The sequence below is a fragment of the Nicotiana tomentosiformis genome, chromosome 11 (genome assembly GCF_000390325.3).
Source record: "Nicotiana tomentosiformis chromosome 11, ASM39032v3, whole genome shotgun sequence".
Classification (NCBI taxonomy): Eukaryota; Viridiplantae; Streptophyta; class Magnoliopsida; order Solanales; family Solanaceae; genus Nicotiana; species Nicotiana tomentosiformis.
Window position 1 is genome coordinate 40,812,254 of NC_090822.1, and position 72,089 is coordinate 40,884,342.

At 39.3% G+C, this 72,089-nt stretch overlaps 1 protein-coding gene across 2 annotated transcripts; it reads right to left on the reverse strand.

The window, feature by feature from the left end:
• Window positions 1-26,321: 26,321 nt before the first annotated feature.
• Window positions 26,322-38,124, reverse strand: LOC104119634 (VIN3-like protein 2). 2 transcript variants are annotated; one of them, XR_011412384.1, is made up of 5 exons: window positions 37,808-38,109; window positions 33,622-34,300; window positions 27,992-28,311; window positions 26,546-27,803; window positions 26,322-26,443 (listed from the first exon to the last, which is right to left on the reverse strand). XR_011412384.1 is itself a non-coding variant. In XM_070188660.1 (5 exons), the coding sequence occupies exons 2-5, from the start codon at window positions 37,827-37,829 to the stop codon at window positions 26,605-26,607; spliced, it is 2,220 nt and encodes a 739-aa protein (XP_070044761.1). In that variant the 5' UTR covers window positions 37,830-37,887; window positions 37,970-38,124; the 3' UTR covers window positions 26,322-26,604. The 2 variants fall into 2 exon arrangements, 1 of the variants encoding a protein (XP_070044761.1); XM_070188660.1 differs by having other exon boundaries at window positions 26,322-27,803; window positions 37,808-37,887; window positions 37,970-38,124.
• Window positions 38,125-72,089: the final 33,965 nt, after the last annotated feature.

The following is a 72,089-nucleotide window of genomic DNA, read 5'->3' on the forward strand; positions in this document are numbered from 1 at the left end:
ACCTATTCTTCACTGTAACCTTGTTCAACTTGCGATAGTCAATACACATTCGCATAGAACCATCCTTCTTCTTTACAAACAAGACAAGAGCACCCTAAGACGACACACTGCGACGAATGAAGCCCATATAGGGCAACTCTTGCAACTGTTCCTTTAATTCTTTCAACACTGCTGGGGCTATATGATAAGGTGGAATAGAAATGAGCTGAGTGCCCGGTAACATATCAATGCCAAAGTCAATAACACCGACGGGCAGCATGCCCGGAAGATCTATCGAGAAGACATTTGGAAACTCCCTCACTACTGGAAAAGACTCGACGATAGGAGTATCAACACTAACATCCCTCACATAGGACATATACGCATCACACCCCTTCTCAACCATTCACTGAGCCTTAAGAAATGAGACAGCCCTGCTAGGAACATGATCTAAGGTACATCTCCACTATAGTCGTGGTAGACTTGTTATAGACAATGTCACCATCTTGGAATAACAATCAAGGATAGCATGATAGGGAGACAACCAGTCCATGCCCAAAATAACATCGATCCACCATACTGGGCAATAATAACTCGGCTCTGGTCTCAAAACCACTAAGAACAATCAAACACAACCGATACACACGGTCAACAACAATAGAATCACCCACGGGTGTAGACACATAGACATGTGAACTCAAAGAATCACTGGATACACCCAAATACAGAGCAAAATAAGATGACACATAGGAATAAGTGGAGCCTGGATCAAATAATACTGATGCATCTCTATGACAGACCAGAACAATACCTGTGATGACATAATCTGATGCAACTGCCTCCACCCTAGCAGGAAGGGCATAATATACTGATGATAGCTGAACGCAAATACAAAGCAGTCTTTGGGATATCTGGCTCCCGAATCATCAACTGATGATAGCCTGAACGCAAGTCGATCTTAGAGAACACTCAGGCACCTTGAAGATGATCAAATAGGTCATCAATGCGTGGTAATGGATACCTATTCTTCACTGTAACCTTGTTCAACTGGCGATAGTCAATACACATTCGCATAGAACAATCCTTCTTCTTTACAAACAAGACAGGAGCACCCTAAGATGACACACTGGGACGAATGAAGCCCATATAGGGCAACTCTTGCAACTGTTCCTTTAATTCCTTCAACTCTGCTGGGGCCAAACGATAAGGTGAAATAGAAATGAGCTGAGTGCCCGGTAACAAATCAATGCCAAAGTCAATAACATCGTCGGACAGCATGCCCGAAAGATCTATCGAGAAGACATTTCAAAACTCCCTCACTACTGGAAAAGAGTCGATGATAGGAGTATCAACACTAATATCCCTCACATAGGACATATACGCATCACACCCCTTCTCAACCATTCACTGAGCCTTAAGAAATGAGACTGAGTTGGGTTTAGAACGACGTAAGACAGTTCGGTTCCTATCTACCGTTGTTGTTAAAGGGAGAATTGAGAGGAGCCAACTCTAGTACGATAATCTTGAGGAGAGTGTCTAATAATAGTTGTTCCGTGTCCTCCACTATTTGATCATTACATCTTTCGGTATTTGGAACATTGCATAATTTTACTACCATAAGCTTGTATAGATTATTGAGCTCGTGGGAGCCGTGGGTTATGACCTTCCCTGGGTTCTACGAGCTCCACCAGCTTGTTTTGGAGCTCCGAGCTCATCATGTTTGGTATATAATTATAATTTTGAATTTGATGTCTCACATGTGCTAAAAGATTAATATATAAAGAATTTCGAATCACACTTTTTTTCCTTTTTCTTTTTGATAAAGGAACTTAAAAGCCCTTTATATGCAGTGCGTTTGAGATCAACAAAGACATTGTGCAACGACCAAAGCTTTTGATTCCTACTTTGCTCCTAGCCTTGGTCCCATGACTACAATTTTCCTGTATTTTTCCTTCTATTATTATACCACTTGGATCGGCGAACAACTGAATCCTTTAAAACAAAATTGAAACTGCAATCAAGGTTTGAGGCCTTAATTTACAAATTACTCTCCTTAACCTCCTCGACATTTATTCCAAAAAGTGCAACCTCTGAACTAGACACTAGGTTAACCCCGGGGGTTAGTCTGATCCTGATTATCTTTCATTAACTGGTTTCAGGTCATAGGAGGCCCTGGTCCATCACTTCATGTATCTCAAATCACTCAAGCTCACCATTTGTCAACCAACCTCACTCCATCAGCACCCTTCTTTCTAATCTTTTTAACTCATAATAATGAACCAGAAAACTAACGAATATATATATAAAAACATGGCTCATAAAAAATATGCCTTAATTTGTGCACTGGATCTTTCAATAAATAATAAGTTTAGCTTCTTTTTCAGTTGACAATTGCTCTCAAGAATGTTTGCTTAAGAATGCCCTTGTTCCCAAACCACTTATTTTGGATAAAAGATTTCGAACATCCAATAGTACCATTATATTACAATTAATCAAGGAAAGTTCTGACAAGAACAAATTTCTACATATTATCCAAGAATGTGAACTTCGCTTTTGAACTTGGAAATAATGCCTACGGACTCGGAGAGCAACTTTTAATACTTATTTATCTTATCTTAATTTTGCCAAAGTTCAAACAACTTAGTAAATTTACTTTTGTTCAAAATTTCACATTAATATCCTTTCTAACATAACTTCAACAAGGAAGAAAGCTTCTGACACTTCCAACAACGTTATTCGTTGCAGCTAGAAAAGTATTTTGTTTCTTTCGCTATTTCTCTTTTTAGTGAAATAGCTATAGCTCCACACTTGATCTTAATCAAAAGGACGAGAAAGGTATGAAAACAACAATAGTTCTACCCTTTTTTTGATGAAGTAAATAATTATCATTAATAAAAAGGCACTGAAAAGATGCAGAATACAAGGTAGCAAAAAAGATAGCTCCAAAACAATGTCTATGCTAGAACCAGAGAACTAACAAAATCCAAAAACATTATCAACATTGTTTATAGGGAAATGAAAATGCCAACTAAACAATCTAATAAAGCATTTTGCTTGATAGTGTAAGTTGGAGTTGAGACCCCACCAACAATAGTTTCTAACCTATTACCAAACCCTTTATAAGAAGCTTTTCTAACTGCATTATTCTAGCAAAAGAAGCACTTAACAACCCTCACTTTCGTTCTATTTGAATTGGATGTATACAATCTTTCAAATATTTCTTTTCACAGTAGAATACTCCGCTTTGGCCAGTCAAGAATTCTCATATCCAGAAGATGAAAGTAGCAGAAATGAGGATGTTGAGGTAGATATGCAGGCATACTAGGTTGCATAAGATTAGGAATGAAGACATACAGACGAAGGTAGGGGTGGTGCCTATGGAAAACAAAATGCGGGAAGCGACGCTTAGATGGTCTGGGCACGTGCAAAGGAGAAGCCTTGATGCCCCGATTAGGAGATGCGAGCGGTTGGCCTTGACAGGTATAAGAAGAGGTAGAGGTCGGCCTAAGAAATATTTGGGAGATGTGATCATGCAGGACATTACGCGACTCCAGCTCACCGAGGACATGATCTTTGATAGAAAGGTTTGGAGGGCGAGGATTAGGGTCGTAGGTTAGTAGGTAGTTGAGCATTTTTCTATTCTATTGTGGGTGTTAGGCTAGTTTGTTAGTGTCTTGCTTTAGTTTGATAGTGGTACTTGTTGTGTTCGTACTATTTTTCTGCTCTGATTTCCTAGTACCTTTCCATTGTTCTAATTATTGATATTGCTTTTCCATTTATTTTTTTGATTTCTAGGTCGCTGGTACTATCTTCCTGGCGTATATTGTTGTTACTGTTCCTTTTCCTCTTTTTAATCTCCTTGTGTCGAGGGTATTTCAAAAATAGCCTCTCTAGCCCCAGGGTAGAGGTAAGCTCTGCATACACACTACCCTTCCCAGACCCCACATGTGGGATTATACTAGGTTGTTGTACTCCGCTTTGGGGTTGTGCTAGTCTTACACATATGGATGAACTAATAGATTAGTCCATACTCTTTGTAAAGTTTGGAATAACACGAGGGACCCTAAAAGAGAATGATCAATAAAATACCATGTCGGATTAATAGAAAGTTTTGATCATATTTTAATACCCTGTATTGCTATTAAACTGTGAAAGAGTTCTTAGAATAAAACAAAATGAAGTTGGGTTGAAGAAATAAGTCTAGGATCAATTATATTTAAGCAAGAACATACCCAACTACTTAAATTATAGATGGCACTTGGTATGATTCTTCATATACCAGAAACCGTTTACATTCTCCTTTCCAATTTACACCCTCAAGGCAAAGAACCCCATGTAACGACCCATCCGGTTGTTTGGAGAGAATTAGCCTCGAACCCCTATTTATTGCTCCCTCTACTTTATTTAGTGGTTATGTAACTTGCCGGGAGGATTTGTTTTTGATTTCGAAGTGAAATGGGACACATAGTCCTTAAAATGGAAATTTAAGTCGTAGGAATCAACCATAGTTCGAACTGTATGAAGACGACTCCGGAATGAAGTTTCAACGGTTCAAATAGCTCTGTAGGATATTTTGGTCTTAGTAGTGTGTTTGGATGTTGAATTGGAGGTCTGTAGGTCATTTTAGCGTCAATTGGCGAATGTTGGAAATTTAATGAATTTTTGGAGAATTTGACTGGGAATGGACTTTTTGATATCGGGATTGGATTGTGATTCTGAAAGTAGGAATATGTCTGTAATGTCAACTATGACTTGTGTGCAAAATTTGAGGTCAATCGGACTTGATTTGATAGGTTTCGGCATCGGATGTAAAAGTTTAAAACTTTGAAGTTGATTAGGCTTGAATCGATGTATAATTCGTGTTTTTAGCATTGTATGATGTTATTTAAAGGCTCGACTAAGTTCTTGTGATATTTTAGGACTGGTTGGTATATTTGGTTGAGGTCCCGGGGACCTCGAGTGAGTTTCGGATGGTTAACGGATTATTTTTGGACTTAGAAGATTTTTTGGTGATGGGCTGGTTCTGGTGTAATCGCACTTGCGCAAGGCTGACCGCAAGTGCGAGCCCACAGGTCCGATCAATGGGGCGGGGGTGCGGGGCTAGGGGAATTGGCCAGTGGTCACATATGCAGTGTGAGGGACGCGGAAATAGAGTTGCTTCTGCGGGGGGATCGATCGCAAAAGCGGACAAGTGCTTGGGGAGGCTTCCGCAGAAGTGGACGAGGGACCGTAGAAGCGCATCCGCAGATGCAAACATTTGCGCACAGGTGCGAAATCGGGGAGCTTAAGTGAACTCCGCAAATGCGGAGTCTTCACCGCAGAAACGGTGCTGCAAAAACGGAATTTGGTCCCCTAAAGCGGAAAGCCTGGGGAGACTATATTAAATCAAGAGTTCGTGATTTTTATCATTTTGGACATTTTGAGCTCAGGTCTTGGCGAGTTTTGAGAGTATTTTCGAGGGGTTTCTTTAGTTAAGTCCCTTGTTCTTATGTTTTATCAATAATCTTATTTTTCCATTGATATTTCCACCTAGATTGTGTGTTTAGGTGGAATGTGGGAGTTCGAGGTTAGGAATTTGGAGAGTTTGATTTGAGGAATTGAGTGGCGATTTGGTGTCGGATTTTGGTAATTTTGGTATGGGTAAACTCGACATCGTATGGGCATTCGTATTTTGTGACTTTTACCCGATTCCGAGACATGGGCCCTGGTCAACTTTTTTGATGATTTTTGATTCTTTGCTAAAGTCATAGATTTATTATTTAAATTAGTTTCTCGTAGTTGTATCCATGTTATGTAATTGCTTTTAGCTAGATTTGGGTCATTCGGAGTCGAAAAATTAAGGGAAAGGCATCATTACCGATTGATTGAGCGAGATTTGAGGTAAGTGACTTGTCTAACCTTGTGTGGGGAAAATCCCCTTAGGATTTGGTACTGTTATAACGATTTGTGATATGTGAGCACCGTGTACATGAGGTGACGAGTGCGTACACGGGCTGATTATGAAAAAATTTGGTTCTTGATGATTTGTCATCTTTTGAATTTCTGTAACTAAGTTGTCTTCTTTTAAAAATACATTAACTGAGTTGCCTTAGCATATGTAGTGATCATGTTTAGCCTAGTATCGCATGTCTACGTGCCTTAACTCTTACTTGGAATTTGTGCAACATGCTTAGTTGAACTACCTGCTTTTCTCGATTTAAATTAAATCTTTAGCTATGAGATCCTTGCTGTAAATTCGTGTTTCCTTCGATTACCTGCGGCATATTTACTTTGGGACTACGAGGCGGTTCCTCGGGAGATCGCCATGTCCTGCATATTTACTTTGAGACTACGAGGAAGTTCCTCGGGAGATCCCCCATGTACTGCATATTTACTTTGGGACTACGAGGCAGTTTTTCGGGAGATCCCCCTGTACTGCATATTTACTTTGGGACTACGAGACGGTTCCTCGAGAGATCCCTCTGTATTGCACATTTACTTTGGGACTACGAGGCGTTTACTCAGGAGATCCCCATGTACTGCATATTTACTTTGGGACTATGAGGCGTTTACTTGGGAGATCCTCATATCTTGCATATTTAGTTTAGACTACGAGACGATACCTCGGGAGATCCCCCTTGTCGTGCATATTTACATTTGGGAATAGAGGCGCTACCTCGGGAGTGCCCCTGTTGTTTACCTATATTTATTGTGATGATATTTTCTGAAACTTCTTATTGTTTAAATTCTCAGTCATTTAAAAATATTATTATATCTTCTGCCTTACGTTTCTTTTAAACCAGTAGGGCCCTGACCTGACCTCGTCACTACTCTACCGAGGTTAGGCTCGGCACTTACTGGGTACCGTTGTGGTGTACTCATACTACACTTATGCACATCATTTTGTGCAGATCCAGGTTCTTCCCACAATATCAGATACCAGTGAGTTGGACCGCACAGGGAGACTTCAAGGTATATCTACCAGCGTCCGCAGACCTCGGAGTCCCCCTCTATCCTTACTATGTTGTTTTACTTATTTTTCTTTAGACTCTGATGTATAGAGACACTTAGTATTTGCTCTTAGAAGCTTGTGACTTGTTTCTACTGGGTTTTGGGAGTTGTAATTATGGATTTTCTGTTTTATATTTATATATCCAGTGCTGAGATTGGAGTTTAGTTTATTATTCATTTATTCCGCAAATTGTTAGGCTTACCTAGTCTTAGAGACTATGTGCCATCACGACATCCTACGGAGGTAAATTGGGGTCGTGACAAGTTGGTATCAGAGCTCTAGGTTCATTGGTTTTATGAGTCACAAGCAGGTTTAGTAGAGTCTCGCGGATCGGTACGGAGACGTCTGTACCTATATTCGGGAGGCTATGGAACTGTTAGGAAAATTTTCACTTTCTTTGATTCCTTATCATGCGAGATTTTGACTTTGAACTCTAAACTTTTGTCTTTCTATTCTCTCACAGATGGTGACGTACAGCTTGAACAGACGATCAGACACCCGCGCCCCCTACTAGAGCCGCGAGAGGCCGGAGTCTGGGTACAGGTCGAGGACGTCCACGTGGTGCAGCCAGAGCACCCACACGAGCTACCATAGAGGAGCCACCAGTAGCTCCAGTTGGAGGGCAGGCACTTGAGATGCCTGTTACTACACCAGCTCTCCAGGAGACTCTAGCCCAGTGTCTGAGCATGTTCAACACCTTGGCTCAGGCAGGATTTATACCGCTGGCTCCTGCCATATCTTAGGATGGGGGAGGAGCACAGACTCCCATCGCCGGTACCCTAGAGCAGCGGGTTCAGGTAGACCAGGATCTAGAGATCATACCAATACTGCCGGTAGATCCAGTTCATCCTGAGGTTAGGGCAGCATCATCTAAGGCAGAGCAGCTCAAACTTGAGAGGTACAAGAAGTACCACCCACCTACTTTTAGTGGCTTGGCGTCAGAGGATTCCCAGGGTTTTATTGAGGAGTGTCACCGTATCCTCCGTACTATGGGTGTTGCGTAGAATAGTGGGGTTTCTTTCACTACATTCTAGCTTAAAAGAGCGGCCTATCAGTGGTGGCTTGCATACGAGTTGGATAGTCCGGCTGAGATAGCTTCACTCACTTGGACTCAGTTCTCAGATATGTTCCTCAGGGAGTATGTTCCTCAGAGTCTCAGAGATGCTTGGCGCGCAAAGTTTTAGCAGTTGCACCACGGTGCTATGACTGTGTCAGAGTATGCGGTTTGATTCAGTGATTTGGCCAGGCATGCACCAGCCTTGGTTGCTACCGTTCGAGAGTGGGTTCGTCGGTTTATTAAAGGGCTCAACTGTAGCATCCGATTGATCATGGCCCAAGATTTGGAGATGGATATTGCGTACCAACAGGTAGTAGGGATTGCTAGGAGGTTGGAGGGTATGCTGACTCGGGATAGAGAGGAGAGAGAGGCCAAGAGGTCTCGAGAGTCTGGCACTTACAGTGGCACTCGTGCCCTAGAGATAGCTCGTCATGGCAAGGGTTACGTGGGTCGCCCTATTCATTCAGCACTTCCAGTTTCCAGGGGTGCTCCGGCCACTACTAGGCCCCAAGATCCTTATTATGCACCACCAGTGTCTAGTGTGCCTCCTGTACGGGGTGCTTCCAGTGGTCAGTCCAGTCAATCAGGCCCGAGCCAATCGCAGCAGCCACGCCCTATGAGATCTTATTTTGAGTGTGGCGACACTCGTCATTTGGTGAGGGATTGCCCCAGATTTAGGAGGGATGCACCTCCACAGATTACTCAGGCACCGTGTGCTCCACTGGGTCCTTAGGCAATGGTTACCGCACCAGTTACCACCCCACCTGCACAGCCAGCTAGAGGTGGAGATCAGACAGGTAGAGGTCGCCCTAGAAGGGGAGGCCAGGCCAGATATTACGCCCTTCCTGCTAGGACAGAGGCAGTTGCATCAGATTATGTTATCACGGGTATTGTTCCAGTCTGTCATAGATATGCTTTTGTCTTATTTGATCCAGGCTCCACTTATTCCTATGTGTCATCTTAATTTTCTTCATATTTGGGTGTATCTCGTGATTCTCTGAGTTCAACTGTTTATGTATCTACACCCGTGGGTGATTCTATTGTTGTTGGTCGTGAGTATCGGCCGTGTTTGATTGTTCTGAGTTGTTTTGAGACCAGAGCCGATTTATTATTACTCAGTATGGTGGATTTCGATGTTATTTTGGGCATGGACTGGTCATCGCCCTATCACACTATCCTTGATTGTCATTCCAATACGGTGACGTTGGCTATGCCAGGTCTACCTCGGCTAGAGTGGAAAGGTACCTTGGATCATGTTCCTAGCAGGGTTGTTTCATTTCGTAAAGCTCAGCGAATGGTTGAGAAGGGGTGTGATGCATATTACTCGCAGATCTTCCGGGCATGCTGCCCGATAGAGATATTGACTTTGGCATCGATTTGTTACCGGGCACTCAGCCCATTTCTATTCCACCTAGTCGGATGGCCCCAGCAGAGTTGAAAGAGTTAAAGGAACAGTTACAAGAGTTGCTCGATAAGGACTTCATTCATCCTAGTGTATCACCTTGCAGTGCTCCTGCCTTGTTTGTGAAGAAAAAGGATGGTTTTATGCGAATGTGTATCGATTATCGCCAGTTGAACAAGGTTACGGTGAAGAACAGGTATCCATTGCCACGCATTGATGACCTGTTTGATCATCTTCAGGGTTCCAGAGTGTTCTCTAAGATCGACTTGCATTTAGGCTATCATCAGTTAAAGATTCGGGATCCAGATATCCCGAAGACTGCTTTTAGGACTCGGTATGGTCATTACGAGTTCTTTGTGATGTCATTTGGGTTGACCAACGCCCCAGCAACATTCATGCACTTAATGAACAGTGTATTTTAGCCCTATCTTGACTCTTTCATCATTGTGTTTATTGACGACATTCTGGTGTACTCCCGGAATCAGGAGAATCATGAGCAGCACCTGAGGACTGTGCTTCAGACCTTGAGAGAGAAGAAGTTATATGCAAAATTTTTGAAGTGTGAGTTCTAGTTAGACTCAGTGGAATTTTTGGGTCATGTAGTATCGAGTGAGGGGATCAAGGTAGATCCGAAGAAGATTGAAGCAGTGCAGTGTTGTCCTAGACCGTCCTCAGCTACGAAGATCTGGAGTTTTCTTGGCTTGGTGGGGTACTACCCTCGATTTGTAGAGGGTTTCTCGTCTATTGCATCACCTATGACCAGATTGACCCAGAAGGGTGCTCCGTTCAGGTGGACTGATGAGTGGGAGGAGAACTTTCAAAATCTCAAGGCTACTTTGACTACAGCCCCAGTGTTAGTGTTTCGTACTGGATCGGGGTCCTATACGGTGTATTGTGATACGTCGCGTGTTGGTCTCGGTGTGGTGTTGATGCAGGACGGTAGGGTGATTGCCTACACGTCCAGACAGTTGAAGGTGCATGAGAAGAATTATCCTATCCACGACCTTGAGTTATCAGCTATTGTTCATGCCTTGAAGATCTGGCGGCATTATTTGTATGGTGTTACTTGTGAGGTTTTCACCGATCACCGGAGTCTACAGCATCTGTTTAAATAGAAGGATCTTAACTTGCGGCAACGGAGATGGTTGGAGTTGCTTAAGGATTATGACATCACCATTCTCTATCATCTCGGGAAGGCTAATGTGGTGGCCGATGCCTTGAGTCACAAGGCGGAGAGTTTGGGAAGTTTAGCATATCTACCAGTAGCAGAGAGGCCTTTAGCCTTGGATGTTCAGGCCTTGGCCAACCAGTTTGTCAGATTGGATGTTTCCGAGCCGAATAGAGTTTTGGCTTGTGTGGTTTCTCAGTCTTCTCTTTATGATCGTATCAGGGAGCGTCAGTATGATGACCCCCATATACTTGTTCTCAAGGACACGATTCAGCACGATGATGCCAAGGAAGTCACTATTGGAGATGATGGTGTATTACGGATGCAGGGCAGGCTATGTGTGCCTAATGTAGATGGTTTGCATGAGTTGATCCTCCAGGAGGCTCATAGTTTGCGGTACTCCATTCACCCAGGTGCCGCGAAGATGTATCAAGATTTGAGGCAGCACTATTGGTGGAGGCGGATGAAGAAGGACATAGTGGAATATGTAGCTCGTTGCCTAAACTGTAAGCAGATGAAGTATAAGCATCAGCGACCGGGTGGATTGCATTAGAAGATAGAGATTCCAGAGTGGAAATGGGAGCAGATCACTATGGATTTTGTTGTTGGGCTTTCACGGACTTAGAGGAAGTTCGATGCGGTTTGGGTGATTGTGGATAGATTGACCAAGTCAGCTTATTTCATTCCTGTGGTTACTACTTACTCTTCGGAGCAACTGGCTCAGGTTTACATCCACGAGATAGTCAGACTTCATGACGTACCAGTATCCATCATCTCTGATCGAGGTACACAGTTTACAGTTCTGGAGAGCCGTACAGCGTGAGTTGGGTACTCGGGTGGAGTTGAGTACAACATTTCACCCTCAGACGGACGGACAGTCCAAGCGCACTATTAAGATATTGGAGGATATGCTTCGTGCATGTGTGATTGATTTTGGGGGTGCTTGGGATCAAGTCTTTCCACTTGGGGAGTTTGCCTACAACAATTGTTATCGGTCGAGCATTCAGATGGCGTCGTATGAGGCTTTGTATGATAGACAGTGTCGGTCTCCAGTGGGTTGGTTCGAGCCGGGCGAGGCTAGGCTATTAGGTACAAACTTGGTTCAGGATGCCTTGGAAAAAGTTAAATTGATTCAGGATCGACTTCGTACAGCCTAGTCCATGAAGAAAATTATGTGGATAGAAAGGTTCGCGACGTTGCATTCATGGTTGGGGAGTGGGTCTTGCTCCGGGTTTTTCCCATGAAGGGAGTTATGATGTTCGGAAAGAAGGGAAAGTTGAGCCCTAGGTATATCGGGCCTTTTGAGATCCTTAAGAGGGTTGGAGAGGTGGCTTACAAACTTGTACTACCACCTAGTCTCTCTACAATTCATCCAGTATTCCATGTTTCCATGCTCCGGAAGTATCACGTCGATCCATCTCATGTGTTAGACTTCACCTCAGTCCAGTTGGACAAGGACCTATCTTACGTTGAGGAGCCAGTGGCCATTTTGGACAGGCAGGTTTGAAAGTTGAGATCAAAGAACATCGCTTCAGTGAAGGTTCAGTGGAGGGATCATCCGATCGAGGAGGCGACTTGGGAGACCGAGCATGATATGCACAGTAGTTATCCTCATCTTTTCACCGCTTCAGGTATGTCTCTATACTCGTTCGAGGACGAACGTTTGTTTTAAGAGGGGGAGGATATAACGACCCGGTCAGTCGTTTGGAGAGAATTATCCCTGAACCCCTATTTATTTCTCATCTACTTTATTTAGTGGTTATGTAACTTGCCGGGAGGATTTGGTTTTGGTTTCGGAGTGAAATGGGACACATAGTTCTTAAAATGGAAGTTTAAGTCGTAGGAATCGACCGTAGTTCGAACTGTGTGAAGATGACTCTGGAATGGAGTATCGACAATTCCAGTAGCTCCGTAGGGTGATTTTGGTCTTAGGAGCGTGTTCGGATGTTGAATTGGAGGTTCGTAGGTCATTTTAACATCAATTGGCGAAAGTTGGAAATTTGATGAATTTTTGGGAGGTTTGACCGAGAGTGGACTTTCTTATATCAGAGTCAGATTCTGATTCCAGAAGTTGGAATAGGTCTGTAATGTCGATTATGACTTGTGTGCAAAATTTGAGGTCAATCGGATTTGATTTGATAGGTTTTGGTGTTGGATGTAGAAGTTTGAAACTTTGAAGTTCATTAGGCTTGAATTGACGTGTAATTCATGTTTTTAGCTTTGTTTGATGTGATTTAAAGGCTCGGCTAAGTTCTTGTGATACTTTAGGAATGGTTGGTATATTTGGTTGAGGTCCGAGAGCCTCGGGTGAGTTTCGGATGGTTAACGAATCATTTTTGGACTTAGAAGATTTTTTGGTGTTGGGCTGGTTCTGGTGTAATCTCACCTGCGCAAGGCTGATCGTATGTGCGAGCAATGAGGAGCAGGTGAGGGGCTAGGGGAATTGACCAGTGGTCGCAGATGCGGTGTGAGGGACGCAGAAGCGGTGTCGCTTCTGCGGGGGGATCGATCGTAGAAGTGGACGAGTGCTTGGGGAGGCTTCCGCAGAAGCGGACGAGGGACCACAGAAGCGCATCCGCAGATGCGGACATTTGCGCGCAGGTGCAAAATCGGGGAGCTTAAGTGAACTCCGCAGATGCGAAGACTTCACCGCAGAAGCGGTGCTGCAGAAACGATATTTGGTCCACAAAAGCGGAAATCCTGGGGAGACTATATTAAATCAAGTGTTCGTGATTTTTATCATTTTGGACATTTTGAGCTCGGGTCTTGGCGAGTTTTGAGAGAATTTTTTAGGGGTTTCTTTAGTTAAGTCCCTTGTACTTATTTTTTATCAATAGTCTTATTTCCCCCATTGATATTTTCACCTAGATTGTGTGTGTTTAGGTGGAATGTGGGAGTTCGAGGTTAGGGATTTGGAGAGTTTGATTTGAGAAATTGAGTGGCGATTTGATGTCAAATTTTGATAATTTTGTTACGGGTGAACTCGATATTGTATGGGTGTTCGTATTTTGTGACTTTTACCCGATTCCGAGATGTGGGCTCGGGTCGACTTTTTAGGACGATTTTTGATTCTTTGCTAAATTCGTTGATTTATTATTTAAATTAGTTTCTCGTAGTTGTATTTATGTTATGTAACTGCCTTTGGCTAGATTTGGGCCATTCGGGGTCGAAAAATCGAGGGAAAGGCATCCTTACCGATTGATTGAGCGAGATTTGAGGTAAGTGACTTGTCTAACCTTGTGTGGGGGAAATCCCCTTAGGATTTGGTACTGTTGTAACAATTTGTTATATGTGAGCGTCATGTACGCGAGGTGACGAGTGCGTACACGGGCTGATTATGGAAAAATTCGGTTCTTGCTGATTTGTCATCTTTTAAATTTCTGTAACTAAGTTGTCTTCTTTTAAAAATACATTAACTGAGTTGCTTTAGCATATGTAGTGATCATGTTTAGCCTAGTATCGCATGTCTGCGTGCCTTAACTCTTACTTGTAATTTGTGCAACATGCTTAGTTGAATTATTTGCTTTCCTTGATTTAAATTAAATCTTTAGCTGTGAGATCTTTGTTGTAAATTCGTGTTTCCTTCAATTACCTACTGCATATTTATTTTGGGACTACGAGGTGATTCCTCGGGAGATCCCCCTTTACTATATATTTACTTTGGGACTATGAGGCGGTTCCTCGGGAGATCTCCCTTATACTGCATATTTTCTTTGGGACTACGAGGCGGTTCCTCGGGAGATTCCCATGTACTGCATATTTACTTTGGGACTACGAGGCGTTTACTCGGGAGATCCCATTGTCTTGCCTATTTACTTTGGGACTACGAGGCGGTACCTCGCGAGATCTCCCCATGTCATGCATATTTACGTTTGGGACTACGAGGCGGTACCTCGGGAGCGCCCCTGTTGTTTACCTCTATTTACTGTGCTGATATTTTCTGAAACTTCTTATTGTTTAAATTCTCAGTCATTTCAAAATATTACTATATCTTCTTCCTTATGTTTCTTTTAAACTAGTAGGGCCCTGACCTGACCTCGTCACTACTCTACTGAGGTTAGGCTTGGCACTTACTGGGTACCGTTGTGGTATACTCATACTACACTTCTGCACATCGTTTTGTACAGATCCAGGTTCTTCCCACCAGACCAGATACCAGTGAGTTGGACCGCACGTGGAGACTTCAAGGTATATCTGCCAGCGTCCGCAGACCTCGGAGTCCCCATCTATCCTTACTATGTTGTTTTCCTTATTTTTCTTTAGACTCTGATGTATAGAGACACTTAGTATTTTCTCTTAGAAGCTTGTGACTTATTTCTACCGGGTTTGAGGAGTTGTAATTATGGATTTGCAGTTTTATATTTATATATCCAGTGTTGAGATTGGAGTTTAGTTTGTTATTCATTCATTCCGTAAATTGTTAGGCTTACTTAGTCTTAGAGACTAGGTGCCATCACGACATCCTACGGAGGGAAATTGGGGTTGTGACACCCCCTCGGCTAATCATAAGAACTATAACTGTAATTAACACAGTAAATCAAAGTACACTCCATTCAGGCTAGCAAAAATGCGCACACAAGGATTACAACCTAACAATCATTGGAAAAGTGAAGTAACCACATGCAAAGGCATATTCTCACAAGTGAATTGAGAAAAAAATTATGAAAAAAGTTGAGCAAACTCCATCAAATCTCTCTACAATTAGGTCTTTTCTGAAGCTCTTGTTGGTTATTTGTTGCGATAAATGGTCCACAGTTCTAACATAAATCTGATGTCTAAGAAAATACTCATTACCAAAAGAACAAGATACCAATCCCAAGACGAAAGTTAAGTGGCCAAGTCGTTAATAAAAGTACTTTTATCAGACGAGCTACAATACACAAAATTATGGAAAAAGAGAGGGGTAAGAAAACTTGGGATGTGGACAAATATAGATTCCATTTGAAAGAAAAATCTTCTGTCTTATTGTGGATTCATAAAAGTACAACATCAGATCACGCTAATAAGAGGCAATGTAAAGAGTTACCTGAGTAGATCATTAGCTTTTCCACAGGATACACAATAAAAGATTCCATTATTGCCCTTGTCTAATTTATCAGTTGCAATACCAAATTTTCCATGCTTAACGGCAAGCTCAAGGTGACATGACATACCACACGAATCCCCTTGAAAAGGAGGCTCTGAGCTCAAAATCAACCATAGACTAGGGTTCTTGTTGTCATCATAGTTACGGCAAATACAACATGAACACCTTTTTCAAAATGCATCTTCGTAACTTAATTTAGCTCTACAAGCCAAATTTTTGCAGTACACTTAGAGAAAGGAATTCCACAATCAGTTCGAGCACCTTCAACAGGGTAGCATGAATGTTGCTCAGTATGAGACTAGATTTGTGGATTTTTCATGCCATGCAGCTATCCTAATACCTATTGAGAGGGAGATGGTGCGGAGGTTCATAAATGGTCCTACCTATGGCATTAGACTTCAGATGGCCAGAGAGACCGAGGATGAGATTTCTTTCACTCGGGTAGTGGAGATCGTGAGGAGGATCGAGCACATAAGAGGCCAGGCTAGAGAGACGACCTTCGACAAGCAGCCCCATCATTTTGGAGGATTAAGTGGTGCCTTGTTTGGAGGTAGGGGTTCTTTTGGTAGAGGCCATCCTATCAGGCCGGTTCAGTCAGCTCTATATGTCATCCATGGTGCTTATTGCAGCCACAGTACTTACGGATATCGTCCCGAGCAGTTGGCATACAGTGCACCTCCAGCTCCGGTTAGTGTACCTCTGATACAAAGTTACCAAGGTGGTTATTCAAGTCGACAGAGATAGTTCCATGTTCAGCGGTCACGTCAGCCGAGGGCTTTTTATACATGTGGGGATCTAAGGAACGTCGCAAAGTTTTGCCCTTGGTCACAGAGCAGCATGTCACAACAGGGTACTCATGCCATAATTCTGTCACTGATGGATCCACCACCCGCACAACTAGCTAGAGGTGGGGGTCAAGCAGCCCAAGGTGGGGGCGAGTTAGTTAGAGGTAGAGGCAAGTTAGTGAGAGGTCATCCCAGAGGTGGAGAACAGGTTAGTGGGGCTTAGCCCCGTTGTTATGCATTTCCAGCTAGACCTGAGGTGGAGTCGTCTGATGGAGTTATTACATGTATTATCTCGGTATGTCTTAGAGATGCTTCCGAGTTGCTTGATCCGGGTTCTACATATTCTTATGTGTCTTCATATTTTGCTTCGCATTTGAGTATACCTTGTGATTCTCTTGATGTTCCTGTTTCTATGCCTACACTTATTAGAGATTTCATAGTAGTTGATCGGGTGTACGGGTTTTGTGTTGTTACTATTAGAGATTTTGTTATAGTAGTCGATATTTTATTCTTGAACGTGGTGGATTTTGAGGTCATTCTTGGTATGGATTGGTTGTCCCTACATCACGCAATATTGGATTGTCATTCCAAGATTGTGACTTTAGCCATGGTGGGGTTGCCTAAATTAGAGTAGAGAGGGACCCTTGGTCACTCCACTAGCAGGGTGGTTTCATATTTGAAGGCTCGGCGTATGGTCGAGAATAGGTATTTGGCTTATTTGGCATATATTTGTGATTCTCGTGCAAAGGTTCCTTCCATGGATTTGGTACTGGTTGGGAGTGAGTTTCTAGAGGTGTTTCCTACAGATTTGTTAGGTATGCCACCCAATAGGGATATCGACTTTTTCATTAATTTAGTTCTGGCCACTCAGCCTCCAGTTGAGTTGAAATAATTGAAAGATCATTTGCAAGATTTGCTTGAGAAGGGATTCATTAGACCGAGTGTTTCGCCTTGGGGTACATCGGTGTTGTTTATTAAGAAAAAGGACGGATCAATGAGTATGTGCAAAGATTATTGACAGTTGAACAAGGTCACTATAAAGAACAAGTATTCGTTACCAAGGATTGATGATTTATTTGACCGGCTTCAAGGTACCAAGGTGTTTTCCAAGATTGATTTGAGATATGTCTACCATTAGGTGATGATCAGGGCATCGGATGTCCCAAAGACAGCTTTTAGGACTCGTTATGGTCATTACGAGTTTTTGGTGATGTCTTTTGGCTTGACTAATGCTCCAACAGCCTTCATAGATTTGATGAATTGAGCGGTTAAGCTTTATTTGGATTCTTTTGTGATTGTATTCATTGATGATATTCTGGTTTACTCTCACAGTAGAGAGGAGCATGAGCAGCACCTGCGAATTGTACATTTTTTTTGAAGGATCATCAGTTATATGCCAAGTTTTCAAAATGTGAGTTCTTGTTAGACTCGGTTGCCTTTTTGCGGCATGTCATGTCTTCTGTTGGTCTTAAGTTGGATCCTAAGAAGATTGAGGCAGTTCAGAACTAACCTAGACCTACTTCAGCTATAGAGATCGAAGCTTCTTGGGTTTGGCGGGTTACAATCGCCGGTTCGCGGAGGAGTTTTCATCTATCTCATCCCTATTGACCAAGTTGACCCAGAAGGGTGCTCTTTTTAGATTGTCCGACGAGTGTGAGGATAGCTTTCAGAATCTCAAGACTACCTTGACAACAGCCCCAGTGTTGGTGTTATATATAGGTTCAGGATCTTACACTATGTATTGTGATGCATCGCGTATTAGACTTGGCGCGGTATTGATGTGGTATGGTAGGGTGATTGCCTACGTGTCTCGTCAGTTGAAGGTTCGTGAGAAGAATTACCTTGTGCATGATTTGGAGCTAGAAGTCATTGTTCACACACTGAAGATTTGGAGGCACTATCTATACGACGTTCCATGCGAGGTCAATACCAATAATCAGTGTCACGCCCCGACCTTGGGGAGCGCGACCAATGCTCAACCGAGATAACCCGGCCAAGCAAGCCTGTAAAATGCCTTCTACCCAAACTCACCCATGAATAAAGAGAAGATACGTTTCAGTTACATGAACAATCCAAATTTCATTACCGTTAGAACTTTATTCAATGTTTCCCAAAATGTTACATTACACATTCATAGTTTAGAAGTGGAAACATATGATACAAATACAACATTGCTAATTTGACTTCCCAAAATAAAGGTACCACCCACGCTATGTCTACGGAGCCTCTAATAGATACAAAGGAGTGGCATGATGGTAGCGGCTCCGGCTATACCTCGCAACAATATACATAGAGGACAGGAGATACATGACCCAGAAATGAAGTGGGGCTCACCAAGTCAGCTGAGTAAAGGGTGTACTGCTATCAGTAATCAATGCCGCCTGCTGTGGAACCACCTGCATCCATTAAAGATGCAGCGCCCCCGGCAAAGGGGACGTTAGTACATATGGAATAGTACTAGTATGTAAAACTAATCACCCTCTCAATAGAACGAATAACAGTAAAATGAGAAGGAAACATGAAATTAGTGAGAGCCTCAAACAGTGTCAAGGTATCAAGTTATGAGAAAGATAAATTTCAAGTAAGTTTCAATATTTTTAAGTTAGGAGATCTTTAGCACAGAAATACCATCGTGCCTTTAGCATGGAGTCCGATCTCAGACCGATCGGTTAAGCCATCTCACCCCGAGACATCCAATCACAACACCACCTTGTGCGCGGCATGGCATCCGATCTCAGCCCGATCGGCTAAGTCGTCTCACCACAATACCATATGGGTCGACATCACATCACATCTCGCTAGCAATAATCTCATCACATTTAAGGGGAAATATCTCAACACATCAATCTTATTCCATATAAGGGGAAACAATCTCATCACATCAACACGGGAATTTACCCCTCAATCACTCCTACACTGGCACATGTAGTTTCGGGGTTAGGTTATTTTGACCTACCCTTCCTCGGTGGCTAAACGATACTCTCAAAGCATTTATTATTCAAAGGATTTATAGCTCATTTCATAATCTTTCACACATCTTTCCATTTTATGGGCTCTAGTGGCCATAATTGTAATATCATTCTCAGCACGTCGGCCGTATTTCATATTTCATACTCACCCCTATAACTTTCAAGTGTTACCATGGATTATCATCAATAAGAGAATTTCAATCAAGACTTAAAGTACACATATTAGCAAACAAAATTCTTAAGCACATTGAGTTTCTCTTCTATAATTAGGCATACTAGCTTGCAATTGAAACATGATTTTTAAATCACAACACCTTTAGTACATTGATCATACTGGATTACATTCTCGGAGGGAATCATGATATGATAGGAAAATTTGGAACACATTTTGAGTGCATACATCTTTCTACACAACGCTTATTTTAGAATGATCAAATCTATTAGGAAGGACTCGGAACATGAGACATAAGAAATTGAGCCAATTATAATTGCAACCTATGAGGACATCATGGAAATCGATTCTACAAGAGGAGTTTAGCCAACATACCTCGCTTGAGCTTCCTTAAATTACTACAATATTTCAGAAATCCTAGTGACTTCAATCTATTAGAAACATGACAAATTTGAACCATAATTAGGAAGATACTCGGGGTTTCAACTCATTTGAGCATTTTATCAAGCACTAGGTGTGCATTAAGGTTTCAAGGTCCTCCTATGGTGGATTCTTTTACCCCACAATCAATCCCCACTTCAATAGGCTACCCACAAATACTCCACAACCTCCCTACCACCTTTATTAGTACATGCATGCATAAATAACAACTCTTATTCTCAAAATCTTCTTCCCCATTACCTATTCCAACCCAAATTTTGAAATTGAAGGTTAGGGCTAGAATTTTATCTCTTGGATAAAGACCTTGTGAGTTATCCTTGCGAATTCTTCCAGACTTGAGCAAAGATTGATGAACAAGTAGCTTAGGAATTCCTTTTCTCACTCTAGACCACTTTCCTCGCTCTAAAGTATCAGTTTGAACCTTCTAAAATGACCCCTAAGTTTGTTTTATGAAAATGGGATCAGGATTTAAAAATCAAAAAATGGACCCTCTGAACTCAACTCTACGGTCGCAGAGTGCACCGCAGATCAAGTCTGCGGCCCACAAAATGGACCGCAGAAATGGTCCCAAAAATTGGGCTGGTCTGCGGCTAGGTGTGCAGCTCACATATCAATTATGCGGCCGCAGAATCACCCTCCGGAAATCTTCATGTTGGTTCTGCGATGGATGTGCGGCCTGCGAAATGATTATGCGGTCGCATAGTTGACCGCAAAACAACCTCCAAAATTGGCCCATTTCTCTGCTTCACTCTGCGGCTGATCTGCGGTCACATAATGGACCACAGAAATGCCCTGTTCTACAAAAATGTTTCTTCAACTCCCCAACGCACTGAGCCGTGAAGATTTTCTACCAACCTCAAATACATTAGCCTACCTCAGCACTACAAAACTCCGGGTTTTAGGTAAAATTTTACAAGGCCTTACAATCAGTGTCTCCAGCATATGTTCAAGCAGAAGGATCTTAATTTGCGGCAATAGAGATGGCTAGAGTTATTGAAGGACTATGATATCACCATATTATATCATCCAGGGAAGGTCAATGTGGTGGCCAATTCCTTGAGCAGCAAGGCAGAGAGCATAGGTATTTTGACTTTTTTACCGGTTGTGGAGAGGCTATTAGCCATGGATGTTCAGGCTTTTGCCAACCGGTTCGTGAGGTTGGGGTCAGTGGGACCAATTTTTACCTCTAGCGGAGTTCACCTACAACAACAGCTATCAGTAGAGCATCTATATGGCTCCGTACGAAACCTTATATGGGAGGTGAAGTTGTTCTCCGGTTGGTTGGTTTGAGCTCGGTGAGGCTATATTGTTGCGCATCGATTTGGTTCGTGATGCTTTGGAGAAGGTGAAAGTGATTCAAGAGCGGCTTTGTACATCTTAGTCCAGGAAAAAGAGTTATGCGGATCGGAAGGTTCGAGATATGGCTTACATGGAAGGTGAGAAGGTTCTTCTCCAAGTGTCGCCTAAGAGGGGTGTGATGCGATTTGGAAAGAAGGGCAAGTTGAGCTCGAGGTTTATTGGCCCGTTTGATATCTTGGATAGGTTGGGGAGGTTGCTTATAGGCTTGCATTGCCTCCTAGCCTAGCAGGGGTACATCCAGTATTTTACGTTTCCATACTTCGAAAGTACCATGAGGATAGGTCACATGTTTTAGACTTCAGCACGGTTCAACTTGATGAGAATTTGGCTTATGAGGAAGAGCCGGTGGCTATTCTAGACCGGTAGGTTATATTCCTTCCGTGAAAGTGCGTTAGAGAGGTCAGTCGATTGAGGAGGCTACTTGGGAGTCCGAGTATGGTATGAGGAGTAGATACCCGCACCTTTTTGCCAGTCCAGGAATATTTCTATGTCCATTCGAGGACGAACATTTCTTTTAGAGGTGGAGAATGTGACGACCCGATAGGTCGTTTTAAGTACTAACCCTTTTTTATGTTTTGAGATCTTTCATTGCTCAATTTGATGATTTATGACTTGTGTGCGTGATCCGTGTCAATTTTCGAAAAGTTTATATGTGAAGTTTTAAATAAAATACGATTTTTGCCTTTAAAATGAACTAGTGTTGACCATGATAAACGACCTCTGAACAGTATTTTGACAATTCTGGTAGGTTAGTATGATGATTTTGTACTTGTATGCATGTTTGGTTGGGGTCCCGAGTGACCCGAGGCCATTTCGGCGCATTATGTGAAAAGTTGGAAAATGAGTTTAGAACTTGAAAATCTTGAGTTTTAATGATCGATTCTAGATTTTTTATATTATTTTGATAATTTGAGCTTGCGAGCGAGTTTGTATGATGTTATTACACTTGTGCGGATGTTTGGATTGGGGCTCGGGTGGGTTCCAGATAGGTTGCGGACTAATTTTGGCTTAACGGGTGTTTGCTGTTGTAACTAGGTTGCATGTCTCGCATTTGCAAGATTCCATTCGCAAATATGAGGCTCGTATTTGCGAAGTGTTAGCTCGCATCTGTGAGCTGGGATAGGATTGGGCAGCTTCGCATTCGCGAAGCTTTGCTCGCATTTTCGATGAGGGATGCCTTTGCATTTGCGACTAATGTGTCGCATTTGTGACACTGGGGAGTCTGAGGGCGGCTTCGCAATTGCGAAGCCGGAGTCGCTTTGGAATGGGGTATTGTCGCATTTGCCACATCTGTGGGCTCAGACACTGTTCGCTTTTGCAAATAAGCTTTTACGAACATCGAGTTTGTAATTGCGATACCTGCAACTGGGTAAAGGTTGGGAATTTTGGGGCTTAGCTCATTTTATACGATTTTTGAAACCTAGACTCCATAGAGGTGATTTTTGGAGAGCAATTTCTTCCCAACTTCATAGATTAGTAACTTTAACTTGTTTTCATTCAATTTCCATTACCTTTTTCATGAATTTCATTATCAAATCTAAGATTTTTAGATTAGAAATTGGGGGGTTTTGGATATAATTTAGGGATTTTTTTAAATTGAGGTCGGATTTTGAAACAAATCACATATTCGGACACAGGGTGAATGGGTAATCGGAATTTGGTCTTGATTTCGAATTTTGACCACGTGGGTCCGGGTTGACTGTTTGTTGACTTTTTTAACTATGTTAAAGATTTAACCTTTTTCGTACTAGGGTAGTATCTAAAGTTTATTTTGACTTGCTTGAGCAATATTTGACTTGATTTGGTTGGTTTGGAGGCTTGTTCTAAATGAAAAGCCGTGTTGGATTGTTGATTATGTTCCAAAAGAGGTAAGTGTCTTGGTTATCCTTGATTTGAGGGAAATAAGGTAGAATCGAGTCTATTTGCAATGTGAACTATGTGTTGGGGTGGCGTATATGCAATGTAATGGGTGTATATGTGTTGGCCATGGGATAAACATGCGGGTAGAATTAGCCTTATTTGTGTCATATTATTTGTGTATTATGTCTTCCATGCTTTAGATAGGTTGTCTAATTCTTTAGTTTCTCATATTCTTGTTATTTTCTATGTTGAGATTATTGAGATATTGGTGTTGAGATCATTGAATTATTGATTGGTTGTTGGTGTTATTTGTTGAAAGATTTTCATTTGACGAGTTGTGTTCAATCTCTATTATTGATGTTGAACTTGCTTCCCACCTTGCTTGGTATTATGATGTTTGTGATTGCTTGGTGAGCAAGAGTGAAATACAAGGGTGTCGCCATGCCCTATTTACATGTTGATATTATTGATTGAGTAAACATGAGAATAAGGCATGAAGGATATATGATGCCGCGCACTTGCTTTTATATTATTATGTGAGGATGAGACTAAAAGCATGAAGATTGATGCAGTGCAATTGCTTTTATATTATATGTGAAGATGAGAGTAAAAGTACGAAGGGTGATGCCGTGCAATTTTGTTGATTTAATTGCTTTTACTTTGATATTTGGAATATGAACTTGACTTTGTAGTTTCGTTATTTATTTTTAAAAGAGGTTTACTCCGTGATACTTTACTTTATTTTTCCGTTTGTTGCCCTTGACTTGTGTAATTGTAAACACCTTTCACATATCCCCATTTTGTTGTTATATTTGATTCTATACTTGTTATCCCGTTACTTCTTGATATAAAACTGCATAGATTTATTGTAGGTGTCTTGTCTTAGCCTTGTCACTGCCTCATCGAGGCTAGACTCGATACTTATTGAGTATATTGGGTCAGTTGTACTCATACTACACTCTATACTTCTTGTGCAGATCTGGATATTGGTACTAGTGGAGTCTCGAGAGGTGCTTAGCGGATACTAGACGGGTGATTCAAGGTAGAGTTGCATTCCGTTCGCATGCCTTAAAGTCAGCTTCCTATTGCTATTGTATTGTTTCCATTTCCACGAACAGTTTTGTATTTCTTTTTAAACATTATATTTAGTATACTCTAGAAGCTCATGTACTTGTGACTCCACATCTTGGGAGAGTTTGCGTTAGACGTTGGTTTTAGACTTATTATGTTTATCTCAGAATTTCTTCTACGATATGTTGTTATTCCATTCTTAGTCATTTATTGCAGTTCTTTCGTATATTACTATTGTACGTTGGCTTGCCTAGCAAGCGTTGTTAGGTGCCATCACGACCTCCGACTTGTTGAAATTTTTTTATCGTTACAACATTGGAGCGATTAAAGACACGTGCGACAGAGCCAAGATCCGAGTGAGAACAGTAGAAGAGACTCGGAACACTTTCCACTCGAGGTGGAGTTGCACCAAGGATCAACCCTTAGCCCATTTTTATTTACATTGGTGATAGATGAATTGACACGGCATATTCAAGAGGAGGTACTATGGTACATGTTATTTGCAGATGAAATAGTATTGATTGACGAGACATACAATGGAGTTAACGATAAACTGGAGGTTTGGAGACATGACATTAGAGTCTAAAGATTTTTAGTTGAGCGGGAGTAAAATAAAATACATGGAGTGCAAGTTCAATAACGTATCACATAAGGCTGATACGAAAGTGAGGATTAGTACACAAGTGGTCCGCAAGAGAAGAGTATTTTGGATCAATAGTCCAAGAAAATGGGAAGACTGACCATGATGTCGCATATTGTACTGGAGCAGGGTGGATGAAATAAAGGCATGTATCCACTGTCTTATATGATAAAAATGTATCATTAAGACTTAAAGGTTTAGTTTTATAGAGTAGTTGTTAGACCAACTTTATTGTATGGGAAAAAATATTGGCCAGTCAAGAACTCACACCTTCAGAAGATGTCAGTAGCGGGTGAGGATGCTTATATGAATGTTTGGGCATACTGGGAGAGATAAGATTAGGAACAAAGATATATGTGGCAAGATGGTTGTGGCCTCCGTGATGAACAAGATACGGGAAGCGAGGCTGAGATGGTTCAGGCATGTTAAGAGCAGGATTATAGATGCCCCAGTGAACAGGTGCAAGAGGTTGGCAGTGATCGGTCTAAGGAGAGACATAGGTAAACCAAGGAAGAATTGGGGAAAAGTGATTAAACATGACATGGCACATCTTCAGCTCACGGAGGACATGACCCTAGACAGGAGAGCATGGACTTCAAGGATTAGGCAATAAGGTTAGTAGGTAATCGAACGATTCCTCGCTTTTTGTGGGAGAGCATGTATGTAGTTTAGATCACCTTATCTACTCCATGTTACATGTTCTCCTTGTCAGTATTACTATTATTATTATCTTATTCTATAGTTTTATTACCATTGTTATTCTTTTTATTTTGGTTATCTTTACTATTTTGCTATCAATACTTTTTTTTCTTCAGTATTTTCATCATAACTTTTTTACTGTTGTATTTCTCAAACTTGTTCTGAAAATACTTTTCTTGAGCCCGAGATCTATCGGAAACAACATGTCTAACACATACAAGGTTGGGGATAAGGTTCGCATACACCTTACCCTCTCAAGACCCTACTTGTGGGATCACACTGGGTATGTTGTAGTTTACTTCATCCAAACCAGCTGTATTAATGGAAGCAGAAGTGTGATGTGTTAAAGCACAACCCCAGCTAGGAAATATTAAGTCAACAAGTTTTTAGCTTGAAAGTAATGAATAAATTGCGCTGAATTCGTATATTTTCTAATATTATGAAGACCTTGGTTCCTCTCTTCAGAAAATTGCTTCTACATTTTGAAGTTGCAATGCACCACATACTGAAGGTTTTGATACGTTTCTCTTCAAAACATTCCAGTTCATAAATATTCATCTTCTTCTTGACATCCAAACTAAAGGCACTACTTCTAATGAACATCAAAATCTTCATGCTTAACAAATCAAGTAACATCTCTAGTTCAAAAGAATCAAATATCCAATAGATATTTATTTCAAATAATCTTACAGCAGATCCCTTTCATTCCAACTCCAACTTCATAACCACCAGAGAGAAATGTGGATCAATTGGGCAGAAGCAACCTGTGAGAAAAATAAAAGATGGTCTAAATGTTTACAACATAGAATTATAATGATCATATAGGACAATTTGGGAATCAAAGAATTATGTTAAGCTAAACAAACCCCATGGATTTGCAATTATAAATCATGAAGCAGAGAGAAGAGGATCCATTCTGAATCCGTTAATGCCAAAGCTTCAGACAAAAGCCTCCAGGAACTACAGAGGATCTCTTGCTTGAGATAACATCAGAGAAAGTATCCACCAGCTGCCCAGCAAGCGATGCTGGATCTTCGATAAGGTTATCAACGAATGCCTTTACAATCCTAACATCTTGTGGTGTAGCTCTTAAGCTATACCAGGTTAAGAACTTCTGCCTGAATGTCTTATCAATATGTTCACCACATTCTAACCATCTAACTACTTTGACGTAATACTCGAAATCTTTATCTCCAGTTCCAGTACATTCTTCTTGCCATTCTCCAACTCTCTTCTTCGAAGAGCTGCCAACTTGTGGTCCATCCTCCTTCCCTGATCCATTATCAAGATCTTTGCTGCAATGTTCCGATTTCCCTTTCCGGCCAAGGCTGCCCTTCACATTCTCCAATTTGCAGGGTGTAATAGGCAAGCCAGCTTCCACACTACTGACAATTGGTGTAAATTCCAAGGCAGTCTGCGGAGGTGCATTTGACCCATTATCGGTGCTTGTCTCATCTGTTGTTTGAACATCTGAACACTGCTTGTTCTCAAGGTTTATAGCATCAGTATTCGGCAAGGAGCTTACTTTCACCATGCTATCTTCCTCATCGCCGAAAGATACCATTTCTCCTGCATTTCCTGTTTGACTTTTACCAGTAAAGGCGATTGTGTTGCAACACATGTCCGCAGAAATTGTTTTATCAGTGTTGTCACGACAAGAAAGACAATTATCCCTTCTGTTCTCATCGTCACTGCTGCAGAGAATAATGTTATTAGTTTCATCCTCCACTGAAGAAGGATTAGAAAGGTTGCTGCAATTCGTTGGTGGACTTTGACTTCTCTCAACTTCCAAGCTTTTCAAGTTCAGATTAGACAATTCATTTCCAGCTTTACTAGTGCAGAATTTAACTTCAAACATTCCCAGCTCTCTTTTGCTATCAAGGGACACGATCTTGAGAACGTAAGCTGTAGCTGGAGTCAGATCTGAGAGCACAAACCTAGTGCTAGGGGAAAACAATGTCCGAGTTGGTTCTACTGGATATTCCGTTTCATCAGCTTTCCGATGCCACAAAGTGTAACCAACAACATTCTCCATAGAAGCTCCTTCAGAACTCAAAACAACAGTCACAGATGAGGCAAAGACATCTTCAAATCTGACAAGTTTTGATCCCGTCACATAGCAATCTACAAAATATAGCCCCATGTAAATGTATTTACTTCACTTGACTTAAATGACCACCAAACTTAGACAAAGAAAAGAATGAAGGCATCACAGTAACACATGAAAAGATAGGGATTCTACAGAATCAATAAATAGATAAGGACAGTGTCTATGTCTCCAATAACAAACCTCAAATTAGAATGAGTATTACCTTTGATCTTAGAATTAGACGGAATTTGGGACACTCTCTCAGAGAGCAGGGCGTCTATGTACTCAATAGCCAAGCCACAAAGTTGCTGAACAGCTGGGCCAAATGAGAGCCTGTTCACAATACCTCTAGCCATCTTCACAGGCAAACCAGTCAGAGGGCCTACATCCGCTTCAAGCTTCTTTACTGCTTCATCAAGAACTTCACACAGCTTTTGGCAACTTTTGGTGCCAACTGAAATTTTTTGGCTCAACGAAAGCCTATAACATAATATGTCTACGCGCCTGGTATCTCTTGCCGTAATAAGTTGTTTTTTCAAAGAACTGCAAGAATTGAAGAAAACATCTTTATTTCTACATACTAACCATAGCTTGAATTCTAATCATACAAGTTTGCATATCACAATACTTAAAAGCTTATAGACATGTCATTAGTCCTTTATGGATTCTACATGGAAATAGTTCACTGTAATTCAATTATGCAATAGAAGATCAATTTCACAACAGCAAAATTTTAACATTTTATTGTAGACTTGAAGGGAAATAGATATGATAATTAGGTCAATTGCCAACTAAGATAATGCACAAAATTGAACTTCTTCGGGGAACAGGAAGACACTGATATACAAAAAACAATAAGAATCTACAGAATGGACAAAAGAGGATACAATAAAACCAGTTAGGAATTTAGTGTTCATGAACTGTACAAGGTCTTCAATCCCATCTGCAAAGATTTGTTTGCATCAAAATACGAGTTGTTTCAGAAACCGGCTCAACCAGATATAATATTTACAAAATGTCAAAATCTATCCTTCCAAAGAGTCCACAAAAGGAAGTGAGGGGTGAAGACCCACAGCTTATATCTATGCTTCTCAATTTTTGAACCAGCATAATAGCCTGTTTGGATTTAGCCGAGGGTCTATCGGAAATAGTCTCTCTGCCCTCCAGGTAGGGGTAAGGCTGCGTACATCCAACCCTCTCCATACCCACTTGTGGGATTACACTAGGTTGTTGTTGTTGTTGTTGTGTTGTATAATAGCCTGTTTGGCCAAGATTCAAAAGCAGCTTACTATGAGAAGTGCTTTTTTTCAAAACTGCTTTTCTCAAAAGTGCTTTTTTTCAAAACTGCTTTTGATGAGAAACAGTTGAGGAAAAGACCAAAACAATACATCATCTTTGGCTTTAGAATCAAAGTCATACATATTCTTTCACATGGAGCACTAATAGTACATTTACTTTAACAAAGTGGTGCACTTTTAGTCATAACACTGAAAAAAGCCCAAAAACATACATTATCTTTGGCTTTAGACTCAAAGTCATACATATTCTTCCACATGGAGCACTAATAGTCCATTTACTTTAACAAAGTGCACTTTTAGTCATAACACTAAACACATTTTATTTTTTAATAAAAATCTAAGATCTGACAAAATATTTATTCCCTTTATTTTCTTGTTTACCGAAAGAAATAAAGATGACATATTTATCTAGATAGCAAATAATAAATATACATAGAATTTATTAACTATTTATCTATTTACTATCCGTAAAATATACATTGTACTAAGAAATGTTAAACACCGTTAATATTTATTTGCAATGATTTTTATCTAGATAACCTCAAATGGTATCTAGATTTTTTATTATATACATAATATTTACTATACGTTGACATAAAATAAATATACGTAAAATCATTGCTGAGAGTAAAATAAATTTTATTACTAAAATAAATATATGTAATATATATATTTATTAGATTTTTTTATTTTATGGGAGTCAGCGTATAGTAAACATAATATTTATTTTTATTTTATGTATATTTTATGGGAGTCAGTGTATAGTAAGATTATTTTGACTAATTAATTTGAAAAACACTTCTGAGCAGGAATTAGTATTTGGCTTTTAAAAAGTGCTTCTAAGTGTATTTTTCTCAAAAGTGTTTTTCAAAAAAGTGTTTTTGGGGAGAAGCTACAATTTTCTGCTTCTCCAAAACTGCTTCTGCTTCTACTCAAAAGCACTTTTTTTCTTCTAAAAATTTGGCCAAACACTTCAACTTTGAAAAAAAAAATGCACTTTTTTTAAAAAAAAAAGTGCTTTTGAATTTGGAGAAGCTTGGCCAAACAGGCTATAAAACTCAATGAATGGTTACACTAAATAAGAAACATGCATGCAACATCAAAGAAACTGGAAAATAAGCAAAGTATAATAACTGTAATGTTTGGACAACATAATGTTAACTTTAGATTCTGTTGGATGCGCAGATTCTCGTTCAAATGCACAGAGAAATAATACACCCTCCATCACAAGATAATGCAGGGCTGCAAGTAAGAAGGTCCGCGGATCAATCTTTTGTATGAATTTGTCAATTTCTTTTTAAATATACATAAACTAAAACTACATAAAAGTACATAAATTAAAATATTCTATAATAAAGCATCTAAAAAGATGTTTGGACTACGAAAAAAGGTAGTGACAAAAATCTGTTAAACTTCCTAAATAGAAAGTGTCACTTTTGAGATGAAGGTGTAAAAAGATCTTTGAAATACTATTTCCCAATCTCATACAGAGACGTTGATCTATATACTTGTTCCATATTTCATAGATTTGATCCTATGTTTCATTTTTTTTTATTTGTTTACTTATTTATTCCATCAGATGCCCTAGTCAATTATTTAATATCCAGATCATGGAAATTTCAGTTAGTACATATCATCACAACAACAACAATAAAAAACCTAATGAATTTCCACAAGTGCGGTCTGAGGAGGGTAGTGTGTACGCAGACCTTACCCCTACCATGAGAGTGCAGAGAGGCTATCGAAACCTTACCCCTACCTTGAGAGTGCAGAGAGGCTATCTTCGATAGACCCTCAGCTAAAGAAAAGATGAAAAGAAGCAGTGGCAACAAACAATAACAACGAGATATCAAGAAACGCAAAGTGAAAGATAGCAATCAAACAGCAAGTAGTAATAGCAATCTAAGAATAAGAAAGATACAATACTAACACAAATATTACCCGGTATGGGAAAGAAAAAGGAAAACGCTCGACTACCTACTATTCTTCTACCCTAATCATCGACCTTCACACCCTCTTATCATGGGTCATGTCCTCGATAAGCTTAAAATGCGTCATGTTCTGCCTAATCACCTCTCCCCAATACTTCTTAGTCCTAGCTCTACCTATCCTCATACCCACCAAGGACAACCTCTCACACCTCCTAATTGAGGCATTTGTGCTTCTCTTCATATGCCTCAACTTCTCTTCATTTGATAGAAAGGTTTGGAGGGCGAGCATTAGGGTCGTAGGTTAGTAGGTAGTTAAGCATTTTTCTACTCCGTTGTGGGTGTCAGGCTAGTTTGTTAGTGTCTTGCTTTAGTTTGATAGTGGTACTTGTTGTGTTCGTACTATTTTTCTGCTCCGGTTTCCTAGTACCTTTCCATTGTAATTATTGATATTGCTTTTTCCATTTATTTTTCTGATTTCTAGGTCGCTGGTACTTCCTGGCGTATGTTGATACTGTTCCTTTACCTCTTTTTCATCTCCTTGTGCCGAGGGTATTTCGGAAACAGCCTCCCTACCCCAGGGTAGGGGTAAGGTCTGCGTACACACTACCCTCTTCATACCCCACATGTGGGATTATACTAGGTTGTTATACTCCGCTTTGGGGTTGAGCTAGTCTTACACATATGGATGAACTAACAGATTAGTCCATACTCTTTGTAAAGTTTGGAATAACACGAGGGACCCTAAAAGAGAATGATCAATAAAATACCATGCCGGATCAATAGAAAGTTTTGATCATATTTCAATACCCTGTATTGCTATTAAACTATGAAAGAGTTCTTGGAATAAAACAAAATGAAGTTGGGTTGAAGAAATAAGTCTAGGATCAATCCTATTTAAGTAAGAACATGCCCAACAACTTAAATTATAGATGGAACTTGGTATGATTCTTCATATACCAGAAACAGTTTACCTTCTCCTTTCCAATTTGCACCCTCAAGGCAAAGAACCCTCCACGTATTGCTTGACGTAAAACAGATAGTGGATTTGTTTCTGTCTTTTGTTGAATCTTTTTCACGGCTCGATAGATAATTTGATAAGCCAATGATTTTTTTTCGTGTTTCAGAATACGGTTAACCAACATGTTAACTAATCGATTACGATAATAGAAAGTTTTGATCATATTTCAATACCCTGTATTGCTATTAAACTATGAAAGAGTTCTTGGAATAAAACAAAATGAAGTTGGGTTGAAGAAATAAGTCTAGGATCAATCCTATTTAAGTAAGAACATGCCCAACAACTTAAATTATAGATGGCACTTTGGTATGATTCTTCATATACCAGAAACCATTTACCTTCTCCTTTCCAATTTGCACCCTCAAGGCAAAGACCCCCCCCCCCCCCAACCCAATCGGCTAATCATAGGAACTACAACTCTGATTAACACAGTAAATCAAAGTACACTCCATTCAGGCTAGCAAAAATGCGCACACAAGGAGTACAGCCTAACAGCCATTGGAAAAGAGAAGCAACTTCTCATAAGTGAATTGAGAAAAAAATTATGAAAAAAGTTGAGCAAACTCCATCAAATCTCTCTACAATTAGGAGCCTGTTTGGATGGGCTTAAGTTTTTAACTTGTGGAAAACCCAAAACCAATAAGTTGGAAAACCCAACTTTTTCTAAATTGGCTTAAAAGCCATATTGCTTTGACCAAGGATATTACATTCTTATCCCTTATAATTGTTCTTAATCCCAAAATTACCCCTAAGTAAAAACCCTACAACATACTATTTTATTTTTCCCCATTCTCCAATATTTGTCAATTTCTTGAAGTTCTTAACGTGAAGCAAACAATAGTTTTTTAAATAATGTTTGATACATTCCAATATTTTGTAAATATTGTTCTTTTGGCTTCTTTTTTTGGTTCCATAACATTTAATTTTTTTGGTCGTTGAATCCTTCCTTTTTTTTTTTAATTGGTGTAACTATATTCTAAAATCATATCATTCAATGAATTTACATGTTACCCCTGAATTTGAAGCTATGAACAGAAAATATAATATTATGGTAATCATCTTGTTTATAATGTTAACAACTTTAAGGATATTTCAGTCATTTTAACAAGAAAAAGTGCTTACCAGCACTTGTTTACCAAACACTTCATCAGCTTGTTTTAAGTTTCAGCACTTTTATCCTAACACGTAACTGTTTATTTATAAAACAAGTTCCAGCACTTATAAAGTGCTTTTAAGCACTTAACTTAAAAGCCACTTTTTTTAAGCCAATCCAAACGGACCCTAGGTCTTTTCTGAAGCTCTTGTTGGTTATTTGTTGCGATAAATGGTCCACAGTTCTAACATAAATCTGATGTCTATGGAAATACTCATTCCCAAAAGAACAAGATACCAATCCCAAGACGAAAGTTAAGTGGCCAAGGCGTTAATAAAAGTACTTTTATCAGAAGAGCTACAATACACATAATTACGGAAAAAGAGAAAGGTAAGAAAACTTGGGATGTGGACAAATATAGATGCCATTTGAAAGAAAAATCTTATGTCTTGTTGTGGACTCATAAAAGTACAACATCAGATCACGCTGATATGAGGCAATATAAAGAGTTACCTGAGTAGATCATTAGCTTTTCCACAGGATACACAATAAAAGATTCCATTATTGCCCTCGTCTAATTTATCAGTTGCAATACCAGATTCTCCATGCTTAATGGCACACTCAAGGTGACATGACATACCACATGAATCCCCTTGAAAAGGAGGCTCTGAGCTGCAAATCAACCATAGACTAGGGTCCTTGTTGTCATCATAGTTACGGCAAATACAACATGAACACCTTTTGCAAAATGCATCTTCGCAACTTAATTTAGCTCTGCAAGCCAAATTTTTGCAGTACACAACATTGTCTAAACTATTATTAACATTTGTTGTTGAAGAATTATTAGCCTCAATAGGAAAACGACTTGGATGCTCAGCTTTCCTCTGCCTCTTGGAACTCCTCTGACCACTCTCTGATGAAGGCTGCATTTCAAGATTAGATGTACTTCCATGCTCCAGTGAATTCTTCTCAGATACAATTTTCAGAAGGTTTTCTATTATTTTTAATTTTGTCAGTCCAGTATACTTCCTTTCTTTTCCCATCTCTGCACACAATATCTGCAAAATCTCCTGACGGCTCCAAGATTGCAGCATTTCAGGGGCACCATGTGACCGCTTTGATAATTCATAAACTAATTCCCTCTTTTCCTTCATACTCAATTTACTGCACTTAGATGGATCAAATGCAAAACCTAGAACAAGAAAGCAGGAAAGGTAACTTCAAACAAACAAGTTTGTAAATTCCTATCCAATAAAAACCAATATGGTTAGCAAAGTACATTTGACAAGTCAAATGTAATAAAAACTGAGACGTTGCTGTTCTTCTCTTTCTTTTAATTCTTAAAATTTTAAATTATTTGTGTAGCTTCAGTTCATTTTTGAAGGGCCTTCAAGCTAATATCGTTCAATTTTCTATATTAAAAAGTCATTAAGTTCAATTTTCTTACTGCTTGTGGCTTCCCTCAGTAATGGAATATACTTCAACTGCAACCAGATTACCAGAAAACACGAAGAAAAGCCATTATTTGCAATCAAATGGCAAATGCAAGTAATAGGACAAACGGAGAGAGAGATCATTCAATCGATCAACTATGCCACTAATCCCAAACTAGTAAAGTCGGCTATAATCCTCATATTTATTCTGCTTTATTTGGGTCCAACTCATCTCACAACTAAATATTTTATCTTTTAAAGAAAATTTGGTGATCTTTAAGATTAGAGTTTCTCTAAATCTTACACTTATCGTGAAACTGATATATACAAGTCTCTAACTTATAGTCATAATGCAAGTATAACTACAAATAAACATTAATCCAAACTAGTTGGTATCACCTATTTGAGTCATTTGCTTCTATGTGTATTCTGTTCCTAGTTAAATCCCTGTTTGATTCTAAAAATATTGTAGGTTTTCTGTTCTATTCTAAGCTGAGCCCTTATTAATTTCAAGAGACTGTAGGTCTTCTGTCTCCAATTCAACCACCCTGCTTTAGTTTAATATGTTAGTTAAATCCCTGTTTGATTCTAAAAAAATTGTAGGTTTTCTGTTCTATTCTAAGCTGAGCCCTTATTAATTTCAAGAGATTGTAGGTCTTTTGTCTCCAATTCAACCACCCTGCTTTAGTTTAATATGTTACATCTTCATTTATCATTACATTCTCTTGCAAACTGAACCTAGATATTTGAGTTGTCTGCATTTAAAGGTCAAAGTCTAGTCTAATCCCATCTCAACATCATTCTTCTTATAGTACTAAACTTAATAGTGCATATACTTTGTTTTACTTCTGCTTATCTTAAAACTCTTCCTTTTTGAGTAATTATCGAAAATTCCAACTTTTGACTGAATCACTCGCCAATTTACTTGATAAACACAATATTACCGGCAAATGTATGCACATAGAACAACATCTTGTATACACAAGGTTAACTCATCTATAAATCAGCTAAACAACTATAGACTCAAAGCAGATCTCTAGTGTAAGGTGTTCTTTTCTTTTTTTGGAAAGAGTAAAAGAGCATAGATATGTAGACATTACAACGATGACGAAGAATGCTTTTATTTTATGCTTGGTAGATATAATGTTGAGGGTATTTCTTTTCTTCTGCTACAAAATTTCATTGTCTTTTGACGTTTGCGTAGAAAATCACTAATTTCATACACAAAGACAAGGAACAATCAGTTTTTTGTTTCGGTAAAAAAATTCATTGGATGCTGATATGCGCAACTGTTAACATCTCAAAAATCTTAGCTGAATCAGAATCTCCCATTCAAACATAAAAATTAAATTAAATTAGCACATCCCATTATGAATTTCGTTAATGACACTTTCACATCTCCTTGGCCTCCTCTCCTTCAACCTCCTCTCTCTATATGCACATCTCTCGTCCCCATGTCCGGAGCTTTATCCAAGCAATAAATCCCTTCGGCGCACTCAATAACCTTGGAACGTAAACATACTCGTAAACGAACCCCCTTCCTTTTAACATTCTGCTTGTTAATAGATGTTACACGTGCCAGCTAAGCTCACAATCTATCAATCACCTATTCCTGCAGTATCCAGTGGTTGCTGATATCTGGCATATGTTCTTCTCAGTTTTTAGCGTCAGTTGGACATTACCTCAGAGCATCAAGGAAGGCTAGAACATTTGGAAAGTTGATAAGGCCATTAAGAAAATCTGGCAGATGATCCCAGCATGCAATTATTTGGTGTATTTGGTCAAAAAGGAAACAAAGATGTTTTGATGGCATTTCAACTCCAAACGACACCTTGAAAGCTAGATGTCTACTGAATCTTTTTAGTTGGAGTAATTTTACTCCTGTAAATAATGTTGTCCTTTATCTTCACTTTATTAGCTCTCTTACCCTGGCTTGATAGCCTACTTTTCCAGTGCTCTATATTTTTGGTTAGCTCCCTGATCTTAGTTTAGAAGATGTTGTAATGGAGTTAACATACTTTTGTACTTATTGCATCTTCTTGATGCCAGCAATATAGCATCTTACTTCATCAAAAATAATCAGAACACCCTTCCTTTTTCTTTTCATTGAAATTTTTATGTTCTCTCAGATTTTTACCTTACCTACCATGGCTACTTTTATATTCACTACAATTCTTGGAGTGGGAGTAGCCATGGCTATTATATGCCCTAGGCATGTAGTCATGCGTGCTTTTAGGGCTTGGAATTGCCCGCACGCACAGCATTCTGATTTTGGGTGCATGCTTTGCTCTGCCCCGCACATGGATTCTCTGACAAGATAGCTTTTAGTAAAATGTTCCTAACTTTTTGTGAGAATGTCCAAATGATCGAAAGGTTTGAAGCGTTGGAAACTAGACTTTAAGGGGATTTAATTGGCCATCTAATTCACTCCTTAATTCATTATACATTGGGAATTGTGATCATTTGATGTCAGGGCATGTGTGACTATGGTCGTCTTCTTCCTTTATACAATTGCAACTTGTTTCGAACTACCTTTTCCTTCTTCTAAACATCCACACTACCTCTTGTACATAATATTTAGGTAAAGTTTTAGAAAGATAAAGGTAGAGAATGTAGCTATTTCTCCTTTGACTTGACATTGTCATAGCACTCCATTTCCTTGAATATTTCCAAACTGACCATATAATATGGTCGTGTCATTGTAAAGTAGGAATCATGTCCATAATTCCTCAGTTCTCATAGGTAAACCCTTTACAAATTGTAAAATGTGACCACAACACTGTAGGCAGAGAAAATGGCATAGTTATCACATTGTTGATATCTTCCAAATATAATAATTATACTCGCCCCAGAAGAGTAGGTACGTAGGTAACTAACCACCAATTCTACCACCCATTTCAGTAAACCAAAACATTAAAAAAAATTACACAATGTGAGAAAAACAAGAACTAATTATTATACATATAAAACAGTAATTAAATTTCATACTATAGTATGCAAGAGATAAAATAAAATTAACAGTATGTATAAAGAAAAGAAAGAATGGATGAAATTAACACCATTCAATATATCAGTAAAACATTAGCAGGATGATAAAGTAACAGATCAGAAATTTCACAGCTACTTCCTCTGTCCCAATTCGTATTTTGCCTAATTTGACCAATACTTGAAAATTGATTTGACTTAATATTGGATATTCTTGTGAAATTCTTACTTTACTAGCCATTGTTTTTGGCAGAATAAAGCCAAAAAGAAAAGAAAATTACCCTCAAAGGAAGAATTGTCCATGGCAGCTGGTAAAAAACCAACCACCCTTTGTAGCCTTAGCACCTGAGACCCACAGTTTCTGAAACAGAAGGGATGGGATTTTCAATCAGATTATAACTTTGACCCAAACAGAGAGAGAAGCATAGATATGTATCGCTCACCAGTTTCATGTGGTGTGAAAGATCACACAATCACACACGTTAAAGAAAGAGAGTGGGAGAATAGAATAGAAATAGTAGAAAAAAGGCGAGGAATCCATGACGAGAAAGGGATCTTTCAACGTGGGCTTTTCGGTACCCGAAGCAGTAGTTGCTCTTGATAGTACTTGATAGAGAGAGGGTGGTGGGGTCCTCGTGTGGGTCCAAGGGGTGCAGATTTGGAGGAGGAAATTAAATATATTTACGATATGGGCTAGTAATTAGCTCTTTTTTAAAAGGCACAACTATGACTCGCGGGGCTCGCCCGGGACAGAGCACTCGTAAAATACTCCTGGGCTTATGTGTGGGGTTTAATTTCGTGAGACTTATACCTTAATTATCGGGGCTTACGTCTCGGACACGCCCAACGTCCAGTGTATTGGACTCGCCTAGAAGAACTTTATGCAATTGTGTGTAACTAACTTTGTAAATCCTCAAATTTTCGTAATAAATCGTTGACTATTCAAAATTACTTTTTTCTTAATTATAAATCATTAAGTTGAGAGTATTTTATGTCATAATTAAAATAAAAATTATTGCACGTTATCCACTAAGACTGCTATGATAGTAAATTTTAAATAAATCTTTTATTTAAAAAATATTATTTATTAACTTTTGTTATGTCTTTATTATATAATAGTCCATAATTTTTTTATAATTTTTTTTCGAAATATTTTTTTTTCACATTTACGAGATACAATACTTATTAATTGAATAGCTCAGTATTAGCTAGTAACTATTTATAAATAATTAGTTATCATGGTATAGTATGGTGAATTATGTGTCACTTTATTAACTTGTTGAAACTTAAAAATAAATGATGTTAGAGAATCATATTTAAATTGTGAATTATGTTTTTATATAACTTCTCTTTAAATAAAAGGAGTATTTTAAAAAAAAATCAAATTATAATATCGGAATTCTTTCAAGATTCATTACTCCTTAAGAGATACATATAAGATTTCGTATCGAATACATTACTTTTGATGTTTGAGTTGTAACGTCGTTGTAGCTAATTTGCATATTATGATATATGTCATACTTTTCGTATTATTCATAGTTGAATTATAATTTATAAATATTTTAAATAGATTATTTATTATAGTTTTGTGATTTTAATGTAATTTTTATAATTATTTTTTATTTTATATTATCTTAAAATTCTTGAAATTAGTAAAATTTAAAGATCTGTGGGACTTATGCCCCATGTCTCAGGGCTTACGCCTCGCCTCGTTAGAGGTAAAATGCCTCGCCTCATGCCCCCGCCTTTTAAAACATTGATAACTAGTATACGTAAGCCACCACCACAGGATGTGGTGCAGCGGATGGGGCTGCTCTTCCCTTAACCAGAGGTCTCGAGTTCGAGCCCTGGGTATGGAAGAATCCTTGGTAGGGAGCGCTTTCCCCCGAATGAGGCCCTATCGGTGCGAATCCGAATATAATCGGGCTCCAATACAGGTACCGTACACCAAATGGGAAACCAAAATAAAAAGTATACGCAAGCCACGAAGGAAAAGGAAAAAAAAGAAAAAAAAAGGGGAAAACCAAAAGATACAATCTCGGATATAATGGTTATTAATTTGAACATGCAAATATGAATTATCAAAGTTTAATTAGACACATATAGCTTATTTTACTTATTTTTTAATTATATAAGATACAAACATATTATGAAACATATCTTACTTAATATTTCCTTATAGCTAAACATGTTCTTGGTGTAGATCACACATAATTAGAATACACACAAATTTCGATTTTGCAAGTTTAAAGAGAAGGAAATTAAAGATAAATAGCACCCAAAAAAAGAGAAACCACTTTTGTAACTGTTTTCTTCTGAATTAATCTCCAAAAATTAAACAAGATCTAGCAACATGAAAGGCCATAGTTATGGAGGAATTATCACTTTATTCCCATTAAGAGCAAACTATTTACCCTTTTAAGCTGTCACGATCCAAAATCCACTATAGGTCGTGATGGTGCTCAACATCGCCGTTAGGCAAGCCAACACCTAATTATTCATTTTATCATTTTTAACATCATAAGTCTTCCTTGGATAACGAGGTTAATACGTTAAAATAAATCGTGGTTACGTACAGTTTCGTTAAAATAATATGTGAAAGTGAATCAGTGTAATATAAACCATAACAAGTTCTGAAGCACCCCCAAAAATCGGTGTCATAAGTGCATGAGCATTTGCTAAGGAGTACAATAACAATAATACATCTGTCCAGAATGTAAATAAGACAGGATCAAGTAAATAGAATAATGAAGACTTTGTGGACTACGATGCGTGGCCTGGAATGCAGCTCACATAAAGTCTCCCTCACAGCTGCGCCTACGCGCCAGGCTGATCACCAAATGAACCTGTCAAATCCTGTACATTTAGTGCAGAAGTACAGTATGAGTACGTAAATCAACGCGTACCCAGTAAGTATCTAGCCTAACCCCGGAGAAGCAGTGACGGGGGTCTACATCGACACTTACTAGAGGTCCAACAAAGCAATATAATAAAACAATACGCAGATGTGAAGCACACAACCATAATGGGATAAATCTGTAGGTTACCTAATATTCTAAATATTTCTTTTAAAGTATGAATTTCTCAGTCTTGTATTCTACCTCATCAGCTTAGATATGTCAAGTATCATAAACAACGGATAAGAAGTACCATGTAAAATGCTGGGCATCAGTGGAAGGATAATCTCGTGAATGTTCGGACTACCAGCGATATAACGCACGATTATGTTGAGGTTGTTCGGCCCAATCCAGAATAATGTGTACACTGCCGAGGGTCAAGCAACACGAACCATAGATGCATCTATTATACTGCCGAAGCGTTCGTCCCGCTCCACAAGAAAGAAAGGAAGTTATCGAATTACAAGACACGTGCTTACAATACAATACATGAGCACAAAGTGAATATAATCTTTACCGTTGCTCAAATAACTAGCTAACAACTCAAGGTGATAAGGCTCGGCCTAGTATACATATATTTATTTGTAAATCAATTTCAATTATAAATTCAATTAATTAGGTCAGCAAAATGAGTCCAAACAATTCAAATATTACATGATAAATTCCTAAGTCTACCCGGACATAAACATGTTTTAGCTACGTACGGACTCTCGTCACCTCGTGCGTACGTAGCACCCACAACTAGCTACGCATAACAATAATTATCACCTAGGAGTAGTTTGCCCCTCAGAAGGTTAGACATGAGACTTACCTCGCTTCGAAGTTCCATAACCGGCTCCAACGCCACTCTAACACTCAACTCCAAGCCAAACATTCCGAAACTAGTCAAACAATATGCAACTCAATCAAAATATACTCCAATGCTTACAATTTAACAATTTATAACAATTCTCAACTCTGCTCTAAAAGTCAATAAAGTCAACCTTCAGGCCTACGTGCCCGGATTCCAAAAATATTCGAAGATAGACTTTACCCATAACACCACGAACTCAAATATATAATTTATTCTAATTACCATGTCCAATTTCGTGGTGAAAATCCAAAAATACCAATTTTTAGGTTTTCTACCAAAATTTCAAATTTCTACTCATTTCTATGTTCAAATCCACATATAAACCATGCATTTAACTCACAATATGTGGGAATTACTTACCTTGACATAGATGATGAAATCTCCACTTGAAGCTCTCCAAAAATCGCCCAAGCCAAGAGAGAATGAAAGAAAATGGGCCAAACCCCATTTTTTAAAAACCACACTGCCTAGAAAATTCTGCTTATGCGATCCAGAAGGTCGTTTCTACGACAGCCGCTTCTGCGGCTTCAAATCTTGCACCTGCGAGAACCCAGGCCAGGTCGCGCGGCCGCTTCTGCGGCCCTGATGCGCATCTGTGCCCCCGCTTCTGTGCTGCCCCACTACGCAGGTGCGGTCCCGCTTCTGAAACGAAACGAATGTATTTGCGGTCTCATCACTACCCAACCAAAATTCGCTCCTTCGCTTGCATGGCCGCTTTTGCGACGTCGCACCTGCAACCCTTTTTCTGCAGGTGCGATTGCACCAGTACTCAGGCCCTTCGCAATACAACAAATCTCTAAAGTGATCTGCGACTCGTTTGAAACATACCCGAGGCCCCCGGGACCCCGTCCGAACTTACCAACAAGTTCCATAACATAACACAGACCTACTCGGGGTCTCAAATCACACCAAACAATATCAAAATTGCGAATCAACGATCGAAACCTTTCTTTAAACTTTCAAACTTCGACGAACGTGTCCGAATCATATGAAAATATTCCGGAATGATGCCAAACTTTGCGTACAAGTCCATAATCACGATACGAACCTATTCCAAGTCTCGAAACTTCGAACGAACATAGATAACACCAAAATTCATTTCAAATCAAACTTAAGAGCTTTTTAAACTTTCAAAATGCCAACCTTCCATAATAGGCGCCGAAATGCTCCCGGACTACCCGATACTCAACCCGAATATACGCCCAAGTTCGAAATTATCATACGAACCTATTGGAACCTTCAAATCCCGATTCTGAGGTCGTTTACTCAAAAGTCAATCCCTAGGAAATTATTCCAACTTAAAGCTTCCGAAATTAGAATTTTCCATCCAAATCAACTCTGAACTTCCCAAAATTTAATTCCGACCACATGTACAAGTCATAAAACATGAAGTGAAGCTACTCAAGGCATCAAACCACCGAACGACATGCTAGAGCTGAAAACGACTAGTCGGGTCGTTATATTCTCCCCTACTTAAACATACGTTCGTCCTCGAACGTGCTAAGGACTGCTCCAGAGTTGTCCAAAATCACTATTTAACACCTCCTGCACCTACCCATGCCACCTCAACCCAGTTGAACATATTAGCTTGATTCAGACTGAAGATCCTCCCTTTTATTTAGTCAATAAGCCTTAGAACCAAATTCCAACCTCCGAATTTCTCTACAAGACCTAATTCTAACATACGAACACCATATCAATCACTACACACTGTACCAAAACATGATCATGCACATATGTTGAAGTCACACCATGTACCACATAAGTCGGTTGCCCATAATAATATTCTCCGACCATAATAGCTGGAATTTCATGAATCTGATACCCGCAATACACCTCATGACGCATATAAGTCCTGTTCCAACTCTCGAAGTACTGCCACGACGGAAGAGATGTGTAGAAACTAATAACCACATGTCGAATCAACAAATCATGGAGTCTCTCCTCCTGACAAGGACCATTACCTCATTCTGAACTGAATAATGATATTTGCTCTTTAATATACCCTATATGACTCCGATCGCACTGATCCCAGGTCCAATAACCTCGTCTCACCCAGTACAAGCTACTCAGGCAATAAGCTACCTCAAACACTGACCCAAATCTCATATGACGCCATCAATGCGCCGACAAGCTACAACTTGAATATGACACATAAGGGAGAATGAACTCCGAAAAAAAGAACTACCCAGCCCGCATAGCGAATAAAACGGTCGAAGAGATGCTATGAACCTTTCTTAGAGAATGAGAAACAAATACACAAAAATAAGTATATGGAACCGTACTCAATATCTCACTGTAGCGGCGTGCAACCCGATCCAATCATGGTACCGTTGCGGCGTGCAACCCAATCCAAACAACATGCCCGTGGTGGCGTGCCACCCGATTTGAACAATGTACCCATGGAAGCGTGCCACCCGATCCACACATAACAATAATTAAGGAAATACCCATCAAGCCATAATGCTTATACCTACGAAATACCTGAATACCGACCACAAGCACACCAAGTGCGAAAATACAACCCTGGGGAGATGGATAGCGCCATACACTATAAAACCCAAGCATGACTAAGGTGCAATAAATGACCTGCATCTCGATAACCATCCTACTCATATAATACCACAAGCTGCACGGGACCACAACACATATGCGAATAATCAAGCTGTCTCATAACCCACATGGCACAATAGAGTATTACATGGAATAGCTGACGGTGGGAATAACATCCAATGCTTGACGACTCCTCTATAAGCAATGCTATGATGAATGAACACAACCGACTTGATGTAAATCTACTAGAGGACCTCAAGTCGATTCCGCTTATCCCATACTGGGCTAATAACCTTCCAAGAATCCACAATGGCCCTATTCATGACACACACGAGCAGCCGTCTAATCCGGAACAAACTTCCATAGTTCACAACTAACCGAATAGAGCGTCGTTCAGGCATAAACTCTCATATTAGCGACAGTGCCAGAATCTCCATACTTGGTTTCAATCTTTAACAATCAAGTGACTAACATGACACACTTATACAAATCTCCCTGTGGGGTACGCTCCCATGACCTTCCGTACCAGGTAGCAAAGTTTGCACCTCTATACCACCAATCGTACTAATTCTGTAAAGCAATTCAAGAACCTGCAAATCAATACATAATGCTCCTTCCACAGAACACCATTCCCAGGCGACACTAGGATAATGTAACGACCCGATCGGTCATTTTAAGCTCTAGCATATCGTTCTGCAGTTTGAGGCCTTGAATAGGTTTACTTTAGGTACTACGACTTGTACGTGTAGTCGAAATTGAATCTCGGGAAGTTCGGATTTGATTTGGAAAGAAAATTCTAATTTCAGAAGCTTTAAGTTGGAAGAATTGACTAAGGTTTGACTTTTGAGTAAACGACCTCAGAATCAAGATTTGAAGATTCTAATAGGTTCGTATGATGATTTTGGACTTGTGCGTATGTTCGGGTTGAGTATCGGGTAGTCCGGGAGCATTTCAGCGCCTATTATGGAAGGTTGGCATTTTGGAAGTTTAAGAAATTTTTAAGTTTGATATGAAATGAATTTTGGTGTTATCGATGTAAGTTTGAGATTCCGATCCTTGGAATAGGTTCGTATTGTGATTTATGACTTGTGCGTAAAGATTGGCATCATTCTGGAATATTTAAGTGTGATTCGGACGCATTCGGCGAAGTTTGAATGTTAAAAGTTTAAAGAAAAGTTTCAATCGTCAATTCATAATTTTAATGTATTTTGACGTGGTTTGAGGCTTCGACTAAGTCCATGTCATATTTTGGGATGTGTTGGTATGTTTGGACGGGATCTCGGGGGGCCCCGGGTACGAATCGGATTGAAAACAGATCGAGTTTGGGCTTGAGGGAAGTACCGAGGCAGCTAGGATCTAGTATAATCACACCTGCATGGAAAGGGCCGCAGGTGCGGCATTGTGGTCACAGAAGTGACATTTGGACTGAGCTGGGATGGACGCAGATGTGAGGATATTTTTGCATCTGCGAGCCCACAAATGCGACGAATGCTCTGCAAAAATGGAAAGCGAGCTGGGCAGCTGGGGTCGCAGGAGCAGAAGATCTCCGCATATGCGGGAGCGCAGGAACGTGAGGTGGACCGCAGAAGCAGTCGCGCAGGAGAGGGATTTGGTCCGCAGAAGAGGATTCGCCTGGCTTGGAGAGAACCGCACATGCGATGGATTTTTCGCAGGTGCGGAGAAGTAGAAGCGGCTACTGTTGCGCAGGTGCAAGGAAGCGCTGGGCAGATTTGATTTTTATACGAGATTTGGCCCATTTTCTTTCATTTTCTCTTGGCTTGGGCAATTTTTGGAGAGCTTCAAGTGGAGATTTTCATCATCTATGTCAAGGTAAGTAATTCCCACATATTGTGAGTTAAATACATGGTTTATATGTGGATTTGAACATGGAAATGAGTAAAAATTTGGGATTTTGGTAGAAAACCTAGAAATTGGTATTTTAGGATTTTGACCACAATATTGGACATGAAAATTGGAATAAATTATATATTTGAGTTCGTGGTGTTATGGGTAAATTTTATCTTCGAACAATTTCAGAATCCGGGCATGTGGGCTTGAGGGTTGACTTTATTGAATGTTCGAGCGGAGTTGGAATTTGTTATAAATTGTTAAATTATAAGCATTGGAGTATATTTCGATTGATTTGCACGTTGTTTGACTAGTTTTGAAATGTTTGGCTTGGAGTTGAGTGTTAGAGTGGCGTTGGAGTCGGTTATTGAACTTCAGAGAGAGGTAAGTCTCATGTCTAACCTTGTGAGGGAGAAACTACCCCTAGGTGATATTTATTGTTATTTGCAACTTGTTGTGGGTGCTACGTACGCACAAGGTGACGAGAGTCCGTACGTAGCTAAAGCATGTTTATTGCCGGGTAGACTTAGGACTTTATCATGTAATATTTGAATTGTTTGTACTCATTTTGCTAGCTTAATTAACTGAAATTGATTTAGAAACATATAAATATATTAGGCCGAGCTTTATCACCTTGAGTTGTTGCCAAGATATTTGTTAAATGTAAAGGGATATATTTATTATTGTGCCCATGTACTATTTTGTAAGCACGTGTCTCGTAATTCAATAATTTTCTTTCTTTCTTGTGGAGCGGGCCGAACGCCTCGGCAGTATAATAGATGCATCTATGGTTCGTGCCGCTCGACCCTCGGCAGTGTACACATTATTCTGGATCGGGCCGAATGACCTCGGCATAATCATGCATTATATCGCTAGCAGACCAAATATTCACGAGATTTTCCTTCCACTGATGCCCGGCAAGGTATATGGTATTCCTTATCCGTTCGATACTAGCACTCGATACATCTGAGCTATTGAGATAGAATATGAGACCGAGAAATCTATATCTTTAAAAGAAATGTTTTGGTAGGTTATGTAACTTACAGTTTTACTCCACTATTATTGTTGTGCTTCATTTCTACTTATGATTTATCATATTGCTTTATTGGACCTCTAGTAAGTGTCGATGTCGACCCCTCGTCACTACTCCTCCGGGGTCATGCTAGATACTTACTGGATACATGTTGATTTACGTACTCATGCTGCACTTCTGCACTAAATGTGCAGGATATGACAGGTTCATTTGGTGATTATCTTGGCGCGTAGGTGCAACTGTTGAGGAGACTTTATGTGAGATGCATTCCAGGCTACGCATCGTAGTCTATAGAGTCAGCGTCATACTATTTATTTTATCCTATCTTATTTACATTCTAGACAGATGTTGTATTATTATTGTACTCCTTAGTAAAGACTCATGAACTTGTGACACCGAATTTTGGGATGTACTAGTTGATGCTTACGGTTCTGTATATTATCACCGCCTTTCATTTCTGTTATAAACCACTAATTTTGTATGTCCCCATGGATTTAAAAGTATAAATTTCCTTCCTTCTTAAAATTTACGATTTCGAAAGTAATAAAATGAGTAACCAAATTGATCAATCACTGTTGGCTTTCCTGACGGCGGCGTTAGGCGCCATCACGACCTATAGTGGATTTTGGGTCGTGACAACTTGGTATCAGAGCATTAGGTTCACTTAGGTCTCACGAGTCATGAGCAAGTCTAGTAGAGTCTAGCGGATCGGTACGAAGACATTTGTACTTATCTTCGAGAGGCTACAGGGCTGTTAGGAGCACTTCCCTTCTTGATTCCTCATTGTGTGATTTGATTCCCTTGAGGCTTATGCCTTTATTTCCTTCATAATCAATCTTATACGACGTGAAGTGCTTGTTATCAATTGGGTACCGAGGAGTTGTAATGGTACCGTAGATATGGTGTAGGGGTATTTTTGCCTGCATATTCAGGCAGGCTATTATTGTCGCCTTGCGAAAGAATGTTCTGCTGTTTCAGCTCAGTATCTATATTTCCTATGGTTTCGAGGCTATGCACAACTTATTATGATGTTCATGCATTGTTATCGCACAGTGTTGGTGTGATGGTAGGGTACTTATTTATGGATCGCTATAGTGAATGACTCAAAAGGAGGATTTCTCATTTCATGGTTTAGATGTTCGGCATTTAATTCCAGTGGAGGAAAGGCAATCGGACTATGGAAGTTCAGGCCTTGGTTGATGAAGTAACGTGACTTGATATTTTCGAGCGCGGTGGAGTTCTCATTTGTGATGTGGTGTCGTCAACCTTGTTTGAACGCATTAAGGTTCACTAGTGTTATGGTCTTCTTCGGTTTGCCTTAGGGAAGGGTGTTGTGAAATAGTGTCAAAGAAGCGGTTGTCAGAGATAGCGGTGTGTAGCGGTTTCGAGATCGAATTGGTGTTTCTATTGCTGATGGTTTGAGAAAGATGATCTTCTAGGAGATTTAGAGTTAGTAGCAATTTATTAGTTCAGGTGCTACAGGTATGGATTTGATTCGAGGCAACATTTGGGCAGAGAAGGATGGGGAAGGACATGGTGGGAGGTGTCTCGCGGTGGTGGAATTGCTAGCAGGTCAAGTATGAAAAGCAGAGGTCGAGAAGTTGCTTAAAAGAGATGGTTTAACCAAAGTGGGAGTGGCGGAGTAGCATATGGATTCTGCGGTAGGATAGCCACATACCTTGAGAAAAGTTTAGAGCGATTTGGGGGTCATGGTGGACAGTGACTAGGTCTACAGAATTTATTTGGAATGGTAGCTACTGTGCCGAGTAAGGTTGAATATGACAAAAAGAGGTTTGGTTGGAGTGTTTAGGGGTGTAAGAGCTTGATTATCATTATGGGATACGACGTGTCTTCGAGTTTGGAATGTATTGTTGGACTTGTACAGCTGGTGGACGAGCATGGGCTTGGGAGGGTTTACTGATTTCGTAGTAGTTGTACCCCGTATGGCGTCGTTGGGAGATGTCGGTATGGAATTCCACAGGTGGGCTATCTCCTGTGAGCAGGTTGGCAGTTGCGTGATTTTGATGAAGTTTCCATGAAGAGTTCTACTTACTATCCAGCGGGAGGTCGAACAAGCAATTGTCGCTGATAATTCGGGATGTTTTCTAAAAAGTTTAACAGGAGGTTTCGAGAATTTGGCGGGTTAACGATGCGAGATCAAGGTGATTGAGAAGGAAGAATCTTTGTGGGTTATAGATTTATGTAATCGTATCTTAAAGCTAAGTGGGGGATCCAACCATCTATGATTGGATCGCGTGGTTGTCTGATTATGCAGCTTCTGGTTATCGATGCATTGGTAGGTTATTTATGACGAAGAAAAGAAAACATCAGGGGTATTTCGAGCAAAGGATTTGATGAATGTGTGCTATATCTGGCCTTATCGATTCATGCACAGATTTTAGAGAGACTCAAAGTTTATGCTTCTGGTAGATGTGATATACAAGGAAAAATAATTCATCCGGTTACTTCTTTGGGAGTGTTCATGTATTGACAACGCACTAGAGTTTGGCTCATATTCGGGACTAAGTCAGAGTGGGTGACTCTCAACAGTGGTTCTAATGGGTTCGTTATGTGACTGGAGACCGGGATTTTTGCAGCAGAGTGTGAATAATACTTGGGGAATTTTCTATGTTATCATCGGGTCTGCGAGGCAGTATTGGAAAAATGGGAGAAACGGTTTCGGATTCGCGGAAGGCCTTTCAGAATAGGTGTACCAGTTGGAGATGTTATCGTGCGCATGAGGAAGGTATGAGATGGTTCATGGGTATTGAGACGATGTGGTCTCGTGAAGTGGGTCACTCGGGAAGAGTATTGTTGAGTATCGTTATGATTCTTGAATAGAGCTACTATTATTTCTAAGGCAAGTCAAGAGTGAATTGGAAGAAGTTGGTTCGGTTGGTAATGGTTGAATCAGCATGATTGTGGCAATGATCAGTTCCTTCGACGTGGGAAGTTATACATGTAGTTTATGGTTGTACGTACGGGCTCGACATCCACCATGACTTGATTGATCTGGAAGTTATTTGATTCAAATGGTCTTGTGGTGTAAATGGATTCCAGAAGAGTCATGACGATTTAGATCACGACTTGAGGTTTGTATTTTCTGCGGTTTGGGAATTCAGTTGTGTGTTAAATTGGTTCTTCTGATATGAGCTAAGTGAAAGGTTTCTAGCCAATGAAGTATTTATTCTACTAGTAGTTCGGGGGTTATGATGAATTCTTGTATTCTCGCGTAGCGGCATGATAGGTGCGGTGAGCGGCATGGGAATTTGAAAGTTGAGGATCAAGGTTACGGTTTGGTGTTGACAAGAATGTCACGAGCTCAGATGAGCCGGGAAGAATTTAGATGTTCAGAGTAAGATGACATTATTCTAGTGTCGCCTGGGAATGGTGTTCTGTGGAAGGAGCATTGTGCATTGATTTGCGGGTTCTTGAATTGCTTTACAGATTAGTACGGTTGGTGGTATCGAGGTGCAGACTTTGCTACATGGTGCGGAAGGTCGTGGGAGTGTACCCCACAGGGAGATTTGTTTAGGTGTGACATATTAGTCACTTGATTGTTAAAGATTGAAACCAAGTACGGAGATTTTTGGTACTATCGTTAATGTGAGAGTTTATGCTTGGGAGGCGCTCTATTCCTTTGGTTGTGAACTGTGAGAGTTTGGTCCGGAGTGGACGACTACTCGTGTGTGTCATGAATGGGTCCATTGTGGATCCTTGGAAGGTTATTGGCCTAGTGTGCTATGATCAGAATCGGTTTGAGGTCCGTTGGTGGGTCTAATGTGAATGTGTGCTCTACGTCAGGTCAGATGTGTTCATTCATCATAGCATTGCTTATAGAGGAGTCGTCGGGAATTGGATGTTATTCCTGTCGTCATCTATTCCATGTAATACTCTATTATGCCAAATGGGTTGTGAGACGGCTTGATTATTTGCATATGTGTTGTGATCCAGTGTAGTTTGTGGTGTTACATGAGCAAGATGACTCGTGAGATGCAGGTCAATTATTGCACCTTAGCCGTGCTTGAGTTTTGTAACATATGGCGCTATCCGTCTCCCCATGGTTGTATTTTCGCACTTGGCGTGCTTGTGGTCGGTATTCGGGTATTTCGTAGGTATAAGCATTATGGCTTGATGGGTATTTCCTTAATTATTGTTATATATGGATCGGGCATGGGTACATTGTTCAAATCGGGTGGCACGCTGCCACAGGCATGTTGTTTGGATTGGGTTTCATGCCGCAACGGTACCATGTTTGGATCGGGTTGCACGCCGCAATAGTGAGATGTTGAGTACGGTTCCATATACTTATTTTTGTATATTTGTTTCTCATTCTCTGAGAAAGGTTCATAGCATCTCTTCGGCCGTTTTATTCGCTATGCGGGCTGGGTAGTTCTTTTTTTCAGAGTTCGTTCTCCATTATGTGTCATATTCAAGTTGTAGCTTGTCGGCGCATTGATGGCATCATATGAGATCTGGGTCAGTGTTTGAGGTGGCTTATTACCTGAGCGGCTTGTACTGGGTGAGACGGGGTTATTGGACCTAGGATCTGTGCGATCGGAGTCATATAGGGTATATTAAAGAGCAAATATCGTTATTCAGTTCAGAATGAGGTAATGGTCCTTGTCAGGAGGAGAGACTCCATGATTTGTTGATTCGACAGGTGGTTATTAGTTTCTACACATCTCTTCAGTCATGGCAGTATTTCGAGAGTTGGAACAGGACTTATACGTGTCATGAGGTGTATTGCGGGAATCAGATTCGTGAAATTCCAGCTATTATGGTCGGAGGATATTATTATGGGCAACCGACTTATGTGGTGCATGGTGTGACTTCAGCATATGTGCATGATCATGTTTTGGTACAGTGTGTAGTGATTGATACCGTGTTCGAATGTTAGAATTAGGTCTTGTAGAGAAATTTAGAGATTGGAATTTGGTTCTAAGGCTTATTGACTAAATAAAGGGGAGGATCTTCAGTCTGAATCAAGCTAATGTGTTCAACTGGGTTGTGGTGGCACGGGTAGGTGCACGAGGTGTTAAACATTTATTTTGGACAATTCCGGAGCAGTCCTTAGCACGTTCGAGGACGAACATATATTTAAGTGGAGGAGAATATAACGATCTGACCGGTCGTTTTGAGCTCTAGCGCGTCGTTCGACAGTTTGAGGCCTTGGGTAGCTTCACTTCAGGTACTACGACTTGTACGTGTGTTCCTAATTGAATCTTGGAAAGTTCGGAGTTGATTTGGAAAGAAAATTCTAATTTCGGAAGCTTTAAGTTGGAAGAATTGAATAAGGTTTGACTTTTGAGTAAACGACCTCGGAATTGGGATTTGAAGGTTCCAATTAGTTCGTATGATGATTTCATACTTGGGCGTATGTTCAGGTTTAGTATCGGGTGGTCTGGGAGCATTTCAGCGCATATTATGGAAGGTTGGCATTTTGGAAGTTTAAGAAATTTTTAAGTTTGATTTGAAATAAATTTTGGTGTTATCGACATCCGTTCGAGATTTCGAGCATTGGAATAGGTTCGTATTGTGATTTATGACTTGTGCGTAAAGTTTGACATCATTCCGGAATGTTTAAGTGTGATTCAGACGCGTTCGGTGAAGTTTGAATGTTGAAAGTTTAAAAAACTGTTTCGAACGTCAATTCGTGATTTTGATGTTGTTTGACGTGGTTTGAGGCTTCGACTAAGTCCATGTCATGTTTTGGGATAAGTTGATATGTTTGGATGGGGTCCCGAGGGGCCCTGGGTGCGAATCGGATTAAAAACGGATCGAGTTTGGGCTTGGGGGAAATGCTGAGGCAGCTGGGATCTGGTGCAATCGCACCTGCGTGGAAAGGGCCGCAGGTGCGAACCGCAGGTGCGGCGTTGTGGTCGCAGAAGCGACATTTGGACTGAGCTAGGATGGCCAGTGATGCAAGGATATTTTCGCATCTGCGAGCCCACAGATGCGACGAATGCTCCGTAGAAGCGGAAAGCGAACTGGGCAGCTGGGGTCGCAGAAGCGAAAGATCTCTGCATGTGCGGGAGCGTAGGAGCGTGAGGTGAACCGAAGAAGCGGTCGCGCAGGAGCGGGATTTGGTCTGTAGAAGCGAATTCGCCTGGCTTGGAGAGAAATGCACATGCGATGGATTTTTCGCAAGTGCGGAGCCGCAGAAGCGACTACTGTTCCGCAAATGCGAGCAAGCGCTAGGCAGATTTGATTTTTATACGGGATTTGGCCCATATTCTTTCATTCTCTCTTGGCTTAGGCGATTTTTGGAGATATTCAAGTGGAGATTTTCATCATCTATGTCAAGATAAGTAATTCTCACATATTGTGAGTTAAATACATGGTTTATATGTGGATTTGAACATGAAAATGAATAAAAATTTGGGATTTTGGTAGAAAACCTAAAAATTGGTATTTTTTCGATTTTGACTACAAAATTGGACATGAAAATTAAAATAAATTATATATTTGAGTTCATGGTGTTATTGGTAAAGTTTATCTTCAAAAAAATTTGGAATCCGGGCACATGAGCCCGACGGTTGACTTTTCGAGCGTAGTTGGGAATTGTTATAAATTGTTAAATTGTAAGAATTGGATTATATTTTGATTGATTTGCACGTTGTTCAACTAGTTTTGGAACGTTTGTCTTGGAGTTGAGTGTTAGAGTAGCGTTGGAGCCAGTTATGGAACTTCGGAGCGAGGTAAGTCTCCTGTCTAACCTTGTGAGGGGAAAACTACCCCTATGTGATATTTATTGTTATGTGCAACTAGTTGTGGGTGCTTCGTACGCACGAGGTGATGAGAGCCCGTACGTAGTTAAAACATGTTTATGTCCGGGTAGACTTAGGATTTTATCATGTAATATTTGAATTGTTTGGACTCATTTTGCAACTTAATTAACTGAAATTGATTTAGAAACATATAAATATATAAGGCCGAGCTTTATCACCTTGAGTTATTGCCAAGATATTTGATAAATGTAAAGGGGTATATTTATTATTGTGCCCATGTATTGTGTTGTAAGCACGTGTCTCGTAATTCGATAATTTCCTTCTTTTCTTGTGGAGCGGGTCGAACGCCTCGGCAGTATAATAAATGCATCTATGGTTTGTACCGCTCGACCCTCGGTAGTTTACATATTATTCTGAATCGGGCTTAACAACCTTGGCATAATCGTGCGTTATATCGCTAGCAGACCGAATATTTACGAGATTTTCTTTACATTGATGCCCAGCAAGGTACATGGTATTTCCTTATCTGTTCGATACTGGTACTCGATACATCTGAGCTGTTGAGATATAATATGAGATCGAGAAATCTATATCTTTAAAAGAAACTTTTTGGTAGGTTATGTAACTTATAGTTTTACCCCACTATTATTGTTGTGCATCATATCTGCTTATGATTTATCATATTGTTTTATTGGACTTCTAGTAAGTGTCGATATCGACCACTCGTCACTACTTCTCCGGGGTTACGCTAGATACTTACTGGGTACGCATTGATTTACATACTCATGTTGCACTTCTGCACTAAATGTGCAGGATATGACAAGTTTATTTGGTGATTATCTTGGCGCGTAGGCGCAACTGTTGAGGAGACTTTATGTGAGCTGCATTTCAGGCTACGCATCGCAATCTACAGAGTCACCATCGTACTATTTATTTTATCCTGTCTCATTTACATTCTAGAAAGATATTGTATTATTATTGTACTCCTTAGTGAAGACTCATGCACTTGTGACACCGAATTTTGGGAAGCGCTAGTTGATGCTTATGGTTCTATATATTATCATCGCTTTTCATTTCTGTTATAAACCACTAATTTTGTACTTCCCCGTGGATTTAACAGTATAAATTTCCTGAGTAACCAAATTGATCAATCACCGTTGGCTTGCCTGGCGGAGGCGTTAGGCGCCATCACGACCTATAGTGGATTTTGGGTCGTGACAATACCCAAGCCCAAAGGATTTACTTTTTCTGCCTATGTGGCCCAAACTATTTACCCGGCCTAACCAATCCCCTTTTCCTTTTCAGTTTCTCTAAACAAGCGCAGTCTCACACCCAAACGTTCCCTTCCTCTTTGAAAAACACCCATAGTTTAATCTTTTTAGTGGATAATGAAAATCCAGTAGAAACCCATGCATTTTCCTAATTTTTAAAGAATTTTTTATATAAATTTTAAAATACAAGTTTTCATATTGTTTTACATGAGTTTCACTCCAATACCCTATTTCTATATTAGTATATTTCAAATTTCTCTTTTCATATCAATATTATGTTTTTTCATACGCTTTCTTTTTTGTGTATTTATTTATACTTCTGAATCTATTTGTTGTTCTGGTTATATATTAAGCTCCTAGATCAAATTTTTTGTGTGTGTTTGAAGACCCACCATTGTTGAGCTTGAAGCTCCTAAATTTGAAATTTTATTTTGAAGATTTGATGTTTAATTCGAAGTGGGTTCTGTAAAATATTGCTTTAGTACTTTCAGAAAGTTCATAATGAAATTTGGTCGCATTTGGAGCTGGTGTGAGGTACTTGAGAACGAATTTTTGAGCTGAAATTTAAAGAAGAATATAGTTACCCAATAGTATATCGCTACGGTATACAATATACTATAAGAGTATACATCTATACTACAACAGTATACAGTAACAGTATATAATATACTGTAATAGTATACTATAATAATATGCAATATACTAAAAACATATACTAATATACTATAATATTATACAATATACTACAATAGTATACTTTGGTTGCTATTTGTTAAATCATCTGGGTGCTATTCTGGAAAGCAATCGTGGTTATAGTCTGAATTTGGTTGCTGATAATTGAAAAAAAAAATTGTCCACCAATGAAGAAGCTTTAAAGCTTTGGTTTGAGAGTTAAAAGGTTAATACAGATACCCAATAGTATACTGCTACAATATATAATATATTATATGAGTATAAAGCTATACTTCACTAGTATACTATAATAGTATATAATATACTGCAACGGTATATTGTAATATGCAATATACTATAATAATATATTGTAATATTATAAAATATACTATAATAGTATACTTCAGCTGCTATTTGTTAAATCATCTGGGTGGTATTGTAGAAAGCTAAAATCATAGCTATAGCCCGAATTTGGTTGCTGATAATTAAAAAAAAATATTGTCCACCAATGAAGAAGCTTTGAAGCTTTGATTTGAGAACTAAAAGCTTAATATAGTTATTTGGATAATATAGAATTGTTTTGAAGTGGGTTTGGTGGTTCCACAAAATTTAAAAAATTAATAACCTTGATCAAAGAGATAATTTTCGAGCCTCTCAACAATTAGGTTACAATGCCGAAGAGTTATTGGCCACGTAGAGCCTGATTTGTCTTTTTGATAGTAACGCCGAACAGTCTTTTTGCAAAGAAGAGTTTAAGTTAAGTGGAATTGAGGATGAGTAGGGTCAGGTAAATAGTTTGAAATAGGTAGAAGCGGGTAAATATTTTAGGTTGTGTGGATAATTGTGAATTTATTCCAAAGTTATATCTTCCTGTAAGTATACTACTGTTCTACTGGGAAGTAACTTTCACAATTCTATTCACGAGAAAGGCATTGGCCATACGAGAACTTCTTTCATATCTTGCCATATAGGAATTTATATAATTTTTTCTTTTTCTTTTTTCTCATCATGCCCCTATAGGTAATATACATAATGAAATGATCTTCCAGTAAAGCAATAACAATACCGCAGATTTGTTTTCTTTTTAAAATGAACATGAACCCATGCCATGCAAATCCATCGATGCATAGTTTTTTGGATTATAATTTTGTCTGTTAATGCTAACAAAAGAAGTTATCAGAGATATTCTCATTTAAATATTTCAAACAAGTTGTCTTTGGGTTATGAAATTCCTCGAACGACTTATTATTGAAGAATAAAATCAAACACAAAGTTTGCAGGATCATTGTATTTATTTTACTACTTAAATATTTTAATCACATGTTAATACACAATGAAACTATAAAGTTTATAATTTATGATCGTACTTTATTACAGAGACTATTCCAATACTTTTCGGAGAAGAAATCTTCACAAGAATCTTCAAAACTTCAGAAATTGTTTTAGAGAAGAAGAACAAGGAATATTATAGAGAGGGAGAAGAGAAAACCTTATTCTGAGTCTCATTCATAGACTCTCTTTTAATAGCATAAAGTAACACAACGGTTTAGCAGAGTCCTAACCGTTGTGTCTGTTCTCCTTATTAAAATATAATATTAATTATATAATAAATTATATATTTAGCTATTTTTAATATGGATTCGCGTTGACCCACATGGGTGACCCGAATCCAATTCCTTCATCTTCCACTCACATATAGCGGGTCAATTCTCATTCATATTCTGTAAATTTTATACATAACGACTACAATGTATGACCAATGCATACTTCGAGATCTTCACATCTATACATTATTCAGGAATATATAGCTTCTCGATTCAATGGAACTTGGAGTAGATAATAGTATTGTCATGACCTAAATCTCAATATAGGTCGTGATGGCACCCAACGTCGCCGTTAGGCAAATCAACAGTGAACTACCAACTTAATTATTTATTTTATTATTTTTGAAATCATGAATCTTATTAGATAGAGAGATCAATGCATTAAAAAAATTCGTAGATATGTACAATTTAATTACAATATAAAGTAATAGTGTGTCAATGTAAAGCAAACGATAAACAAATTCTAGAACATCCCAAAACCCGGTGTCACAAGTGCATGAACATATACTAGGAAGTACAATAATAATACAACGGCTGTCTGAAATACAAGATAGACAGGATAAAGTAAATAATTATGATGAAAACTCTGTGCGCTGCGAATCGTAGCATGGAATGAAGCTCACCATAAAGTCCCCTTAGTAGTTGCGCCTATGCGCCCAAATGACCACCAAATGAACATGTCAAATCCTACACATTTAGTGCAGAAGTACAGCATGAATACGTAAATCAACGCGTACCCAGTAAGTATCTAGCCTAATCCCGAAGAGGTAGTGACGGGGGGTCGGCATTGACACTTACTAGTGGTCCAGTAAATCAAATATAACAAAGTAGAAAAGTATGAAACATGGTAAGTAAACAATGGGTACATATATAGGCAAATAATACGGTCTACAACTGAACAATGAAAACACAAATCCTCAATTATCGGATATCTCCTCAAATGGAATACGTAATGGTCAATACCAAATCAATGGTCACATCTCAAGTCAGGAAACTCATGAGTACGCGGACTCCTTATCAAGAATTTTGCACGATTCTGCTGAGGAAAGCGGCCCGATCCCATCAGAGTGTTTCATAGAACTGCCGAGGTGAACGACCAGATCCCATAAGAGTGTGATACATAATTCTGCCGAGGCGAACGACCCGATCCTATAAGAATAAGATACGTGATACAGCCGAGAAGAACAACCCAATCCCATAAGAGTGTGTTACAATATCCTGCTGAGGCGAACGGCCCGATCCTATAAGAGTCTGTTACAATATCCTACCGAGGCAAATGACCCGATCCCATAAGAGTGTTACAATATTATGCTGAGGCGAACGGCCCGATCCCATAAGAGTGTGAATCTATTATGGGTCTATGACTTCACTCACGAATATACGTGTGAGTTATAGAATTCAAGAGAAACTTTCTAATTAATACGCACAACGCATGAGAAATCTAAAAGCGAAGTACAATTCTTACAGCTATTCAAGTAGCTCGTCAAATGTCTAAAATAGCGAGTCTAGTCTCAGGTCATAATGCGAATTAAAGTAATTAAACATGCAAGAATAACTCAATTAGTACAATTAAAGCATGGCGTGAATCTAAGTCTACCCGGACATAATCAGGAACTCTAAGCATACACACAGACACTCGTCACCTCATACGTGCATAGCTCCCATAACATATAGCATGTAATAAGTTGTCACGACCCGGAATTTTCACTTTCGGGACCGTGATGACGCCTATCATTTCACTTTCTAGGCAAGCCAGTGTTAGAGAATTCTTTAAACCAATTTTAGTCAATTTCAATAACAAAATCAATTAAACTAAGTAGAAGCTAAAACTGAAATACGGAATGACATAAAGCCCATAATATCTGATACAATTTGGATCTGGAGTCACAACTCACAAGCTTCTAAGATTTTCTACAAACAGGGTCTGAAAGAAATACAACTATTCTGAATGAAAAGAAACAGTAAAATAGGGGAGATAGAAGGGGACTCCAAGGTCTGCGGACACCAGCAGATCTACCTTAGGTCTCCAATAAGCGAGTCCAAGCTGCTAAGCCTCATGATCAGCTAGGACCGGTACCAAAATCTGCATAAAAAGTGCAGAGTATAATATGAGTACAACCGACCCCATGTACTCGTAAGTGTCAAGCCTAACCTCAACGAAGTAGTGACGAGGCTATGACAAGGCACCCACATAATAAACCTGTGCAGATAACAGTACAAAAAAACAACAATAACAACTAAACATGTACTATTGGGAGGGGGACATGCTAAAAGGGCACAAGATATAAGAGATACAGCGGAAATGATAACCAGAATAGTCAACATGCTTTTAACCAGTGAAAACAACCAAACACAATGAAGAAACTTGTACGGCATCACCCTTCGTGCTTTTACTCTCAACCTCACAATGAAACAATGATATTGCACGGTATCACCTTTCGTGCTTTTACTCTCAGCCTCACAATATAAATCAATAGATACGGCACAACATCACCCTTCGTGCATTAACTCTCATAACATGGCACGACATCACCCTTCGTGCATTAACACTCACAATATAGAACGACATCACCCTTCTTGCATTAACACTCACAATATGGCACGGCATCACCCTTCGTGCATTAACACTCATAATATGGCACGGCATCACCCTTCGTGCATTAACACTCTCCCTTACCACATAACAATGAACAAGTAATAGCAGGGAGATAGAATCAACAAGAACAAGCCTTACTTCAACAATGATTCCACAATACCAATCTCAACTTTGGAATCAATACTCAATTATCACAAAATCCCGTAAACAAGATAAGAACGATCAATTTAGTAAGTAACTAGTCTAACCATGGATAACAAGATCAAAGTAAGCAATAAACTACAAGGAACAAGTCCCCACCCGCATTCTTTAACCCGACAACGACGCATAAGTACTTGTCACCTCACATATACGTTGTACCCAACATCTAAACATGTAACAAATAGACAAACAAGTCCTAATCCCTCAAGTCAAGGATAACCACGACACTTACCTCGCTCCAAAATATCAATCAAAGCTCAATCATAGCTTTGCCTCTCAAACAAGCCTCCGAACCAATAGAATCTAGAAAATTACCAACCAAACGATTCAAATTAAGCCTTAGGACTACCCACTAGGTCATTATTGAAAAAATCAACAAAAGTCAACCCCCGGGCCCGCTTGGTCCAATATCAAAATTTGGATCAAAACTCGATTACCCATTTACCCTCGAGCCCGGTTATGTTATTTGTTTTGGAATCCGACCTCAATTTGAGGTCTAAATCCCCATTTTATAAAAATCTCTAATTCTACCCAAACCCTCAATTTCCACCATAAAAACACTAGATTTTAGATTTAAATCTTAGGAAATGTTGTGAAATATTGAAAGAAACTAGTTTAGAATCACTTACCAATGATTTGGGGAAGAAAGGTTCTTTGAAAAATTGCCTCTAAGGTTTCTTGTTATGAAAATTTGAGAGAATGAACCAAAATCCCGTCTAAGTCCCATTTTGATCAGTTGCAGATGTCGCATTTGCGACCTGGAGTTCGCAAATGCGAACCCCGCAAATCCGAAGAAACCATCGCAAATGCAAAGTCCTTCCCATCTCTGCTTTCATTGCAAATGCGATGACTTGTTCGCTATTGCGAATATTGATCTTCCGTATTTGCGACCAAATTGATCGCAAATGCGATCAAGCCTGCCCCAGCCCCACTTCGCAAATGCGAAGTATTATTCGCAAATGCGAACTCTGACCTCCCCGCAATTGCGATGTCTTGATCGCAAATGCGAACTTTTGCTGACCCAGATACTCTTCGCAAATGCGAAGAATTTGCTCGCAAATGCGAGCCTGTCAGGATTGGGGAATGTTCGCAAATGCGAACACTGATCTCGCAATTGCGAGATCAGACAGCAGTTACCAAAAATTGCAAAAACAACTGAGTTTTCTAAGTTCAAACCACTCAGAGTCTATCCGAAACTCACCCGAGCCCTCGGGGCTCCAAACCAAATATGCACACAAGTCTAAAAATAACATACGAACTTGCTCGCGCGATCAAATCGCCAAAATAATACCTAGAACTATGAATCGGACACCAAAATCAAATGAAATTTTCAAGAAACTTTAGAATTGCTATATTAACAACCGGACATCCGAATCACGTCAAACCAACTCCGTTTCAGACCAAATTTGACAGATAAGTCATAAATGTAGTATTGGACCTATACCGGGTTCCGGAACTAAAATACGGACCCGATATTAATAAAGTCAAGCATTGGTCAAACTTTCAAAGTCATTAAGCTTTTAAATTTTCAAATTTCAACGAAGTCCGATAACTCGGGTTAGGGACTTTCGAATTCGATTCCGGGCATACGCCCAAGTCCCAAATCACGATACGGACCTAACGTGACTGTCAAAACACAAATACGGGTCAGTTTGCTCAAAACGTTGACCGAAGTCAACTCAAATGGATTTTAAGGCAAAAATTTCATATTTTCTCAATTTTTAACATAAAGTTTTCCAGAAAAATATCTGGACTGTGCACGTAAATCGAGAAAGGCTAAAATAAGGTATTTAAGGCTTCAAAGTGCAAAATTAGGTTCTAAAACATAAGATGACCTATCGGGTCATCACATAAGTATAACACCTACGGGGTAAATTCCCCCTCACAAGGTTAGACATGAGACTTACCTTGCTCCAAAGTTCCATAATCGGCTCCAACGCCTCTCTAACACCCCCAAACTGATGCCCATCAATCCGAAACTAGTCAAATAACATGCAAACCAATAAAAATATACTCCAATACTCATAATTTAACAATTCATAACAATTTCCAACTTCGCTTAAAAAGTCAACAAAGTCAACTCCCGGGTCCACGCGACCGGATTCCAAAATATTTTGAAGATAAACATTACCCATAACACTAAGAACTCAAATACATAATTTATTCCTAATTCCATGTCCAATTTCGTGGTCAAAATCAGAAAATACCATTTTTAAGTTTTCTCACAAAACTTCCACAATTTCTATCAAATTCCATGTTAAAATTCATATATAACCTATGTATTTAACTAGAAACAAGTAGGAATAACTTACCTTATGATATATGGAGAAAATGATCTTTAAGAATCACCCCAAATCGCCCCACATGAACTCCAAGAACTTAATAGTGAAGAAATGAACTCAAAATCTCGAAATTAGATGCTAAATACACCTGCTAGGCCTCCTTATTTGTGATCGCGGTCATTAGCCATGCGATCGCGGTTAAAAAATGTTCTAGAATTGTTTTCTTCATCGCGATCACTGCCAAAATACCGCAATCGCGATGTATAAATTTTGTTTTCTTCTTCATAGACACTCTTTGGTATAATGGTCATAACGTTTTGTGCAAATTTTCAAATGACAAACATTTTGTATTTCTGAAAACTAGATTCAAATAGCTACAACTTTCATTTTGGATCATCCCCAAATTCCTTATATATTGCAAGATTGCAATATAAACTCCCGAAGTCAGATCACTGACAGCAGAAAATCATTCTACGCGATCGCGACCTTTCCTCCGCGATCGCGATTCACAAAGGCCTGGAATGCACTTTTCTCTTCGCGATCACGACCCAGACCTCCGTGATCGCGAAGAGCACCACTGGCACCAGATAACAACAATTCAAAATGGTTTAAAAGTGGTCTGAAACCACCCCAAAACTCACCCGAGGTCTGAGAAACACCGTCCAATTATTCTAACAAGTTTATATATCCTATATAAACTTGTTCAAAGGCTCGGAGCATAAATTACAACATCGAAACCAAGAATTAAAGATCAAACTCAATTTCTTAAACTCTCTTAACTTTCAAGCCTTCATCCTTCGCCAAATGCGTCCGAATCACACTTAAACATTTCAGAATGACGCTAAATTTTGCGTACAAGTCACAAATAATAATACGAACCTATTTCAAGGCTCGGAATCCCAAACGGACATCGATAACACCAAATTCCACTTCAAATCAAACTTAGAAAATTCTAAAATCTTCAAAGTTCCAACTTTCCACATTAGGCGCCGTAACGCTCCCGGACCATTCGATACTCAACTCAAACATACGCCCAAGTCCAAAATCATCATATGAACCTATTGGAACCTTCAAATCCCGATTCCAAGATCATTTACTAAAAAGTCAAATCTTGGTCAACTCTTTAAACTTAAAGCTTCCGAATTGAGAATTTTTCTTCTAAATCAACTCTGAACTTCCCGAAATTCAAATTCGATTACACGTACAAGTCATAATGCATGAAGTGAAGCTAATCAAGGCCTCAAAATGTCGAATGACGCGCTAGAGCTCAAAACGACCGGTCGGGTCGTTACAAGTATACAGTACCCTAGATCATTTATCACATTCATATCCCACAATATTTTTTTATCTTAATTTGCATTTATCATTATTTTCTTGTCCCAAATAACAAACATAATGGATCGATCAATGAATACAATTAATATGATAATAATTAATGATCTTACTCATCTCATAAATCTCTCAATCTCAATCTGATATGCTTTTCTAGAGATGTTCCGCTAGACCGAATCAAACATGATCTCTTAGTAACACTCTAAGATAGAAAACACCAAACTGAATCTTAAGAATCTGGTCAGAGTCATGAGGGTACGATGTGAAAATCACTTATAATTTTCAGGACTTCACACAATAGTAAGCAGAGATTAAAAGTTGTACTATCTGTATTGGTCATTTTATGCATACGTGGCATGAATCACGTATTACAATATTGACTCTTTTCCCGTGGAGCGTATGTATTTTACAAATTTAATACTATACAGATCATAGTTCAGATAGATCATGTCTAACTCTGAGTTCACAAATCTACTCATTTATTTTATCTATTTATCAGAACTCACATATGGCAATAAAACAAACTATCATATCTAATCACCCATCATTAACCATAAATTTAAATGAGATTCATATTATAAACATAAAGCTCTTTGTTATCATTACTTCTGATAATATAAGTGTATAACTATCTCATCTCTATTAGTCACTTGACAACAGAGGCGATTTCCTGTGTGAAGAAGCTAATCTTTTTGTCTGTCTCACATACTTTTTACACTTGAAATTTATGTACTAAACATAATTGTATTATATGTATATGAACCAATAATAATGAATAATTAGGCATTACTAACATGAACTTCAATAATATAGTTTTATATGAATATGTTTGAAAATATTTTTAAAAATATAAATACATTATTATCAACGCAAACCCAAATACTTCATATGTCTTTCATAAGCATCATATGCTATAGTTTTCGTTAAGGTATGTATTTCATGCTTACTTATTTATTTACAACTATGTCTCTAACAAAATTATATTTAATATCAGTATATTTCATCTTCCCATGGTGCCTAGGATCTTTTGTGTAGGCTATTGCACCTTGACTATCACAATTAATGGTTACTGATTCAATTTCATTGGCATACACACTCAAGTGGACCAGAAAACATTTAAGCCAAATAGCTTTATTTCCCAGCTGCTGAAAGTGCTACAAATTTAGATTTTATTGTAGATAAGGCTATGCATGATTGTTTCTTAATACTCTGTGATATGAAACCATTATTAAGCGAGAATGTATATTCGGAGGCGAATTTTCTCTCATCTAAATCTCCTTCACAGTCAGCATCAGTGTAGCTATTGAATTGCAGATAAGTTCCTTGGTAACACAGAGAATAGTCGATTGTGCCTTTAAGATATCTCAGTATTCTTTTAACTGCTTTCAATGTTGTTGTCCTGGGTCAGATTGATATTTACCAACCGACCCAATAACATAACAAATATCGGGTGTAGTACACTTCATAGCATACATTACATAATCGATTGCATTGGCATAAGAAATCTTTATCATTAGTTCTTTCTCTTGTGGAGTGTGAGGACACATCCTCCGGCTTAAAGCTTCGCCTCTAGAAATAGGATTATTTATAAGTTTGCAATCTTGCATATTAAAACATTCATGAACTTTCTTAATGTTAGGTTCTTGTGAAAGAGACAACAATCTCTTTGAACGGTCTCTTGAAATTTTAACTCCAATAATATATGATGCTTCACCCATATCCTTCATTTTAAAACTAGATAATAACCACTCTTTTATTTTTTTTAAGTACTCAATGTCACTTGCAGCTATAAGTATGTCGTCTACATATAATGATAAGATTACAAACTTATCTTTGGATATTTTAATGTACACACATTAGTCTTCATGAATCATAGTGAAATCATATGATATGATTGCATTATGAAAACGTAAATATCATCGTGTAGAAGATTGTTTAAGGCGATAAATTGACCTATGAAGTCGGCATACTTTATGTTCTTTGCCTTTTTTCACGAAACCTAGAGGTTGTTCCTGTAAGACCAGATTTCGTGTCTAAAATTAATAAAGACAAAAAAATAGTGAAAAATATTATATTAAATTTCAAAAGTAATGAGGGTTATAATGTAACGATCCAAACGGTTATATTGAGTATTTGAACCCTGTTTCCTCATTTGATGCTTTCCGTATGTATATTTTCTATTTTGTGACTTGCAGAGATGGGTGGTTTGGCTTTCATGGGGTTAGAGAATGATTTGGAATATTTAGTTTTATTTTGGAAGCCTTAAGTTGGAAGAGTTGTTCAAGATTTGACTTTTGCTTAAACGACCTTTGATTGGTTATTCAATGGTTCCAATAGGTTTGTATGGTGATTTTGAACTTAGGTGTATGTTTGGATTTGATTTTGGATGTTCCTAGAGAATTTTGAGCCTATTTGCCGAAAGTTGGCAATTTAAAAAATTAGAGAATTCTTAAGTTTGACTGATAGTTGACTTTGATGATATCGAGCTTTGATTATTGTTGCAGAACTTGGAATAGGTTTGTTTTGTTGTATTGAACTTGAGTACAAAGTTTGATTGTGATCTAGATTAGTTAGGCATGTACCCGACTCTTGGTTGGAATTTTAGAAGTTCTTGAACTTAAGTGTCTAACCTAAAATCCACCATAGGTCGTGATGGCACCCAACGCTCCGTTAGGCAAGCCAACAATTAATCAACACATCATTATCTAATCCAAAATGCATTTCGAAAAAATTAAAGAAATAAGTAGTGGAAATCATTCATTTTAAAAGGAAATATAGATGTTATTATTTTAAATGTCCGAATGAGGCCAAAATATAAATCAAGGTCATAGCGGAATACAACTAAGAGCAAAATATAAATTCCCAAAATAGACAGAATATATTAAATAACTAGGACGGGAACTCTGTGTGCTGTGGATCTTAACATGAAATGCACCTCACCACAAAGTCTCCTCAGCAGCTGCGCCTATGCGCCCAAATGACCACCAAATGTACATGTCTCAGTACTTGCATAATCAATGCAGAAGTGTAGTATGTATGAGTACGTAAATCAACGCATACCTAGTAAGTATCTAGCCTAACCCCGAAGAAGTAGTAATGAGGGGTCAACATCGACACCTACTAGTGGTCTAATAAATCAAGTACAATAAAAGTAGACAGGTATGGAGCAGCCTGGTGCAATAAGCTCCCGCTATGCGCGGTATAAAAACGATCCTCAACAGATGAATAAACACAAAATCCTCGAGTACCGAATATTACCGCGAATGGAATGTATGTCAGTCAATAACCACTAAATTTCACGTCTCAAGTCAGATAAAATCATAGATACGCTGACTCCTTCTCGAATATTATGCACGATTCTGCTAAGGCGATTAGCTCGACCCCATAAGAGTGATGGTATGACATTCCCCTGTGGCGTACGATGTCCCGATTCCATAATAATATGTACTCTGTCGAGGCTAACAGACCGATCCCATAAGAATATGTAATCTGCCGAAGCGAACGACCTGATCCTATAAGAGTATGTTACATGATACTGCTGAGGCGAACTGCCCAATCCCATAACAGTGTATTACATAATATCGCTGAGGCGAATGATCTGATCCCATAAGAGTATTGCTAAGGCGTTCAGCCCGATCTCATTAGAATATGAAACTTTGACGGGCCACTAACCCCACTCACGAATATACATGTGAGTTATAAAATTCAAGAAAACTTCTGGACGAATATGCACAACGCGAAAGAAATCCGTAAAAAGGAAGTATAATGTCCACCACAAATGAAATAGCTCGTCAAGGATCTAAAATAGCAAGTCTGATACTTACACAAGCCTAGTATTAGGCCAAAATGTAATTAAGACATTTAAACATGCAAGAATAACTCAAATAGTACAATTAAAGCATGGCGTGAGTCTAAGTCTGCATGAGTCTAAGTCTGCCCGTACATAATCAAGAATTCTTAAATACGCACGGGCACTCGTTAGCTCGTACGTGCGTAGATCCCATAACACATAGCACAGAACAAATATAACACCTATGGGGTAAATTCTCTTTTACAAGGTTAGATATGAGACTTACCTCGCTCCGAAATCCGATAACCGCCTCCAACGCCTCTCTAACACCTCAAACTAATGCCAAACGATCTAAAACTAGCCAAAGAACATGCAAACCAATCAGAACATACTCAAGAACCTTTAATTTATCATTTAGAAATAATTCTCAACCCGCACGAAAAGTTAACAAAAGTCAACCCCAAGCGCGCGCGCCCGAATTTCAAAAATTATCAAAAATAAATATTACGCATAACTTATATAGTCTATATCCACAAATTCATCCAATTTCGTTCATAAATTGACCCTCAAATAAAAGATTTACCATTTCTCAACTTTTGGGGCTCAAAACCCCAATGTCTACAATTCAAACACGGATAAAATAATAACCAACAAAAATAATCATGGGAAACACCAAAATAAAGGTTAAATATCCCCCCCCCCCCTTTTGAGACGAGAACAACTCTGCAAAAAGCACCTCAAACGGAGCTCTAGAACTCAAGATATGCTCAAAATACTAAAATGCCCAGTTTGCCAATTTAAAATACTGCCTAGGTGATTTTTGTTCTTCGCCTTTGCGGGACACCTTCGCGTTCGCGAAGAGCAATTTTTTGAGTTAACCGGTCAACCTAGAATTCCTTCTTCACATTTGCGGGACCTCTCTCATGTTCACGAAGAACAAAAGTTCGCACCAGAAACCTGCAATCTTTTCCGACATAGAAATAAGCATAGCTCTCTCATACAACCTCAGAATTCGACGATTCTTGTTGCTACGGTTCTGTAATTATGATATGGATCTAATTGTGCAATATAATCATAAATAAAAGGTTGTTTGCTTAATATTTTACCCTTTATGACCAAAGAAACGACGCTAAAACATCAAATAAGAGTGTGACACAACCAAACCTATCTGAAACTCATCGGAATCTAACCAAACTTGCAGACAAGTCCAAAATCATCATACAAACATGTTGAAACTTTTAAATCATGAATTCGAGCTATTAAATCCACTATTTGACTGCGGTCAACTCATTTTTTTAAACTTAACTAGTATGCAACTCAAGTGTCAGAATCACTCTTAAACATCTCGGAATGGGACCAAATTTCACACACAAGTCCAATATGATAACACGAACTTGCCCCAAGGCTCGGAATACTAGACGAAATCTGATAACACAAAGTCCACTCCAAGTCAAACTTAACAAATCCAAAGACCTTCAAAATGCAAACTTCCAACAATAAGCGTTGTATTGCTCCCGGACTACCCAATACTCAACCCGAACATACACACAAGTTTGAAATCACCTTACGAACCTATTGGAACCTTCAAATCCCGATTCCGAGGTTGTTTACTCAAAAGTCAAATCTTGGTCAACTCTTCCAACTTAAAGCTTCCGAATTGAGAATTATTCTTCCAAACCAACTCCGGACGTCTCAAAAATCAAAACCAACCACATACGCGAGTCATAATGTATAATATGAAGCTACTCAAGGTCTCAAACCGCCGAACGACATGGTAAAGCTCAAAACGATCGATCGGGTCGTTACATTCTCCCCCACTTAAACATATGTTTGTCCCAAGAATGTGCCAAATCACTGTATAACTCATAATGCAAATACTCGTGCCATCTCAATCCATATAAGCACATTACCACACCTTTGACTGAAGATCCTCCCTATGACCTTATCCCACAAGCCTTAGAACCAAATTCCAACATCCGGAATTTTCTATAAGGTCTGATTCATGTGTACATCCGAACTCGATAGCTAAAAGTCAACCTACGGTCAAACTTTTCAACTTCAAATTGCCAAATTTCGGCAAAACCATATAAATTAACCTACGGACTTCCAAAATCTATTTTTTGGCATACGCCCAAGTCCAAAATCACGATACGAAGTTATCGGAGCCATCAAAATACCATTCCGAGGTTGTTTTCACAGAAGTCAAAGTTTGGTCAACATTTCTATTATAGGCTTCTAAGCCAAGAATCAAAGGGTCTAAATCAACCCAAAAGCTTTCTAGAATGAAACTAACCAACCCCGCAAGTCATAAAACCACAAACACATATGTGTGAAGCATAAAATGGGGTAATGGAGCGCAATTACACAAAATGACCGATCGGGTCGTTACATTTTCCTCCTCTTAAAATAAAAGTTCATCCTCGAACGTGCATAAGGACATACCTGAAGTGGTGAATAGATGAGGATAACAACTCTGCATGTCGTGCTCGGTCTCCCAAGTCGCCTCCTCGACCGGATGACCCCTCCATTGAACATTCACTAAAGCAATGTTCTTTGCTCTCAACTTCCGGACCTGTCTATCCAAGATAGCCACCGGCTCCTCAATATAAGTCAAATCCTCGTCCAATTGGATTGTGCTAAAGTATAAAACATGAGACGGGTCACCATACTACTTCCGGAGCATAAAAACATGGAACACCGGATGAACCGCAGATAAACTAGGTGGCAATGCGAGCTTGTAGGCCACCTCACCAATCCTCTCAAGGATCTCAAAAGGTCTGATATGCCTAGGGATCAACTTGCCCTTCTTCCTGAACCTCATCACACCCTTTATGGGTAAAATCTGGAGCAAGACTCGCCCTCTAACAGTGAATGCAACATCACGAACCTTCCGATCCACATAAATCTTCTGCCTAGATTGGGTTGTACGTAGTCGATCCTGGATCAACTTGACCTTCTCCAAGGCATCTCGAACCAAATCTGTGCCTAATAACTTAGCGTCTCCTAGCTCAAACCAACCAACTGGGGAACGATACCGTCTCACATATAAGGCCTCATAAGGAGACATCTGAATACTCGATTTTTAGCTATTGTTGAAGGAAAACTCAGCAAGCGGCAAGAACTGATCCCAAGAACCCCCGAAATCCATACTACAGGAACAAAGCATATCCTCCAATTTTTGAATATTGCACTCGGACTGTCCATCTGTCTGGGAGTGAAATGATGTACTCAACTCAAATTGTGGTCCTAGCTCACGTTGTACAGCTCTCCAAAAATGCAATGTGAACTGTGTACCCCGATCAGAGATGATGGATACCGGTACGCCATGAAGTCGAACAATCTCACGGATATAAACCTGAGCTAGTTGCTCTGAAGAGTAGGTAGTCACTACTGAAATGAAATGATCCAACTTGGTCAACCTGTCCATAATCACCCATACCACGTCAAATTTCTTCTAAGTCCATGGGAACCCAACAACGAAGTCCAAGGTGACATGCTCCCATTTATACTCGAGAATCACAAGTCGTTGAAGAAAACCGCCCTGCCTCTGATGCTCATACTTCACCTGCTGATAATTTAGGTATCGAGCTATATACTCCACTATGTCTTTCTTCATTCTCCTCCACCAATAGTGCTGCCTCAAAACCTGATACATCTTAGCGGCACCTGGATGAATGAAGTACTGCGAACTGTGGGCCTCCTGAAGAATCAACTCAAGCAACCCATCCACATTGGGCACACATAATCAGCCCTGCATCCGCAACACACTGTCATCCCCAATAGAAACCTCCTTGGCATCACCGTGTTGAACCTTGTCCTTAAAGACAAGCAAATGGGGGTCGTCATATTGACGCTCTCTGATATGATCATATAGATAATACCGAGAAACCAAGCAATCAAGAACTCGACTGGGCTCTAAAACATCCAATCTAACAAACTGGTTGGCTAAGGCCTGAACGTCCAGTGCTAGTGGCCCTTCCGCTGCCAGTAGATATGCTAAACTTACCAAGCTCTTCGCCTTTCGACTCAAGGCATCGGCCACCACATTGGCCTTCCCGAGATGATATAGAATGATGATATCATAGTCCTTAAGCAACTCTAACCATCTCCACTACTGCAAGTTAAAATCATTCTGTTTGAACAGATGTTGTAGACTCCGGTAGTCGGTAAAGACCTCACAAGGGACACCGTGCAAATAATGCCGCCAGATATTCAATGCATGAACAATAGCTGCCAATTCCAAGTCGTGGACTGAATAATTCTTCTCATGGGTCTTTAGCTTTCGAGACGCGTAGGCAATCACCCTACCGCCTTGCATCAACACCGTGCCAAGGCCAACACGTAACGCATCACAATACACAGTATAAGACTCCGAACTTATAGGCAACACCAACACTGAGGTTGTAGTCAAAGCAGTATTGAGCTTTTGAAAGCTCGCCTCACACTACCCGGACCATCTGAAAGGAGTACCTTTCTGGGTCTATCTGGTCATAAGTTTAGCAATAGATGAGAAACCCTCTACGAAACGGCGATAATACCCGACCAAACCAAGAAAACCCCGAATCTCAGTAGTTGAGGATGGTCTGGGCCAACTCTGAACTGCTTCAACCTTCTACAGATCTACCTTGATCCCCTCACTCGACACCACATAACCCAAAAATGCCACTGAATCAATCCAGAATTCACACTTTAAGAATTTTTCATACAACTTTTTCTCTCTCAAGGTCTGGAGCACGATCCCTAGGTGATGCTCATGATCTTCCCGACCACGGGAGTACACCAAGATGTCATCAATAAACACAATGACGAATGGATTAAGATATGGCTGGAATATGCTATTCATCAGGTGCATAAATGCTGCTGGGGCTTTGGTCAGCCCAAATGACATCACAAGGAACTC

Coding starts and splice junctions, on each gene's coding strand:
- LOC104119634 (XM_070188660.1), bottom strand. CDS start 37,829: ATGGACAATTCTTCCTTTGAGG. Junction 28,312..33,621: donor AAAGCTAATGATCTACTCAG/GTAACTCTTTAT, acceptor CAATTCTTGCAG/TTCTTTGAAAAAACAACTTA. Junction 27,804..27,991: donor GTCTAATTCTAAGATCAAAG/GTAATACTCATT, acceptor TATATTTTGTAG/ATTGCTATGTGACGGGATCA.